Source organism: Phyllostomus hastatus, unplaced genomic scaffold, assembly GCF_019186645.2.
Source record: "Phyllostomus hastatus isolate PE091 unplaced genomic scaffold, TTU_PhHast_1.1 phas_scaffold_46, whole genome shotgun sequence".
Taxonomy (NCBI): Eukaryota; Metazoa; Chordata; class Mammalia; order Chiroptera; family Phyllostomidae; genus Phyllostomus; species Phyllostomus hastatus.
The window spans coordinates 11,052,301-11,124,389 of NW_025334032.1; the positions used below are offsets into that span (position 1 = coordinate 11,052,301).

Here is a 72,089-nt window from a genome sequence, read left to right on the forward strand (position 1 = left end):
TCAAAGAGCTGTAAGACTGAGGAACAAACTAACTTCCTCCTAAGACCCTTCTCATTCAACTGAGAGCATTCTAAACAAAGGAGGTTTCACAGTAATTTACATATTCTTTCTTAGGCCTGATCACCCTGGGGAATCCTCACTTCTCAGTACCGAGCTGCACCACCCTGTCATTGTTTCAGGCTTAGGTGGAGCAAGGGAACTAAGGCAACTGAGAGATAAGGAAGTTTTCTCCCAGACGCTGAGACCTCAGGCTATGTCAAAGCCGAGGAGCGAGGGTCCATCACCCCCTTTTGCTGCAGCCCCCCAAGTCCTTCTTTGGGGGGGGGGCCTCCCAAAAGTGATCGTGCCTGGCTTAGGTCGTTCCCCCGTGGGGAATCTTACCCGTCTTTGGCTAACCGACCAAGCTTTTTGGGGTTCAGCAGCAGAAGCAGCATTCCTGACAGGGAGATAAGCTTTTGTCTCCTTGCTGGCTTACAGTTCCAAGGGTGTTCCCTTAGCCTTAGCCTAGGCGGGGGTTTCAGCCTCTGATACCAGTCAGGGCGGTTCCCAACAGAAATTTAATCTCTTCATATTCTGAAATGTTCTCTGAAAGAATGTACATTGAGCTTCTCAATTCAGTCTACTGCAATTGACTTTTTAATAGTACTTAATAGTTGTATGATATTATTTACAACTTTTTTTATTCTTGCTTTGCTTTATTTGCAAAATTTGGTAAAGAGGTAATTTTTAAATGATTTATCCAGTGTTATCATGGACTATTTAAAAATGTATTAACAAATTCCTAGTGATCGTAAATGGTTTATTTACTTAAAAATTTGTTTGCAGATCAAAATTAAAGGATTAAAAAACACTAACACAGGAAGCCATGGTGCTACAAAAGTCCCTTGAGTTTTCTTAAAATAATTTGGTGAAAACTCTAAATTAGTAGATTGTTTAGCTTTTCTTTTTTTCTCTTTTTTAAATATATTTTATTGATTGTCCTATTACAGTGGTCCCATTTTCCCCCCTCCACTCCCCTCCACCCTGTATACCCTCTCCCACTCATATCCCCCCCTTTAGTCATGTCCATGTGTCATACTTATAAGTTCTTTAGCTTCTGCATTTCCCATACTATTCTTACCCTCCCCCTATCTATTTTCTACCTACCATCTATGGTACTTATTCTCTGTACCTTTTCCCCCTCTCTCCTCTTCCCACTCCCCTGTTGCTAACTCTCCATGTGATCTCCACTTCTGTGGTTCTGTTCCTGTTCTAGTTGTTTGCTTACTTTCTTTTGGTTTTGTTTTAGGTGTGATTGTTAATAATTGTGAGTTTGCTGTCCTTTTACTATACATGTTTTTTTTCTTTATCTTCTTTTCTTAGATAAGTCCCTTTAGCATTTCATAAAATAAGGGCTTGGTGATGATGAACTCCTTTAACTTGATCTTATCTGAGAAGCACTTTATCTGCCCTTCCATTCTAAATGAAAGCTTTGCTGGATAGAGTAATCTTGGATGTAGATCCTTGCCTTTCATGGCTTGGAATATTTCTTTCCAGCCCCTTCTTGCCTGTAAGGTCCCTTTTGAGAAATCAGCTGACAGTCTGATGGGAACTCCTTTGTAGGTGACTGTCCCCTTATCTCTTGCTGCTTCTAGGATTCTCTCCTTCATTTTTACCTTGGCTAATGTAATTATGATGTGCCTTGGTGTGTTTCTTCTTGGGTCCAACTTCTTTGGGGATGTCTGAGCTTCCTGGATTTCCTGGAAGTCTATTTCCTTTGCCAGAATGGGGAAGTTCTCCTTTATTATTTGATCAAATACATGCTCAATCTGTTGCTTTTCCTCTTCCCCTTCTGGTACCCCTATAATTTGGATGTTGGAATGTTTAAAGATGTCCTGGAGGTTCCTAACCATGTGGAGCTTTTTTTGAATTCTTATTTCTTCATTCTTTCCTGTTTGTTTGTTTGGTTTTTTTGAATTCTTATTTCTTCATTCTTTCCTGTTTGTTTGTTTGTTTGTTTTTTCTTCCTTCTGGTCCACTCTATTGTTTTGAGTCCCAGTTTGCTTCCCATCACTGTTGGTTCTCCGTGCATCTTCCTTCATGTCTTTTATGGTAACCTGCATTTTTTCATGTAATTTGCGCCCCAAATCAACCAATTTTGTGAGCTTCCTGATCACCAGTGTTTTGAACTGTGCATCTAACAGGTTAGCTATTTCTTGGTTGCTCAAAAGGATGAGTTCTGGGGCACTGATTTGTTCTTCTATTGGAGCCATCTCTCTCTCTCTCTCTCTCTTTTTTTTTTTTTGGTCTGGTCGCTCCTGTTACGGTGAGGGGTGGAGCCTTAGGTGTTCCCCTAGGCTGGGCACCCCAGTCACTAGACTGTGACGTGATGTGTAGGGGTGGGGCGGGAGGGAACAAAGGTGGCAGCCCCACTCTCCTGGGATCTCAGTCCCTTCCCTGGGATCCTGGTTTGTGCTGCTCCACCCTGGTCCACAATCGCAGCCTCACTGGGTTGCCAGTTGCTGCTTGTGTACTCAGGCTCCACCTGCTGTGGGCCCCAGATGGCTTGCACGCTCCCAGTTGCCTTAGGTGCCCAGCTCTCCCCGCACTCCGCATGCTGCGACCTGCACTCGTCTCCGCCCCTCCTACCAGTCTGGATGAACGGGTGTATTTTAAGTTCTTGGCTGTCAGACTTCCATTCAGATAAATTCTCTATCAGTTCTGGGTGTTATTCTACTCTAAATTGTTGTTATTCTAATCTTGGTTGTGCGTGGAGGTACGGTGCGTCCACCTATGCCTCCATCTTGCCAGAAGTCTTATTTACAACTGTTTTTAAGGTCTTGATATAGTTTGTTTACATGTGATACTTTTTAGTTTCTGGTTTACTTATTTTCTACAACAATCTGGGGCACATGAACATTGTTTAGTGTATATGCAATATACATAAATTTATATTGACATGGTAAATTGTGTATTAATAAAGAAATTATTGACTTGTAATTTATTATGTTTCTTGGAAAACTACCTACCACATGTCTGCAGTCTAACCAATGAGCTCTTCTCATTATTAATCATCAAGATGGGCATCTCACAGAATTTTTACCTTCATAGCTCAAAGCTGCCAAGCATTCCCAGGAGTATGGTAAAAAGTTCTCTTTTATGGTATTACTTTTCTTACTTCTATCTTTCTTTGAGAATCTTGTTTTTATTTTCTTTGCTATCTTAATTGTGAGTAGACAAAGGGTAGAAAATAATAATCTGATTGCCATAGAACTAAGGTGGATGGCTGGCTGAATAAAGGATCCTTGGTTTTAGGAGTGGAGTACTTATTTTCTGTTCAGTGTAAAGAGACATGCTTCCATTTACATTTTCCTGCATTTAAAAAATATGTTTCATAGAAAACAAAAAACACAAAATTCTACAACACACAGATTTTGGTTCTTGTAAAGTGGATTTATAGTGGTTTGGTAGTTGAAGTGTAAAAACTAGCACTGGGCCACCCACCCAAGATTGTTAAAACAAATTTAATTGTTGTTTAATCAGGTAAGTGTAATTTGTTATGTTTAATAATGGTCTGTTCTTTACATATTTAGCTAGCTACTATGAAAAATGACATTCTGTTTTGATATCTCCTATCTTACACATGTAAGATGATTATTAGTAAGGCAATAAATTAAAATATAATATGATATTGTTGAATCTAAATTATTTTGTAGCATTTATTTTTTCCTGAATTATGAAAAAAAGCTCCACAAATGCTTGGCAAATACAGAAAAGCATAAGGAGAATGCATTAACATGACTGCTATTCTATATCCAGAGATGGCTATTTTTATCAGTTCATTATACATTTTTCAGTTTATATAACTATACAGATAATTTATCAATTTATATTACAAATATTTTTGTATATAAAACTGGAAATGATGCATGTTATTTTATTACTTTAGTTTATCTATAAACTATATACCTTTCACATGATTAAACACTCAGCAACAGGACTTTTAATGCCTACATAATATTCCAGAGTATGGGTCTATAAAATATTACCCATTCCTATTTTAGTACATTCTGCAAGCTAAGCATGAGAGGTTAAGCAAGATAGATTTTTAAGTATAAATGGGACTTAATTTGATGTCTATGGATGGATTTGAAAATGGAAGAATTGATTGATTCTATGGTCTCTAGTGGCTGAGAAAGACCCCCAACTGCCTACTGTTGGCAAGAAAATGGGGACTTCTATTAAAAATCACAGGAAATTGAATTGTATCAACAACCTGAAGTACTTGGAAAGTTTCTCCAGTAGAAGTTTCATAAAGAAACATACCCTTGCCAATATCTCAGTGTCTTACTGCTGGCCTTTAAAACTCAGAGCAAAGAAGTAGCTGGATCATATGGTGAGAAAATAAAGAGGTATTTTAGGATAAGTTGTGATAATGTGTTATGATATCAATAGAAAACTAATGAAAAAATGACTGTATTTTGAATTTTGTCAATTAAATATTTAAAAAAATTTTTTTATTATTTTTTTAGAGAGGGAGGGGAGGGAGTGAGGGAGGGAGAGAGGGAGAGAGAGAGAGAGAGAGAAACATCAATGTGCGGTTGCTGGGGGCTGTGGCCTGCTACCCAGGCATGTGCCCTGATTGGGAATCGAACCTGCAATGCTTTGGTTTGCAGCCCACACTCAATCCACTGAGCTACGCCAGCCAGGGCTCAATTAAATATTTGTAAAAATTTTTTTTCTCTTTTGTTATAAAAGCACCTGTTATAAATTTTCCTCTTGAGAAAACGTAAAATATCCCCCATGTAGTTCTATATAAAAAAAGCATTTTGATTACTGCTTTACATTATATGTTTCAACAATATATGTAATGGTGCTCTTAATGCTAAAAAGTTTAATTCTTCATGTCCCATTCTAGTTTACTACAGTTGAATTTTTTACTACAGCATACACTTTGGAAGCTCCATGAAACCAAACTCTGATAATATTTCAAGGACACATTGGCAGAAAAATAAACTACTATTTTGGGGACTTGTTGTTTTTTGTGTGACATTTATAAGCTTAGCATGGTTACTAAGGCATAGCACATTATTAAACTGACTAGTTTTAACTTCATGATGACATGGATCTACAGAAAACTGATTGGATTAACACCAATGACAAGATTTCTAATTACATAACATTTTCAGATTGGCTCATCGATTATTTATTATAGACTTGTTTACATGGCAAAGAAAGAGAAAAATCATATAACTTGGAATGTATAAACATATATCTTAGTAGAACACATATTATGCCTGAGAAAATATGACAGGCGAACTCAGATCATATAACTTAATGTTTTTAATTAATTGTTTGTAAAAAGTAGAAAAATAAAATTTAAATCAAAATTAAAGGTAACTGAAAGCATAAAAGAAACAAGAGAAAAAAACTTCCAAAAAATTAAAATTTTAATGTTTAGCCAATCAGAAAAGAATAGTATCAACTATTTTAAGTATCTTTTTCTTAAAATTATATATTAGTAAGTTTTTCAAGAATTGTATCATATAATAATAAAATATATGTTTTTGTTAACAAACATAAAACATTGAGAATATTTTAATGAATTTACTAAATTAGCTAATAGTTAAGCACATAAATAGATAAGTGGGAATACTGAATGTTGGCAATGTGGAAATGTAGCTACTGGAACATCATGCACTTAATGTAGCATGTAATATGCACCATTTGGAAAATAATATTGCACTGTATATCAGGAGCCATAAAAACTGTCCATCATAAAAATGACTCTGTTATTTTATATTTAAGATAATTTATGTAGTATTTTGCAGAGAAATCAAAAAGAAAAGTTAAAACTATTTCTTAAGTGTGGATATTAACATTATTATGATTTTGGATATTTAGCCAGGTATTTAAGCTTAAGGTGGAAATGTTGTTAGTACATATTTTTGACTAAGAACCAATTGCTATGTGTTGAAATTAATATTTGTCCAAATATGAAAATTATCCTTTGAAATCACCTTTGAATCAAACAAAAAATCTGAAATTTTGTGGAGAAAATTTAATTATTATAATGTTTCATTATTATAATTCTATTCCTCAAATTTTTAGAAACTTAGTTCAAAATAATCAACGATTTTAACAATTAAGTGCTTCCTGAATTTAATACATTGAAATTTTGTGATTCAACCTTGATGTTTGTATTACCATAGGTATTTAACTAATTATTAATAAGAAAAGAGAAGCAAAGGGAATTAGACATTGAACTTAATGAACTGTGGAACACAACCTTGCTTGCTTGGCCAGGAAGCTATAGTTTTACAGACTCATTCACACAATCCATGGGATTGCTGATGATGAGATTTAATCTGCAAAGTGCAGGAAATCTCCCCAGGAGCACTGTCTGCCTTTCAGTAGCAGATTGTTGGAGGAGGTTCATGGGGAGTTGCTTGACCATAGAGACTTGTTAGTCTAACTAGGGGGTTTGAACTCATCATAAGCCCATGAAAGTTTGAGTAGTTGATTGGTCATTTTGAAGAAGCACCTGGTTCATCCCAAACCTAAACTAATATAATCCCGGGGGAACAAAGAAGCACTCTCCCGAGCTTTCATTAATATACCCATCCCATGAATTTTCTCTCACCTGGGAACACATGACCTCACCTGAGAACACAGCTACTGGGCCCACAGCAGATGTCATGGGCTCCAAAGGCCTAAACTTTAGTATGAAATAGAAATTCTGGAAACTTGCTTTTGTTTTGGCCTTGCTGAAGACGTGGTTGAACTTTTTCCATGGTGGAACAAAGAAAGATGGTATATTAGAAACCCAGGGACAGATTTCTGATTGAATAAACATTGCCACATCACAACCTTCCAGTTCGGGTCCTTGGAATGCTTTCATTGTGATCCCATGGAAAAGCCTGAATTCCAATGACAACATTTGTACTTAGTTGAAGTCAATAATTCAAAAGAAAAAAAAAAGAACAATTGGAAGAAGGAAAAATAACTTATCTTTTTTACTACTTACATTTTATATCTTATATTTTTATTTTTTCAAAATTTATTATATTTTACTGATTATGCTATTACAATTGTCCTGATTTTCCACCTTTGCCCCCCTCCACCCAGCACTCCTCATTCCTTGAAGCAATCCCCCACACAATTGTTCATGTCCATGGGTCATGTGTATAAGTCCTTCTGCTACCCCATTTCCTATACTGTATTTTACATCCCAATAGCGATTCTGTAACTACATATTAGTACTTCTTAATTCCCCTACCACTTCATCCATTCCCTCACACATCTTATACTTTTAAATATCTCTATTAAAATGATTTATTGTGAACATTCATTTTTAATTTTCTTTTGCCTTAAATATCCTGAATTTATCTAATTCAGTTTCACAACTTTCATATTATCCATCAATTTTTACCTATTTATATTATATCTCAAAATCCTTAAAAGTTGTTTTTGTGTTTAAAATTAATAGCTTTCACAATAAACACTAATTGACACAACTTTTAAACTTGCAAAAATAATTTTACATTTAAATTATTGCTAATGGAAAGACTTTTTCAATATATAAAGTTTGTTAGTAAGCATTCACTCCAAGTTACTGGGACCCTTAGTTACATTAGTGATTATTCAGCTATTAACATTAAATCTCAAAGGCATACCTTAGTTTTCCATCGCTGCCCTTATTAGATATGATGGTGCCTAAAAAGATGAAGCTTTCTAAGACCGAAACTAATGGAGAAACTGACAAGCAGATTAAGGCTGATCATCTAGACTAAGGGTGATACTCTTGTGCTTTTACAGTACCAGGAACCACACTTACATATTTTAAGAAAAGTTGAGATTAAGTGAAATGTCTTAGAACTTAACAGAAGAGATGTGACAAATCTTTGAAAGTGGTCAGGAACCAGGTTATCTCCAAAAGGCCAGTAGAAAGTAATCTCAATGGCTCTCTGGTAACAGAGACTGTCTTTTCACATGCTGTACCAAAGGCTGAATGAATCACAAACATGCCAATGCTATTTCAACTTTGCCTAACTAGATCAAGATCCAGATTCCAAGGACACAGTGTTTTATAAAGTAGCAGGCATAGTAAGAGTGAAGATCTCAAATCTTATCCTTTCAACTTCTATAGTCTTGTACAAGCCTTCCTAGAAGGCCAGATATAGTAGGGGGAAGGGAATTTCCCACATGAATATTGGGGTAAGGATTGAATTTTTTCATCCATTCATGATCTATCTTCACTTATTTGTAAAGTTTGTGTTAAACCTGCTGAGGTTAGATCAATCAATGAAAAGACAAAATACCTGCCAGAATGGAATGACTATTATGCTGAGGGAGAAAGTAAATTATAAAATATACATTATGATATCTCAGGTAGATAAATGATAAGATCAGTGAAGAATAAGAAGATAAAAATAATGAGACACAAAGGTAGTTTAGAAGGGGTGACAATGAAGCCACCACTGAAGTGAGAAAAATGTCATAGAGACTTCAATGAGTGAAGAAATTGAGGCATGAGACCTGGAGGGAGAGCATTGTGGGCAGAGAACACAGCAAGTGCAGAGGTCCTGAAGCTGGAGGGCATTTGATGTGATTGAAAAACAAAGAAGCAACCAGTGGGACTGAAACAGAATGAATAAAGAAACTGGCTGAAGAAGTAATCAGAGGTCACATCACTAAGGGGCTGAAAGCTATGGAATGAACTTTAGCTTTCATTTTTAAAACTAGGAAACAATGTAAGATTTTCAGCAAGAGAAAAATATAATCTCCCTTTTTAAGAGGTAAATGTCATAAGTTGCTATACATTCAGGTATGACACTTCTCAGTACAACTTCAAAAAAAGAAACCCCACAAATGCCAAAAATAAAACAATACTCATACAAATCATGGCACAGGAACATAAAGAAATTATGCAGGAAATATAAGAAAATAAAATAAACAAAGTTAAAAAGAAAAATATGTAACATTAATGAACTATTAAATGGTAAGTAAAATATATATGTGTGTATTCGGATAACAAGCAAAATTATATGTATATATTATAATTGCATAATTATGTGCGATTTAAGAAATTTTAACGATGTCTTTATTCTTGTTTCAATATTATAAAAGCTAATTAATTTTCTTTTCTAACAAAAAAATCATCTGACCATTTTATTTAGTGCGCATAAATGCTTTAAAGTGACCTAAATGAAGGCCACCATATTTCCATTACTTCAATTTCCTTTATCACTAAAGGCCCCTATTCCCTACTAAACTATTCCCTACTAAAATTTCCCTTGCACTTCTTATTTTCATTGTATGATCAAGTTTAAGTCATCTTTCTGCACTGTTTTTTTTTATAAATCTTACAATAACTTTTGACCTAACAAATATTGACCTTTCCTACCTTGTGCTAAACTAGTTCAAGAGTGTGGAGAAGAAATGAAGCATGATTTGTCAATAAAGATGTATAATTTTTAAATCTCATCTGGTTATACATGAATGTAGTGACTACTCCATTTAAAATACAAAATTTAAATCAACAGGCAACCTATTTTAATCTGTATGGCTATTTCAATGTAAATCAGAAATAGATAATAGAATTTAGTTAGCACAACATATTAATGACATGGTAATCCTCAATAAGAGCATGAACTATGTTAGTGTGCATGAACCACTGCTATATTGCTGTAATCATATACTTCCTGAAAGTAAAGCTCAGTAAAGAACTGAGTAGAAAAGTAAAGAATTGGCATTAGATGGGGACTTCCTGAGGGGAGGTCCTAGCTCTGTAATGCATTACCTTAGTGACTGCGGACAATTTACATAATCTCTCTTGGCATTAATTTTCTCACATAAAAATTAAGGGCACTAATATTTTCTAAATTAAAAGGTACTTAAAGTAGTTATTTGATATTTTACATACAATGTAATTAGCTTATCTCCTGATGCACAATGGAGGCTATTTTTTCTTATTATCAATATTATCACAACTATAACCACAATCAAAACTTCAAGCACCATGACACAACCAGCTTTTCAATCTGATTCCCTTCTCAGAACATTTTGTTATATAGTGTTATAGTGCATGTTTAAGTCTCATCTGTCTTCAAATCCCAGCACCTACCATCTATCACCTTGTTCAACTTTTCCTCTGTTTGTCTATACAATTAAAAAAATACCTACATTGTAGAGTCATTGGTAGGATTCAAGAGGTTAATATAAAAAACAGTGCCAGACACAAATAAGTAACTGTTAGCTTGCAGTCATTCAAATACCTTCTTTGCATAAGTCAATTTTCAGATTTGCAAATTCCACATATCTCTGTCTATATAAACCTTACAAATATCACTATCATTAAATATATACCCCTATTTAATGTGATTATTAATAATCTAAAACTTTCTAAAGAACGCATTAAGAAAGGTGAACAATATTGTTACCATTTCTCCCAAATTCAAAGAGAAATGGCAGCTCCTAAAGGCAGTGTTCAGATCTTTGACTTGAAAGCAAACCAGATGAACAAACTAAAACCAGAGACTTGGAAATAAAGAACAAATGGACAGTGACCAGAGGGGTAGGGGTAGGGGAATAACAGGAAAAGAATGGCAAGCAAAAAAACATGAATAGATGACTCATGGGTATGGACAATGGGAGGAACTGGCTATGGGAGTGGGGGAACAGGATAAGGGAAACAATAGGGGAAAAAGTGGGACAACTGTACCTGAACAACAATAAAAAAAGAAACTAATAACAGGAAAATATTGGGAAACATTTCTTAAAAGTTGACCTAGAATGTATTCAGCTAAGTGAAATAAGTCAGGCATAGAAAGACAAATCTTGCACAGTTTCACTTATATGTGGAATCTAAAAATAAAGAAAAAGGAAAGAAGGAAGGAATAAAAATTAGGAAGAAAGGAAGGAAGGAAGGAAGGAAGGAAGGAAGGAAGGAAGGAAGAAAACCAGACTCATAGAAATAGAAACCAAAGGGTGGATTGATGGGATAGTAATATGAAGGGATATATTTTCATGGTTATATATGATTACTAGGATTAATGGGGTGATTACATCATAGGGTAAAAATGTCAGTTTACTACACTGTACTTCTGTAACTGATATAACTAATACAATAAACTGACTATACTTAAATTAAAAATGAACAAATAAGTGAAATCTCATTTTGCTCCAAAAATAAAAAGATGTCAAAATGCAATTAACATTTTTCTGCCTGTATAAAACTATGTCAGTTATGTGGGAGCAAATTAAGTTCCAACTATTATGGATTTTTGACAGCTATGCTATAAATAATATTTAGCATACCTAACTGTTGGTCTGGACACTGTCTAGATAACTGTCTGTTCTGCTATTATTTATCCATGGGGCTTTCCCATCCATCTTGATTTTTCCAAGTCTCAGCACTACCTTAGAAATGGCTGTGCACAACAGCTTTTGGGAAAAGTTTAGACCTGTTAATTTACTGGTGGCAGTGAAGGAACAGTTGTCTGTGTGCCTGGAACCTGACCAGCAGACTGTTGACTTAATTATGACATGCAACGGAGCCAACATTTTAAAGCTGTGACAGATGGGGATTTTTCATGTTGTTATTTCTTTTTTTACCATCTTACCTTAATCTGCCTATATAAATCATTTGAACTACTAATGGCATACCTAGTATTACCATTATTATTATGGTCTTCTCTATGGTCATTTCATTAATCAGTATAAGCCTGGAATAAGCACAATAGTTAAGTATCCCTAACTTTCTTTAGAAATGTTTATAACCTCACCTTTTGTATTTGTACCCAATTTCTAAACACAGAGCTATGAAGGATAGATGTATTTGGGAGAAGAAAATTTCAAGGTAAACCTTTATTGCCAAATATATTTAAACTCCAATTTGTATAAGTTGTTGCCTATGACTTTCAGGAATATTTGGTAAACTAATTTTTGACACCTTCAGTAAATTCATTTGGAATAAAAAGCAAAATTTGGACTGAAAGTTTGACCATTTGTAAATTTGAGAGAGATAATAAAATACTGCTTTTTAACATTTACTTATTTATTTATTATTTTTATTATTATTATTTTTATTATTATTTTATTATTTATTTATTTACTTTTTAAAATTTTTATTGTTGACACTATTACAGATGTCCTCCATTCCCCACAGTTTGCCCACCTCGATCCAGCCCCTGCCCCGTCCTTTGGCTTTCACCACACTGTGGTCTTTGTCCATGGGCTGTGTGTATTTGCCTATAAATTCTTTGGCTAATTTCTTCCAGCTTTCTCCAACCCTGCCCTCTGAGATATGTCAGTTCTATGTATCCATGCCTCTGGTCCTCTTTTGTTCATCAGTTTATTTTGCTCATTGGATTCCACATAGAAGTGAGATCATACAGCATTTGTCTTTCCTGGGCTGGCTTATTTAAACAGTTTGATTCAAATGGACTAGATGAGGCATAAGAAACAAAAATTATATTTTTCTCACATAAACTTTTGGAGGTCCTTTACCACCTCTGAAAATTTTTAAATATATCCCCTAACATTTCTGGTCACCGTCTGCTATTTATAACATCCTAAATTCTAGGCATTAAATATCCTGTTGAAGCCCTGGCTGGTGTAGCTCAGTGGATTGAGCTCGGGCTGCGAACCAAAGTGCCTCAGGTTCGTTTCCCAGCCAGGCAGGGTACATGCCTGGGTTGCAGGCCATAACCCTCAGCAACAGCACATTGATGTTTCTTTCTCTCTCTCTTTCTCCCTCCCTTCCCTCTCTAAAAATAAATAAATAAAATCTTTTTTTAAAAATCCTGTTGAATCTAATGTAGAATTATCTATCATTCATCTGCTTCAAAATATTATTGCTTCCAGACCTCTTTCTGATTCATGGCAATTCCTAGAGAAGAGAAACAGGATTAGGAGGTTTCTCCACTTCCTGGTTCTAGTCCTCCTTTACTGCTTCTGCTGCAATTGGTTCCCCTTAGATCTGGGGCAAGAATGAAAGTGGAGATAAAATGGTGATGAGTAGCTACTAAAATTAATGTGGGCAGAGGTCCTAATTATGGTCTTCTTAATTGTGAACTGTTTAAAACTACTCCCTAATCTGCTGCTTCAAGGCCACCACACATGTAATCTGTCATAGTCATCATACCTAGGCAGGCATTACTCTTGCATAGGGTCCTCACAAGAGACTTGAGCTTAGCTACTTTCTACATCAACACTAAAACCATGAAAAACTCAGTTCTTTATTGTTACCAAGAATTGAGAGGTCAGGCCATTCAAAAGGCATCTCTATTTTTTAAGAGCAGATTTAGCTGGTTTATTCCAATTTGCTTGCTTTGAATGAGAGTCAGAGACAGCTCCATGTCCCTGAATCTCCAGGGCAACTATATCAAGCATCCAAACAATTCTATGAAAGCCTTTTCCACTTGTCTTGAAATAAAAGTAGAAGTCTGTGGCAAATGTAGAAAAGGCTTCAGAGAATCATAGAGCCCTGACACTTTGTCACACAAATATTTGTCCCCAGAAATTCTGCAAGATCACTGTTGGTTTCCTTCAAATACAGGCTGGAGCTGGAAGAGAGGCTCTCAGCAACAGAATCACCAGGTGAATAGGCAGTTTTGTCACTTTTAGTGATGTCTGAGCACTCTTTAGGATACACAAGCACTAAAATGAATGTTCTTGTACAAATTTGGAGGTAAGAAAAGTCTTATTTAATATTTTGTTGTTTATTATCTTCTAAAGTGTTTGTTTTTCCTATGATTTCTAAAGATTTCACATAAGATTTTTATACATGACTTGATACATAAGAATGATAACATATCATAAATATAGCATAAATCTTTCTTTAAAATCTACATAAAAAATGAGGAATACCATAAAGGCAATTGAAAGAAGTCTACTCAGAGTTACTGAGGACATTACTACATACTTATCCAAACCTTAACAAAGAATACTGATAATTTCAGAACCTGGTTTCTTGTATATTATCTGTCTCCCCTACTACATTATAAAATCCCTGAGGGCAGATTCTTTTTCACTATGTCATCACCATGTTCTAAAGCAGTGTTTAGAAATGAATGTTCAATGAGTGACCATTTAAAGAAATCAATACACAAAATCTTTCCCTGTAAGGTGAAAGCCATCTTTTAGACTAAATCCTATTTTTTATTTAGTACATTTTATCAAGTCTTTATATTTTAAAGGTAATTTTTGTAAAGAGTTCAAAATATAAAGAAAATGATAAAAATACATTTCAATTATTTGGTCCTATCATTGTTTTGTTCAATGAAAAGGTTTTGATTTAATTTTGATGTTATAACATTCAATATGTAGAGTAAAAGTTTCCATTATGATCACTTAAAGAATAAAAAGTATATATCTATCAAACTAGTAGAGAAAAGACAAAAGACAGAAAATTAATTGAAAAAATAAAAGAAAAAGAAAGGCTAGAATAAGAAGAACAGATAATGTAAGAAATAAAGTGACAAATTCAAATAGGTCAATAATCCTAGTCAACATAAAGACATTCATTTCTACATTAAAAAAAACAATGATAATATACTTGAATTTAATCAATTAAATCAATGAAATATGTCTAACACAGAATGACATAGAGCCCTGACTGGTGTGGTTCAGTGGACTGAGTGCCGGCCTGTGAACCAAAGGGTCACTGGTTCAATTAGAGTCAGGACACATGCCTGGGTTGCAGGCCAGGTCCCCAGTAGGGGGCATGAGAGAGGCAACCACACATTGATGTCTCTCTCCCTCTCTTTCTCCCTCTTTCCCCCTCTTTCTAAAGGTAAATAAACAAATCTTTTAAAAAATTTAATTTAAAAAATGTAGAAAAAAGAAAATGACACAAAGATTAAAAATAAAATGTTATACAAAGAAAATATTATCAAAAGAAAACTAGTAAAAATATGTATAAAGACTGTCTTTATGATTAGAATGTAGTGCTAGTACTGAGTAGGGAGTAATTTCACAAAGATTTGACAGATCTAAAAATGGAGTTACATAATAAACTTCAAAATGTAAAATGTAAAATTGATAGGACCATGTATATATATGAGGTCTGTTTGCAAAAAAGTAGAGCCATTGTTAACATAATGAGAATGGTTTGGGCAACATCAATATAACCTGGTCCTATAGGAGAGTCAGATTGGAATGGAGAGTAGATTGGAATGGGCATACATGAACAATGACTACCTCCCTCTACTAATCAGTGGGGATGTTAGAGTATGGCCATTGCATTCCAAACAACTGAGCAAGTAGAGCAATGAATCTGCATCAAATTTTGCAATAAACTTGAACATTCCTCTGTTTCAGATGATTCTGAAGGCTGAAACCATGGATTGGCAGCTTCATCATGATAGTGAACTCACTGATGGCATCTAGAGCATGAGTTTTTTGTCAAAACACGAAATCACCAAGGTGACTCAGCCCCAGTACAGCCCAGATTTGTCACCCTGTGACGTCTGGCTTTTCCCAAAACTAAAATCATCTTTGAAAAGGAAGAGATTTCAGACCATCATTGAGATTCAGGAAAATATGACAGGGCAGTTTGCGGTGACTGGGAAAACTGTGTGAGGTCCCAAGATGCCTACTTAGAAAGGCACTGAGGCATCATTGTCCTATGTACAATGTTTCTTGTATCTTGTATCTTCTCCAATAAATATCTTTATTTTTCATATTACGTATCTGAATCCCTCCTGGACAGACCTTATATAGTGGCAAATGTAATATATGTAAGGAAATTGACACTCCATTTTTAAGTAAAAGAAAATGAATGTTTAGAGAACTAGAATAATACAATTAATTACCTATAATTTTGGTGGTGTTTTATTTCTTAAAAAGTCCAGTGATAAGGATTCATTACATCCTCCTTTAAACTACACACACATTATGTTAAATCATACAAAATGTCATTTATGTAGGTTAGGTATGGTGAACTATTGGCCATTTTATATGGCTTAACCTGGGTCTCTTTTGATTAAGTGATAATAATCACATATTATAATACAAAAAAATAATTTCTATATAAAAACCAGATTTTAATATTTGATGCATTATTTTGATGATCTCAAGTATTATGGCCTGGATCAAATTGTGATTAACTTTTATAGAAAAACATGATATTTTATCTATTCTACTGAATTTTACTTACTTTTTGTTTCCTTAAATGTTTAAAATGTAAATTTAGAGAACACATTTTATCCAACTTGAAAAAAATACTTGGAAAAAGTATGGAAAGTTATCAAGGTCACTTTCGGCCATGTAATAGTAAATAACTTCAAATCATTATCCTATGATGGTGATAGCAGGCAACTCTGATTTAAGCACTGACAGATCCAGATGCTTTTAAATATTATGTTTATCTGGAAGGGGCCTCAGTCCAAATGTTCATTTTAAATCCAATGACATCAAATTTGTCTGCGAAATTGTTAACAAAAAACCATTTGGTTTTAAAGTTTTTAATTGTACCAGGGATAATTTAAAGTATTGCTGGGTATAAAAATATTTTAGTAAAGAATATCATGGGTGTTTAACTAAATCTACATCATTTACTTGCACTAATGAAATATGTTCATAACTTCCTGATGTCATTTGTAATCTAATATTATCTCTGTATGTGGCTTGTGAAATATTCATAGAGAACTCAGGTTGTATTTTAGTATTGTTGGAAGAATTGTTTTGCTTTTCTTTCCTCTGGGTACAAGTAATGCACATTAATTTCACATAAATAGCTTATGTCATTTCTTTTTCTTGGGTTAAGACACCGGCTCTTACTTGAACACTACTTTTGTTTATATTCCTACAAAAACACATGACTAATAGCCAGTGTTTTGTTCCCCTTGTCCTTCTTCCAAATTCTTGACATAATTTGGCCAAACCTACTTTTCCCTGACACCTGTTCTGGTCTCTTTCCCATTCCTTCTACTTATGTCTCCTTTTTTGTCACCCTCCCTCTTTCCTATTCACGCACTCCTCAATTTATTCAGCATCCTAGGACAAGGACAGAATGTATTATACTTGCCTAAACATCTTCTAAAATTCATTTATGTATTTTAACATTTTTTCCAGAGGGCTGAATGCCCAGATTAGATCCATATAATTAAGATGAATAATTAGCTCTACAAAAATATCAAAAAATTAGTTTCTGATCCATATTTTAGCCTTGAGACAATACTTGGTAAGAAATAGCCTGGTTTGTTAAAAGTCAACATTTTGGAAAGAACTGAGCATAAGCAAATCATTAGTGAGAGTGTATCCAATGTGAAGAGACACAGAAACCAGAAAGCTGAATTAGGGTTCTGACTACCAATCAGAAAATCCACTCAGAATGCACAGCTGGAGGGAAGCACATCCACTGGTTTGTTAATACACTGGACTATAGTGGCTTCTACAATTCCATCTGGACATTTCATCAACCACATACCATGTGGTCATTAAAGCGTGATTGTAGAAACTGCTCAAGTGTACCTTTTCCACATTATAGACAATTTATTTAATATTATCATAATTCATGAGGCTCACAAATATACACATCTTTACTTCAATACAACCTCCAAACACAGAAACACATGTTAACACAACTTCTGGTTGGAATTAAGACATAAATATGCAGGGTAAATCAAGCAAACAAATATTAGAAAAAACACATAACATCAACAAGAAATATTAAACTTTGGATACAATTGCAGTGAAGTCTATGCATGTTACCCTTCTACAACATAACATTCTTTAGCAAAAATCTGGATCCTGCATTACAGTTGGTCTTGGCACAGAAATATAAAATTTATAATCCTACCTAAAGCCTTAGGTGCTTTGTATCCCTAATTGAGGGAAGTGTTATAGGCATATATTTTTTTAACTTTGCCCAGTTGAATGGGTTCGCTGCTTCTGAACCATTAGTTTGCTAAGTATTCAAATAGATACAAGAGTTTTATTAATGTGTGTTTATTAACACCTCTGACAATTTCATAAATAACAATTATAAATTGAAAGAATCAACCTTGGATTATAAGAAATGACTAGCTGTTGGAAATGAAAAATAAGTATCACAAGTTCTAACAGAAGCTTTTCTGTATACAGTAACAACTTCAAATCTAAGGCAATATTTGAAATGAGCAGTTTTATACTTAAACACTATTTTCTGTAAGTGTCATTCTTAAGTGTCATTAGCTACAACAGAAATAGCTCATTCCTTCAATTATTTATTTACATATAGAATTATACCTCTTTGATACTAGAGAATCAATTTAATTCTCATTCAGAACCACAATGGTAATATATTTCACATCTTCAAAAGGTATTTTTCCTGATGGTCTGGTATGTTTAATTATATTTTGAAAAAGAGTTAAAATATTATTGAGACATTTTAGATTGGTTTTATTTTATAGCTTTACCTGTTTCTTACTTTAATACTTGTCTCTATTTTTTCTTTTTATATTTTATTATATTCTTTCCAATACTATTTATCCCCTTTATACCCTTCTCCCCTCCACAATCACCATGTTGTTGTCCATGTCCATGAGTTCTTTTTCCTTTTTGCTCCATTTAAAAAATATGGCCTATCTCTGAAAACAGAAAAATCATAATTCTGATAAGAAATAGAGTATATGTAGACAACATATTCTCTTTCTTCTAACAGTGGGATTCTGGATACAAAGTCTCTTACAATAACTTGGTTGGGGACCAGAGAAAGGTCCCCAACCAAGTAGTAAGGTTATAAGCCAGAGGAAGAATGAGAGTACCAGGCCTCTTTAGGAAGCCTGTTATCCTTACTATTTCTCTCCACATAACATCTCTGCCAAGATGTAGCACATGAACATTGATAATCAGGTATTCTCATACCTACATAGAAAAAAAATGAGTTTAAGGATGAGAAATGAAAAACATTTTACTTCTGATTTCTCAGGAGAATATAATAAAAATTATCTTTCTATTCTGAAATATATTCATTTTACCTCCTCAAAATTATAAGAGGACACTCTATCTGCTGCAAACCTTTACAGTTAAGATCATACTTTGTTTCTTATTTTCCATCAATCAAGAGAACAGGAGTGGTACTGGTATACTCATTAATACATGCATGTATGCATTCTTGTTATTTATTTAATCATTAATTTGCAAGCATGTTTATGACTATGTTTGCAGCAGAGTGATTGACCTTAGAAATAGTGATAAGAAAAAAACCCTGTGATGTTCAATTGATGAAGCTACAAATATAGTTATATGGTTCACTAGATGGTAATGGAAGTAAAGTACGCATCTTAGAATCTTAGAAATAGAAATATTATAACAATTAGTTTTGCTTGAGAGTGTACCTCTTGTAATTTATTGTTGCTTCCAGACTGTTAGAATATTGTCTTCTCTTATAATTTATCCTGTTTGGGAATCATTGGCTTTCTTTGGTCTATACCAATATTATGCTCTCTTCTTCAAAATCTGACCTGAACACTCTTGACACTTACCCATTTTCATTAATGATATTGGTGACTCATTAGTGTCTCAGTTTGCCAGTTCTTCCTGATATTTTCTAAAAGGCTATAGTTTCAAAAATGATATTGGGACATTCCTTCCTAAGTAAGCTATGCCTACTCTTAATAATGTAAAATCCAATGAACTAGATATTAATTCATTTTTTTATATTTACTTAGGGTTTATTTTTAGTGTATTTTTAAAGAGGTGCCATAGATGACATAAAAATGAAAAATAAAGGAACAAAATACAATAGGACACAATGTTATAGAGAATATGATACAAGTAAACAGTATTGGACTAACCATAAAAGGTAATAAAAAAAACACAAATGTTTGCTGTAAGAAAGATGGTGACAGAAAGTCTTAGAAGATAAAGTATGGCAGGGATTGAGAAGTTCAATTAACTTATAGAGTATAGTCCCCTTCTTTTCAGAAAAAGTAGAGGCTATAAGTATGAAAAAGAGAACCGGTGACACAATCTTTCTTTCATCTTCTCACTTCTTCATGTCTATGTGATTTCACAGGACTTCCTCTCTGGTCTGGAAACCATGTTCAGTAATTTAATGTGTCCTCCCTGGATAACTGTCATTTTCAGTTTCTGCTCCAGTGACTAAACTCTTAGAAAGCAGGGAACATTACTTATTTTGTTTACCCCAAATATTGCTTAACTCAGAGGGGTTAAGGACTTATCCAGGTGTGCAAACATGGGCCATCCACTGCCACATGCCATTTTATTTGTTCCTTTACTTTCCTGTAGTGTTCACTAAGCAAGAAATTCAATGGCTTCAAAATGGTCTCCAAAAATTAAGCCTTAATAATTGGTTTATAATTTAGAATAAATTCCTTAGCTTGGCAAACTGTACTATTTCTGTTTTTTTTTTAATCTGTCCATCACAACTACTTCTAAAGGAAATTATTGTTCATGAAGCTCTTGTATAGATTAATTCCATGCCATCATAATTTGTACCATGCCACTCCACTCAACTTAGCTAACACTAATCATCTCAAAATAAGTAGCGTGGTAAAGTAATAAAATGCATAAGCTTATGGTTGAAAAGCCTGAAGTTTTATCTCTCTCTCTCTTTTTTTTTTTTTGAGCTTGGACTGGAATGAATAACTTATCTGAGTTTAAATGTCTTCTTCTAACAAATTATATAATAAGAATAAAAATGTCCCCACTAAATAATGTACCCTGGATCATAGTACATACTCTGTTAATATAAGCTAAGACTATTCTTTGCTAATCTAATCAGGTTGTGTTTTAGAAATATGAAAAAAATATTAATCAAGGAAAAGAATTTGCAACAAGCTGAAGCTTGAAAGATGCATACTTTGATTCCAAAGAGGAATGTGAGAAGAAGCAGACACTATAAGTAAGAAAAATATAGGAGGTATTTAAAGTAAAAATATTTAAGGAGGTATACATAAAAAAGAGGAAAAAAAGAATAAATGGACAAGTGACATAGTAAGGAGCAGAACCAAGAAAAAAAACTGAATATTCCAAGATCCCCAGGATTACTTTTCATTCTGTTCTAGTTTTCCTGAGGTTGAGCTAAATAATTTGTTTATAGAGACCTGTAATCCTGTAAAATTCATCTCCCCGTTCTTAAAGGAAGTATTCTATGACGTAGGGTTACTTGAGTGTGTTTCTTATTACAAAAGAACTCAGATAAATGTTGGTTATCTGCAGATATTTCTTTCCTTATACTTCACACTGTGCTGTTTATTGTGCCCCCAAATACATCTCAAGAACTGTAAATGTAATTGAAAATACTGAGCATATGAAACCGTGGTGCCTAATAAGCATCATTATTTCCTCTGGGGGTACTCATAGAGATGATGATACCTAGTGAATAAGGATAGATGCAGAAGAGAGAAAGATGTTCAGTAATAACTGGCCAGAAATATCAGTTCAGGTCAACTGTTCTGGAGAAGCAAGAACAAATTTGGGAAATTTTCAAGAGACTAAACTACACAGATAAATTATAGCATGCCATGGCACATGGACCATTCATTCTATCATTTGATGAATAAAATATTTCTGTTGAGAAACGAATGAAAAATTCCAAATGAGAATTTAATTGGTACAGTTCGTCTTTTGAGTCAAGCCCTATGCTATAGGGCTTGATACAGATGTCTAACTTTGATCCATTAAGCTATTTCAAGGTAGACATTAGGGGCACTCATCCAAAACATGTATATTTAGGGCATTTGCTACCACAATTGAGAAGGAATTATTCCCCCTCTTAAAATATGGCATGGACAGTGAGATAAGAATAAATAAATATAACTTAGTGTATATATGGTAAGTATAATCTTAGAAGTAGATAAAAAATGAAATAGAACAAAAGAAGGTTGGTTGGGGAAAAATAACTCTGAAGAGACCTAGAGTATACAAGGAACAGATCTAGGAATCATTGAGTTTATAGGGAACAAATAAAAGCATGGGTTTAAATCATCAAAGAAGACTAAATTGAAAGAAAAATAAATGTTATCATTATTTAATATATGGGGAAAAGAAGGACATATGGGATCTGTCCAGAAGGTATCCAGCCATGTAATATAACAAATAGAGATATCTACTGGAGAACATAAAAGACGCAAGAAACATTGTACATAGGACAATAACATCCCATTCCCCTTCATGGTAGACATCATGGGACCTCAAAAATTCTCCCAATCATCATCAACTGCCCCGTCATACTTTCCTGAATCTCATCGATGGTCTGAAATTTCTTCCCTTGCAAAGGTGATTTTAGTTTTGGGAAAAGCCAGAAGTCACAAGGCTGTAGTGTGGCTGAGTCACTTGGGTGATTTCATGTTTTGCCAAAACATTGCACAAAATGTGATGCATGAGCAGGTGTGTTGTCCTGATGAAGCTGCCAATCACTAGTTGCCCATAGCTATGGCCTTCTGTATCATTCGAATAGTTTCTATGGAGGAACGTTCAAGCTTAATGCAAAATTAGATGCAGATGTGTTGACCTACTAATTCCATCATTTTAAATATGATGGCCACACAGTATACATGCTCACTCAATGGCATCTACCATCCCTACTGCCTAGTCAGTGAAGTTGTCATTATTTACACATGTAAATTCCAGCCCACTCTCCTTGGCTGCCAGGCTACATTGAGGTCATGCAAACAGTTCTTGTTTTATTAACAATGGCTGTACTTTTTCCAGATAGACCTCACAAGGGAAATAGAATAATCAGGAGAGTACTACAAAGAAGATATTCAAGAAGGAAGATGAAGTCAAAAGTATAAAAAAACAACGAGAAGTCAGGTGTGATTGATTATTAGCCAAAACTTTTGAAAGTATCTTTAAAGAAGTTTTGTAAACCTTATAATGAGTGGGTTTAATGGGAATGGTAAAACTAAAATATTAAATATGTAGTAGATTGAGTGATACTTCAAATGTATGTAAAGCTATGTTTTTAGTATAGATGGTACTTTAAAGATATTTGGCTCTAAAGAGGAGGAAAGATGCTGCACTGGAGGAGGGATGTTTAGGGTCAGAAAATGGAATTTGTGTTTATATTTAAGGAGGTAAACATAATTTAAATATATGGTTGGTATAATAATCTTAGAAAGAACAATTTCAAAGATATGGGATAGACACATAAAGAATTAAATTACAGAGAAAAACCACCAAGAAGGTAAGAAGGAATAAAATCTGGAACTAAGAACAGAGCTGGCTTTAGAAAGGAAGAAATGCTCATTTTCTATTATTTTTATTGCAAGAAAGGAGAAAAATTACCATATGAATGTAGATATAGTTATTTATTTATTTATTTAAATATATTTGATTGATTATGCTATTATGGTTGTCCCATTTCCCCTCTTTATTCCCCTCCACCCTGCACACCCCTTCCCCCACACATTCCCCCCATTATTCATGTCCATGGGTGGTACATATATCCTTGGCTTCTACATTTCCTTAACTATTATTAACCTCCCCCTATTTTCTACCTACTATTTATGCTACTTACTCCCTGTTCCTTCCCCCCCCTCCCCCTACTTCCCTTCTTTGCTGAAAACCCTCCACGTGATCTCCATTTCTGTGATTCTGTTCCTGTTTTAGTTGTTTGCTTAGTTCATTATTGTTTTTGTTCCTTTTTAGGTTCGATTGTTGATAGTTGTGAATTTGTTGTTATTTTACTGTTCATATTTTTTACCTTCTTTTTTTCAATAAATCCCTTTAACATTTCATATAATAAGAGCTGGGTAATGATGAACTCCTTTAATTTGATATTATCTGTGAAGCACTTTATCTGCCCTTTCATTCTAAATGATAGCTTTTCTGGATAGAGTAATCTTGGATGTAGGTCCTTGCTTTCCATAACATTGAATACTTCACTGTAGCCCTGTCTTATCTGCAAGGTTTACTTTTGAGAAATCAGCTGACAGCCTTATAGGAACTCCTTTTTAGGTAACTGTGTCCTTTTCTCTTGCTGCTTTTAAGATTCTGTCCTTCTCTTCAATCTTGGGTAATGTAATTATGATGGGCTTTGGTGTGTGCTTCCTTGGGCTCAACTTCTTTGGGACTCTGAACTTTCTGGACTTCCTGGAAGTCTATTTCCCTTGACAGATTGGGGAAGTTCTGCTCCTTTATTTGTTCAAATAAGTATTCAATTTCTTGCTCTTCCTCTTCTCCTTCTGGTATCCCTATGATTCAGATGTTGGAATGTTTGGATGTTTGGATGTTGGAGGTTCCTGCACCTCTCTTCATTTTTTTTTTAAATTCTTGTCCTTTTCATTCTGTTCTGGTTGAATGTTTATTTCTTCCTTCTGCTCCAAACTGCTGAGTCCCAGTTTCTTGCCCATCATTGCTGGTTACCTATACATTTTCCTTCATTTCACTTTTCATAGCCTTCATTTTGTCCTCCAATTTGCAATGATATTCAACCAATTCTGTGAGCACCATGATTACCAGTGTTTTGAACTGTGCATCTGATAGGTTGGCTATCTCTTCATCACTTAGTTATATTTTTTCTGGAGCTTTGATCTGTTCTATCCTTTTGACCATTTTTTTTTATTTTGTTTCAGCATACCTGTAATACAGTGAGGGGTGGAGCCTTAGGTGTTCACCAGGGTTGGGCAACCCATGTTGTGACACTGTACGTGGGGGAGGGGCCCAAGAGGAAACATTGCCACTTGCTCTGCTGTCTCCATGTTTTCAGTCACTTTCCCAGCTACCCATAATCAAATTGGGTCTTTCTAGTGTTGATTTTCAGGTGGGTGGGTTTGTGTACTTTCTAGGACCCTCTGGGTCTCTCCAGTGAACTCTTGCATGAGGCTGGGAGTTTCTTCCACTGACGCCTCAACCCCCACAGATCTTTTCAGTCCAAGGCTTTGAGGGTTTATTCCCCTGCACTGGAACCCTGTGTTGTGTGGTCTACCTCTCTCCCCAGTTGTTCCTCCCAGTTTATCTGCACAGGAATGTGGAATCACCCAGTCTTCAAGCTGTTGCCTTGCCCAGTCCTCCAGCCACTTCCTTGTCTTGAGTCCTCTCCACCCAGCTTCCCATCTCCACTCCACTACTGGTCTGGATGAATGTTTTTTTCTTTAACCCCTTGGTTTTGGACTTCCATATTTTGATTTTCTGTGAATTCTGGTTGGTTTTTGTTTTTAAATTTGTTGTTGTCCTTCTTTTGGTTGTGTGAGGAGGCACAGTGTGTCTACCTATGCCTCTATCTGGCTGGAAGTAGCTATTTATTTTTATAAAACAAATACGAGAACCTCTTTTTTCTTTGGTGTAGCAGATAATATTTTTAGAAAATGGCTATACAAATATACCCCACAGCAAATGCTCTTCTTTGGGGGAAAAATGGTGACATTTTTTCATTGTATCATGAGGTCTCTGTTCCTTTCTCTAAAAATGGAGTGGGCTTGTTATAATAAGGTGTGTTTCAGATATTACAAAATGTGATAGACCAAGAGGGAGCTCTGATGCAGAAAGCAGAGCATGTGATAATAGCTAGACTCATATACTATCATTTTTCTTGCCCAATTATTAGCTGAAGACTTCCCTGAGATGACCGCAACTTTGGCTAGAAAGCTAACATAACCTTAAAAGAGCAAACAACTAAAGAATCTCAGTTTACTATACTCCTTACAGTTGGGCAAAAAAGTATTTTCTGGAAAGGGGATATGATAGTGTATGTACATATATGAACACTTTTTTCTTTGGGACACTGTGATCCACTTTTCCACACTTTGGGGAGCAACTCCTTTGGGAGCAACGTAATGGACTTCTCTTCCTGGTATGGAGATGAGATTTAGAAGAAGGTTAATGGAGAAACTAAAATCTTCATTGCTCCATATAATCTTAAGGATACAAATACAGCTCATTGTTTTACACCTCCACTCTCTATTCCTAATGCAATGTGCCCTGAGTCAATTACCCCTATTAATCTAGGTGGCTACTTGGTGGTATGACTCATGAAAAGTCTGAGCTTGACCACTCAAGAGGATCTTCTGAGCTCTTCACATATTCCTACGTATCTCTTGTACATTGTATAATAATAGTAGCCAAGACTTCTGCTGACCATGGTCACTTGCTACTGACATGACTGTGATTCCTCTACTTGCCAACTGGATCCTTGAATGCTAGGTACCCAAGGTTCCCAGGTAATATCTGTAGGTATACCTGAATGAGAACTTTGCTTTGTTAGAGAGAATATCAACTCCTGTAATTTAGGGAAGAGGATCTCTAACTCTGCATAATTCATAGTTACAATAAGTGAAAGTTCACCAGTAGGTCAATGAGAGTGATTGTAAGTAGGGCCACCCCTTAACCCATTGGTTCTCAGACTTGTATACTTTTCTTACTAAATATATATACACTAAAAAAATTTTAACTTAATACGTCTTGAGGAATGTTGCCCTCATCTCACAGGATATTGCTTTTGTGTGGGTACTTCAATAGGTCATTCCAATGTTCCAATGTTCTGGATGGTATATAAACAGTGAGATCAGTGAACTTCATGTACTGTCTCCCAAAACGCCTTCACTGTAAAGCGGTTTCCTTAGTGAGAAAAATCCCTGAAGAATTGTTCTTCTTCTTCTTCTAGCTGATGTTCTGTGGAGAGAAAAGGCAAATTCATAGCCAGAACAGACCTATTTCTATGAGAACAAAGTCATAGCCTTTTTTAAAGGAAGGAAGGGGTCCAAAGTGACTTGTCAACCTGTGACTATTTGAGCTCCTTGAGAATAGTGCATTGGTCTCTGTTGTTGTCATGTTTAACATTCAGAAGAAGCAGTAACTAGATTAGCCTTAGTAAGTGGAAGGCCATGAGCTCATGAATAATCTTTATCTCTGCCACCATGGCTACTTTGTCCATGTGTCGCTTATGTCAGCAATGGAGTAGCTGCAAACAAGGTGTGGTTAATATCAATTAGATAAATCATTTTGTCTATTTAATTACCTGTTTTCACTTTTGTATCAGAATTTTTCAGACTTTTTTCAAAATAAATAATCTTTATTATATTTTCCATTACCATTTAATCACCTTATACCCTCCTCCCCACAACAAGCATCTCACTGTTGTTCACATCCATGAGTCCTTTATCCTTTTTGCTCAATCCCTCCACCCCTAACTTCCCTCCCTCCATTGGCTGTCATGGGTTCTTCCATCTGTACTTCCATCTATGAGTCTGTCTCTGTTTTGTTACTTCAGTTTGTTTGTTATATTGTGCATATGAGTGAAATATTTGCAGTATTTGTCTTTCTCTGACTGACTTATTTCACTTAGCATAATGTTCTCCAGATCCATTCATACTATTGCAATGGGTAAAAATTTTGTTTTTATGGCTGAACAGAATTCCATTATGTAAATGTATCATAGTTTTTTTTATCCACTCATCTCTTGGACACTTGGGCTGCTTCCATATCTTGGTGATTGTAAATAATGCTGCACTGAATATAGAGGTGCTTATGTTCTTTTGAATTGGTGTTTTGTGTTTCTTCAGATATATTCCTCCAAGTGGAATGCTGGGTCAAAAGGCAGATCTATTTTTAAATTTTTGAGATATCTCCAGACTCCTTTCCACAGCGCATGCACCAGTCTGGATTCCCACCAAAAGTGCAAAATTGTTCCCCTTTTCCACAATCTCACCTGCACATGTTCATTGATTTATTGATGATAGCCATTCTGACAGGTTTGAGATGGTATTTCATTGTGGTTTTTATTTTCACTTCTCTGATGACTTGTGATGTTGAGCATCTTTTCATATGTCTATTGGCTATCTGTATGTTCTTTGGATAATTGTTCAAGTCATTTAGCCCATTTTTAACTTAATTGTTTGTTTTTTGGTGTTGCATTTTTTAAGTGCTTTATAAATTTTGGATATTAACCCCCTATCAGATGTATTGGTGAATATGCTCTCCCATTCTGTGGCTTGTCTTTTTTGTTGTTGTTGTTGATGATTTCCTTTGCTGTGCAAAAACCTTTAGTTTGATAAAGTCCCATTTGTTTATTTTTTCTTTTTTTCCCCTTCTCTGGGGAGATATATCTGAAAAAAAATTTCTACAAGCAATGCCTGAGATGTTGCTGCCCATGATTTCTTCTAAGATTTTTATAGTTTGGGTCTAACATTTAAGTCTTTGATCCATTTTGAATTCATTGTGTGTGGTATAAGAAGGTGGTCTAGTTTCATTTTTCTGACATATCTGTCCAATTTTCCCAATACCATTTATTGAATAAACTATCTTTATTCCATTGTATGTTCTTGTTTCCCCTGTTGAATATTAGTAGTCTATAAATGTGTGGGTGTGTTTTGGGGCTCTGTATTCTGTCCCATTGATCTCTGTGTCTGTTTTTTTGCCAGCACTAAGCTCTTTTGATTACCATGGTCTTGTAGTATAGTTTGATATTAGGTAGTATGATACCTCCAACTTGGTTCTTTAATTTCAGGATCATTGTTGCCATGCAGGGCCTTTTGTGGTCCCATATAAATTTTTTAAATATTTGTTCTATTTCTGCAAAATATGTCATTGGAATCTTGACAGGAATTACACTGAATCTATAGATTGTTTTGGGTAGTATAGACATTTTAATGATGTTAATTCATCCTATCCATGAACATAGTATGTACTTCCACTTATTTGTATCTTCTTCAATTTCTATTTTCAGTGTCTTATAATTTTCCAAGTAGAGATCTTTTACATTTTTTTTTAGGTTTGTTCCTAGGTATTTTATTCTTTTGAAGTAATAGTGAATGAGATTGTTTTCTTAATTTCCTTTTCTATTAGATAATAACTGGCATATAAAAATGCAACTGATATCTGAATATTAATTTTGCATCCTGCTACTTTGATGAATTCATTTATCAGTTGTAGTAGTTTCTTAGTGGAATCTTTAAGATTCTCATGTCACCTGCAAATAAAGACAGTTTTATTTCTTTCTTTATAATTTGAATGCCTTTTATCTCTTCTTCTTGTCTAATTGCTGTGTCCAGGGCTTCCAGTACTATGTTGAATAAAGGAGGCAAAAGTGGACATCCTGGTCCTATTTCTGATCTTAAGGGGAATTCTTACAGTTTTTGCCTATTGTGTATGGTGCTGGCAGTGGATTTGTCACACATGGCCTTTATTATGGTTATGTATGTTCATTCTATTCCCAATTTTCTCAGTTTTTATAATAAATGGATGATGAATTGTATCAAAAACTTTTTCTGCATCTATTGATGTAATCATGTGGTTTTAATCCTACATATTTTGTTTGGTAAATCATATTTTAACCCCACATATGTGGTGAATCACATTATTGATTTGCAAATATTCTACCAACCTTGCATTCCCAGAATCAATCCCACTTAATCATGGTGTGTGACCTTTATGATGCATTTTTGTATCAGTCTGCTAATATTTTGTTGAGTATTTTAGCATCTATACTACGTTGACTTATAATTTTCTTTCTCTGTAGTATCTATCTGATTTTAGAATTAGGATAATTCCGACCTTGTAAAATGAGTTTGAGAGACTTTCTTCATCTTGAATTTTATGAAATAGTTTGAGGAGAGGTGTTAGTTCTTCTAGGAATGTTTGGTATGATTCAGCTGTGCATCTATATAGTCCAGGACTTTTGTTTGTTGGGAGTTTTTTTTTATTACTGTTTCAATTTCATTTGTTGTAATCTCTATCTATTCAGATTCTCTGATTTTCCCTGATTTATTTTTGGAAAATGTTATGTTTCTGGAATTTATCTATTTCATCCAGATTGTCTAGTTTGTTGGCATGTTATTGTTCATAATATTTTCTTATAATTCTTTATATATTTTTGCTGTCATTTGTTATTTCTCCTCTTTCATTTTATGATTTTTAATTTTAATTTATTTTTATTGTCATTCAAATACAATTGTCTTCATTTTATGATTTTATTTATTTGGATTCTTTGTTTTGTTTTGTTTTGATGAGTTTGGCTATAGATTTGTAAATCTTGTTTATCTTTTCAAAGAACCAGCATTTAGATTCATTGATTTTTTGTATAATTTTTTAGAATTTTTTAGACTAACTTTCATTTCTTTCTTCTCAGATCTAATTAATCTCCTTCATTCTACTCACGTTGGACTTTGTTTATTATTCCTTTTCAAGTTCTTTTAAGTGTGAAGTTAGGTTGTTTATTTGAGCTTTTTCTTGTTTTTTTGGTTTTTTTTTTGTTTGTTTTTGAGATAAGCCTGTAATGCTATGAATTTCCCTCTTAGGATTGCTTTCCCTGTGTCCCACAGATTTTGGATTGTTTTGTCTTCATTTTTATTTGTTTCAAGGTATCTTTTTATTTCTTCTTTGATCTTGTTGTTGACTCATTCATTGTTCAATAAAATATCATTTAGCTTCTATATCTTTGTATGTTTTTAGTGTTCATCTTATCATTTATTTCTAGTTGTTCGATTTTATATCTTCATTCACATAGTACTAACTTGTATGTTTTTAATATATGAATTATCTCTCATTCATTTACCTTCGTGGCTCTTGATCAGCTAGAGAGACTGTTTCTCAGTTCTCATGAATCAATATATACACTAAATGTAGATCTCTTTTCATTCTATACAAAGTAGATACCTAGGTACACTGCCTAAAATTCTGCTCATTGAGATTGTATTTTTTTTCTTGCTATTTTCCTTCAAGCTTATTCATACATGAAGCTGAAATAAATTTGTGATCCAATTTTTATATTTCTACCCCATACCAAACCTACCTATTCATAATGTGAGGCTGAGATTTTTGTTCCTCCTTTAACTGATAATAGGGGATATCCTATATTACCACAATATATGTATGAGTTGAAGGTGAGGTGCTGGTGTAAACGAGGTGAGTAAAGTGAAGGTCTAGCCTATCATCTCATTCCTGCAGTTTATCTGTGCCTCAGTTCCTAATTAATTTTGGATTTTCAGTTTCTGTATTATAATGGATTGCTGTTGTGCCCACCCATTAATGTTTCCTGTAGAGTGAAATAGTGCCCAGTTTAGGGTAAGTTTGGATGCACGATCATCTTCAAAAAGCATGAAGATGTTTGGTGCAGGTTATATGGACTTGCTCCATAAAACTAGTGTCTACACTGTATTTCTAACCTCTCAAATTTGCCACAAACGCCACACTGCTATTCTGTTTATCACGGAAACATTCATCACCATGGAGTATGTAGCTTGTATGGCCTAAACAGGAGGACTTAGAGCACTTTTCTTCCCTCTTATCCCTATTCAAAGAAACAACTTTCCATTTTACCTGGCATATCATCTGGTACGGTATTCATAGGTGTTGACTGAATTACTTCTAGGATCCTAGGAGGAATAATATACATTTTTCTTTCTTCTTTGTTAAAAGAAATGAAAAATGCAGAATTTTTTCTTTACCTTTGGAAGCAATATTCTAGTGGGCCCCTTACCATGAGATCTACAAAAACTTTACTTTCCACCCTCTATAGGACATGTCTCTTAGTGAGTCCTCCATCATACAGACTAGCTCATGCTTACCCTGGTCGATCTGAAAGATATCATTGCTACCTGATGACTTCAACAATGCTAAGGTGGTCCAGATATTCCCATACTACACACTGACAAAAAACAGAAGAGGTAACATAGTGTTGAAGCAGTACAGTAAATGTGTGCTGTTTTCCATTTCATGTGAGTGAGTACTATTGCAGATCCTCTTTGTTGATTGCAGCAGAAAAGAACTCATTTGCCAAATCAGCAGCCACTTGGATGAGCTGGAGTTATTCTGTAGTCATTCTCCAGGATCCATCCAATTTTGAAAGAACCAGAATGAAAAATTAAATGAAGATATAATAATCATCACCACCCATATCTCCTTTATATCTTTAATAAGGACACTAATGTTCACCATTTTCAGAGAAAGTAATATTGTTTTTTATTTACTATCCAGTCAGAAAGAAGGGAGGGTGCTCTTCTGGTCGTTTATTTGGACCTTAATTAGAATTAGAAATTAATGATATATTAATATATACTTTTTCAAAGGTAAAAGATAAATAGTAGCCAAAGTGTAAGAAAGAAAAAAACGAACAATTAAATTGATTGAGGGAGTTGTACAATGTAGAAGAAAGATTAATCTTTCTAATGAGTTATGAATATAAACCAAAGGTCGGTTCAAGAGAAGAATTATGAGATATTTTATATATATGAGAAGTAATGAAGACAATAAGGGGTTGGATATTTGAGATAAATATAGAGACTTGTGAAACTTAAGTTTAGACAATGTCGAAAGGGTGGTATGTCTTAACTGAGAGAAACTTGGAAGAAAAGCAGATTTGGCCAGACAATAGAAAAATTTATTTGAATATGGAGCAGTTTTAGTCTGTAAAAAAATATGTGAACCAGCCAGGAATGGAAAATCAACCTGCTACTGAAGAACTGAGTCACAAAAAATGTGTATAGATAATTGGCCTGTTGTGTGTGTGTTTGTACATGAGAGAGAACAGAGGAGGGGAGGGGGAGGGAGGGGGGGGGAGGGGAGGGGGGAGGGGAGGGAGGAGGGGAGGGAGGGAGGGGAGGGAGGGGGAGGGGGGAGGGAGGGAGGGGAGGGAGGGAGGGAGGGAGGGAGAGAGGGAGAGAAAGGAGAGAGCTTCAGCTGGGTATGCATTGTGAAGTATGCATGTGCACGTTGGTGTTTTGGGAGCATTTCTCTTGGATATTTATGGTATTATATTATGAATTAAGCCCTTAATCCATTTGGAAGTTATTCTGGTGTATGGTGTAAATTGGTGGTTTAGTTTCACTCTTTGCAAGTATCGGTCCAATTTTTCCAAAAATTTATTGAAGCAACTGAGTTTGCTGTATTGTATGTATGCTCTTGCCACCTTTATCAAATATTATTTGACCATAATGGTGTGGGTTTATTTCCAGGCTCCCTATTATGTTCCATTGATCTATGCATCTATTTTTATGCCAGTAAAAGACTTTTGATTACAGTGGCCTCATAATATAGTTTGATATCAGATATTGTGATTCCTCCAAGTTTGTTCTTCTTTCTCAAGATGGCTTAGGCTATTTGAGGTCTTTTTTGGTTCCATATAACTTTTTTGAATATTTGTTTTAATTTTGTGAAGTATGCCATTGACATTTTAATAAGAATTTCATTAAATTTATGGATTGATTTGGGTAGCATTGACATTTTAATGATGTCAGTTCTGATATATGAACACAGTATATGCTTCCACTTGTTTGTATCTTCCTCAGTTTATTTCCTCAGTGTTCTATAGTTTCCTAAATATAGGTCTTTTACCTTGGTTTAATTTAATGCTAGGTACTTTATTTTTTATTGCAATAGTAAATTGGATTGTTTTCTTAGTTTCTCTCTCTGATAGCTCATTATTGGTGTATAAAAATGCTATTGATTTCTGAATATTGACTCTGTATATTGCTAATTTGCTGAATTCATTAATTAGGTCTAGTGGTTTTTTGGCAGAACCTATAAGGTTTTTTATATACAATATTATGTCATCTGTTCATAATGACAGCTTTACTTCCTCCTTTCCAATTTGGATGCCTTTTATTTCTTCTCATCTGAATCTCTGGCTAGGAGTTCCAATACTATGTTGAATAAGACTGATGAAAATAGACATCTCTGTCTTTTTTTTTTTTTGATCATTAACAAAATACTTTTAGCTTTTGCCATTGAGTATGATGTTGGCAGTTCTTCTTTCATATATGGCCTTTATTATGTTAAGGTTAGTACCCTTTATTCCCACTTTCTTGAATTTTTTTTTATAATGAATGGGTGTTGGATTTTATCAAATGCTTTTTCTAGATCTATTGATATGATCATGTGATTTTTATCTTTCATTTTGTTCCTGTGAGGTATCACCTTTATTGATTTCCAAATATTATACCAACCTTGCATCCCTGGGATAAACCACACTTCACCATAGTGTATGATCATTTTAATGCAGTTCCAGATCTGTTTTGCTAACATTTTTGTTGAGGGTGTTAGTATTTATATTCAACAGGAACATTGCTTATAAATTTCTTTCTTTGTTGTGTGTTTACCTTGTTTTGGAATAAAGATAATACTAGCCTCATAAATGTAGTATGGGAGTCTTCCCCTTTCTTGAAATTTTTGGAAGCGTTTGAGAGGGATACATGTTAGTTCTCTTTGAATGATTGATAAATATATATGTGTAGCCATCTGGTCCAGGACTTTTGTTTGCTAGGAGTTTTTTGACTACTGTTTCAATTTCATTAGTTGTTATCAGTATATTCAGGTTTTTCACTCATCCTGCTTTAGTTTTGAAAGAGTCTCTCTTTCTAGAAATATATCCATTTCATTTAGTTGTCCACTTTCTTGGCATATAGTTCTGCATAGTATTTTATTACAACCCTTTGTATTTCTGTGGTAACAGTTGTTATTTCCTTCTTTCATTTCTGATTTTAATTTATTTGGTACTCTCTCTTTTTGTCTTGGGGAGTCTGGTTAAATATCCATCCTTTTTTTCCCCGAAGGACCAACTCCTGAATTCATTGATCTTTTGAACAGCTTTTTTTTTTTTTTTTAGTCTTTATATAATTTATTTCTTCTCTGATATTGATTGATTCCTTCCTTTTACTCATTCTGGGCTTTGTGGTTGTTTTCCTAGTTCTTTTAGGTTAGAGTTAGATTATTTATTTGAGATTTTTCTCTTCTTTAGGTAGGCCTGCAGTACTACAAACTTCTCTCTCAGGACTGCTTTCACTGTGTTTCATAAGTTTCGAGTTGTTATGTGGTCATTTCCATTTGTTTCCAAGTACGTTTTTTATTTCTATTCTGATCTCATTGCTGACCCATTCATTATTTAAAATGTTATTTTATTGCTTCTTGGCCTTTTGGCTAAGATCAAGTATAGTATCTGTTCTTATCAGTTTAAAATATGTTATTTAGCCTCTATATACATTAATGTTTTTGTGTGTTTTTATTGAAGTTGATTTCTAGTTTCAAGCCATTATGATCCAAGAAAATATTTGATATTATTTTAATTTTCTTGAATTTGTTAAGACTTATTTTGTATGCTACCATATGGTCTATCTTTAAGAATGACTCATTCTTAAAGCGCACTTTAAGTGAACTTGACAAGAACATGTATTCTGTTGCCTTGTGATGGAAATGGATCTATTGAATCCGTTTCATTTAGCACGTTGTTTAATTATTCCTTTTTTTTGTTAATTTTTTGCTTGGACGATGTATCCATTGGTGATAGTTGGGAGTTAAACTCCCTTACGGTGACTGTATTGTTGTTGATGTCTTCCTTAAAGTCTTCCTAAAATTTCTTTATATATTTAGGTATCCCTATATTGCGTGCATATATGTTTACAAGGTTTATATCCTTTTGTTGGACTGATCCATTTAGTATTATGTAGTGACCTTCTTTGTCTCTTATTATAACCTTAGTTTGAAATTCTGTTTTGTTAGATAGAAGTATTGCTACCTTAGCTTTTTTTAAAATCCCCATTTGTTGCCCTGGCTGGTGTAGCTCAGTGGATTGAGCGCGGGCTGTGAACCAAAGCATCGCAGGTTCGATTCCCAGTCAGGGCACATGCCTGGGTTGCAGGCCATGGCCCCCAGCAACTGCACATTGCTGTCTCTCTCTCTCTCTCTCTCTCCCCTCCCTTCCTCTCTAAAAATAAATAAATAAAATCTTAAAAAAATAAAAAATAAAATCCCCATTTGTATGAAATATTTTTTCTATCCCTTCAATTTCGATCAGTGTAAATCTTTTTTTCTGAGGTGGATCTTTTGAGACAGCATATGTATGGGTCATGTGTTCTTATCCATTCAGCTATCCTATATCTTTTGATTACAGCATTTAATGTCTTTACTTTTAAGGTTATTATCAATGAATAGGTATTTAATCATTGATGTTTTTTCCTTTGCACCTGTGTTCCTCTCCTTCTATGTTTTTTTTCCCCCTTAAAGCAGTCCCTTTAGCACCTCTTGTAATGCTAGTTTGGTGGAAATGTTCTCGTTAGCCTTTTCATTCCCCTGGGAAGTTCTTCATTTCATTTGCATTTATTCCTTTTTAATTATATTTTATTGGTTATGTTATTATAGTTATCCCATTTTTTCTCCCTTTTATACCCCTCATCCCTACACCCCCTCTCCCACCAGCTTCCCCCACCTTAGTTTATGTCCATGTGGCATAATATACATTCTTTGACTTCTCCATTTTCCATACTATTCTTAACCTCCCCCATCTATTTTGTACCTACCATTTAAGCTTCTTATTCCCTGTACCTTTTCCCCCATTCTTCCCTCTCTCCATCCCCACTGATAACCCTCCATATGACCACCATTTCTGTGATTCTGTTTCTGTTCTAGTTATTTGCTTAGTTCGTTTTTATTTCTGTTTTGTTCAGTTTTTGACAGTTATGAGTTTGTTGTCATTTTACTGTTCATATTTTTATCATCTGCTTTTTCTTAGATAAGTCCATATAACATTTTGTATAATAAGGACTTGGTGATGATGATCTCCTTTAACTTGTTCTTATCTAGGAAACACTTTATCTGCCCTTCCATTCTAAATGACAGCTTTGCTGGATAGAGCAACCTTAGATGTATGCCCTTGCCTTTCATGACTTTGGATACTTCTTTCCAGTACCTGCTTGCCTGCAAGGTTTCTTTTGAGAAATCAGGCAATAGTCTTAAGGGGACTCCTTTTAGCTAATTGTATTCTTTTCTCTTGCTGCTTTTAAGATTCTTTCCTTATGTTTAACTTTGGGTAATGTAATTATGATGTGCTTTGGTATATGCTTCCATGGGTCCAAATTCTTTGGGGCTCTCTGAGCTCCCTGGACTTCCTGAAAGTTTATTTCCTTTTCCAGATTGGGGGACTTCTCCTTCATTATGTTTTCAAATAAGTTTTCTGTTTTTTGCTCTTCCTCTTCTTCTTCTAGCACCCCTATGACTGTTGGAACAGTCAGGTGTTTATATGTTGGAACATATAAAGTTGTCCTGGAAGTTCCTGGGCCTCTCTTCATTATTTTGAATTCTTGTTTCTTCATTCTGTTCTGGTCGAATGTTGATTTCTTTCTTCTGATCCAAATTGTTGATTTGAGTCCCAGTTTCCTGCCTTTCACTGTTGGTTCCCTGTCCATTTTCCTTTATTTCACTTTGCATAGCCTTCACTTCTTCTATTTTGTGGAAATACTCAACCATTTCTGTGAGCATCATGATTACCAGTGTTTTGCACTGAGCATCTGATAGATTGGCTATCTCTTCATTGCTTAGTTCCATTTTTGGTGCTTTGATCTGTTCTTCCATTTGGGCCATATATTTTTGTCTCAGTGTACCTGTTACACAGTAAGGGGCAGAGCCCTAGGTGTTCACCAGCATGGGACAACCCACATTGCTATGTTGTGGTGCTATATGTGGGGGAGGAGTCCTAGAGGGAACAATGCTGCTTGTCCAACTCTCAGCCAGCTTTCAGTCACTTTCTCCACTACCCACAAGCAAATTGGGCCCTTCTGGTTCTGATATATAGGTGGGTGGGTTTGTGTACATTCTAGCACCCTATGAGTCTCTCAGATGAACTCTCCTGTGGGGCTGGGAGTTTCTCCCACTGGCACACCCCCCACAGGTTTTTACAGTCAGAGGTTTTGAGGCTTTATTTCCCTGAACTGTAACCCTGGGTTGCTAGGTCTGTCTTGCTCCCCAGTTGCTCCTCCCTGTTTGTCCACATACAAATGTGAGACCACCCAGTCTGCCAGCTGCTACCTTGCCTCTGCCCCAGTTGCCAGTCTCTCTTCCCCTCCTACCAGTCGGGATGAATATTTCTTCTTTAACTCCTTGGTTGTTGGACTTCCATTCAGTTTGATTTTCTGGCAGTTCTTGTTAATTTTTGTTTTTAAAATTTTTATTGTCCTTCTTTTGGTTGTGCAATGAGGCAAAGTGTATCTACCTTTGCCTCCATCATGGCTGGAAATCCCATACTTATTCACCTCGAATTTTAAATGCACGCCTTACTAGATAGTATAGTTTGGTGGCAGGTCCTTGCTTTTCATTACTTTGAATACTTAATTCAGTTTCTTCTGGCCTGTAGTGTTTCTGTTAAGAAATCAGCTGACCGCCTTCTTGGAGCTACTTTGTAGGTAACTAACTTCTTCTCTCTTTGCTGCCTTTAATTTTCTCTCTTTCTCTTTAAACTTTGTCATTTTGATTGTGATGTGTCTTGGTGTGGGTGTCTTTGAATTCATCTTCATCCAGTTAGGGAAGTTTTCTGTCATTATATCTTCAAACTGGTATTCTCTCCCTTGCTCCCTTTCTTCCACTTCCAGTAACCCTATGACATGAGTATTGTTACCTTTCATGTTGTACCAAATTTCCCATAAACTATCCTCATTCTCCTTAACTGTTTTTCTTTTTATTACTCTTTCTGAGTTTCTGTTTCCTACTTTGTCTTCCAATTTGGTGATTTGATCCTCTGCTTCTTCTAGCCTGGTTTTTATACTTTTTAGTGTATTCTTTATATCAAATATTACATTCTTTATTTCCAACTGGTCCTTATTCAGAGATTCTATGTCCTTTTTCATACTGATGCATTTGCCACTAAGTTCCCTGTATTTCTCACTCAGTTTCTTGAGAATGCTTATAACTGTACTCTGAGGATTTACTGGCCTCAACTTTATTTAGCTATTTTATAGGTGCTGACAGTAGAAAACAAAACACCACAAAAAAAACTAAACCAGAACAAGCAAAAAAGAACAATAGCAAAATCAACAACAAAAGAGCAAAGAATAATAAAGATGGACAGAGAAATAGAATAATAAAAATTGGACACAAAAGAAAGAAAAAAGATTGAGAAGATTAAAAGGAACAAAAAGTGATCATGAGAGGAGAAAAGGAAGAAAACTAATCTGAGTAATGATTAGAAAGAGGAAAATGGGATAAAAGGACAAAGAAAAAGATTGAATAACAAAAATAATAAAAGGAATAAAGAAGGGAAATGGAGTAAGAAAGTATAAGAGTAAAATAAGATATATGAAAAAATAGAGCAACAAAAATAGAAGAAAAAGAAAAATAATAAAAAGCCTATGAAAAATACCAAAGATAATGAAAAAAATTAAAGTGGAATTTTTTCTCAGGAGAGTGTAATGCTTGCCTGTTGTGCTCTTCCTTTGGATGCAGTTCTGATGTTGTCTGAAGCTGTTGTAAGTCAATGTACAGTCCTGTATCCATCTAACCTTCAATTTCCTGTTCAAAGTTCTAAGTCATCTACAGTTTGTGTTTTTTCCCTCTGGGCTTGGCTGTGTACCAGATGGGCCAAGCTACATGGCAATGCTGTTTTTTAGCTGCAGTGGGTCAGTAATTGTCCCAAGACACTAAAGTATCTGTCTCCATCTGTTTCTGCCTGCTGGCCTGCTGTCTTAGATAAGTTGCTGATCTGATTGTTTCTGAAAGGGTTTCTGGTGGAATCACAGGGATAAAACCCCTGTATCTCTCATGGTAGATGCCTTTTAGACTGTAGGAAAGATGATGAGTATGTTTCCCCACCCCTGAGCCACTTTTCTGAGTCTTTCCCAGATTATGTCCCTGAACTCAGTAGGGCAAAGTCCCAATTAGGCAAGTGAGTGGGACCTCCATAGCCCAGATTTTGGGTCTTCTAAAAATCAAGAGGGTGTTTCTATGGTTCTCGGTGAGGAGGTAGTATCAGTATTGTTCCTAGGGAAGTGTATGGGATTTCTGTGCTATAAGGCCAGTATCTGATACTCCCTGAATCTGTTTACATTGCTGTCTTCTCAAAGGGGTTAAGATGCAGGAAAGGGGGAAAGAAAAGGAAAAAAAAAAAAAAACAGAAGCAGGGTGGGGCAAACAACTCCAGATAGGACAAGCAGAATTCCAAAAGGTGGGCTTAGTGATATTCCATAGTTTGGGGTAATTGCTTTTCACCTTGGAGAGACTTGTTCTTCTGAAGAAGGATGGCTGCTGCATTATACAGTTATATCCTGGCACAGAAATCCCCAAAATCCCTCCACAGTGAGTGTCTCCAGTGTCTCCTACTCCTGACTCTCACATGACTTCAGCTCATGGCACCCTCTTTACTCACCTCTAAGGTGAGGGGCCGAAACAGAAACCTGTGCTTTTGTCCTTTAAGAAAAAAAAATATAGTGGTTTTATCTCCAGCAGGCTCCATCTCTCCCAGGCAGAAAAAAACTCTGTGGCTTTTTACCATCAAATTCTGCATAGGCGGCTGACCAAGTCACTGGAAGTGTTCCATTCTTTGAATAACAGCCTAGGGTTTAGTCTTTTCTCCTCTCCAGGGGAAGGTCCCACAGCCATGTCATAATTTCTCTTGTGAACTGTGGGAACAGTGTTGTCCCCTTCACATCCTTTCCTTTCCTACCTGTCTCTAGTTGGTTTCTGGCTGTCCTTGGTTAAAAGTCTCTTTTAAGGTAGTCTTCAGTTTTGTATATTGGGTGGCTGTTCCCCTCTTTTGTTTTATTTCCATTCATGCAGTTTTGGTCTGGGAGGGGGTGTGAGAAAGTTCCTCTGATTCTGCTACCATCTTGTGACCCCCCTCCTCAAGTTTCTATTTTTAATGTACTCAAACATACCCAAATTAAAACTAAATAAACAAAACAAAACCCAAAAAAATATCCTTGCCTCTAGGGAGATATTGGAGCAAAAAATCATCTATGACGCTAGGTGTGGAGCCTTGTATGATTTACTCAACAGGAAACACCAACATGCAGCAAATAGCAGAGAGAGGAAATAAATGCAATGGATAAAACAGATATGGTATATTTACACAATGGAATACTAATCTACCCTAAAAAAATTTCCCTTTGCAACAGCATAGACATACCTGGAGAATATTATGGTAAGTGAAATAAGTCAGTCAGAGAAAGACAACTACCATATGATTTCACTCATGTGGAGTCTAATAAACAAACTAAACTGACACCCAAAATAGGGACAGACTCATAGAAAGCAGGCTGAGCACTCTGGGTGTTGGAGCTGGGGGAGTGGAGGGATTTAGCAAAAAAAAAATTAAAAATGAGAACTCGTATACACCAACAGTGGTGTGGTGATTGTTGTGTGGGAAGAGCTGGAGGTAAAAGAGACAGTCATGGGGGATAAATGGTGATGGAAAAAAGTCTCAAAAATTAAAACCATTTGTTGTTCAAACCAAACAAAAAGCTGAGAATATTCACTATTATTTTAATAATTTATCATTTCATAAGATGTAACAAATGCGAAATAAAAAATTAAAAATGATTAATATTCAAAATGGAAAAGAAAATAATCTTTATTTTAAATTGATATAATTGAGTATCTAGAAAGGGTAAAGATATCTTAAACCAAATTCATACTCTTGACCAAATAATCACATTTGGGAGTTAGGCCTACAGAAATTAAGAGCAGTTTATGGCGTTACCTAATGTATTATTCAGTAAGAAGAGCAAGTTTCAAACTAAGCCATATAAGATAATCTTGCTTTATTAGTAATAAAAAGTTATAGCAAATCCTATATATTTATGTGTTTTTTTATAAAAGAATACATTTGTTCATTAAAAATGAAGTATAAATGAAGGCACAATATATGTAACTTTCACATTATGATGGTGGGGTAGATATCAAGAGGCAAGGATAATGGGAGCTCTTAATATTTATTAATATAATATACATACATATTCATGTTGGCATGCATTAATGAAACAACATATCTTCATAACATCAATTAATAATTATATTTATTATGCTAAGATTATTTATAAATTTCTTAAGAGGTAAGAAAACTTAGAATGAAAATTACTTTCTTAACACATTTTTAAGTGTAAAGTATCGTTAACTAGAGGTTTATGTTGTATAGAAAATCTCCAGAGCTTAGTCATCTTGTACAACTAAAACTTTATTTTCATAATTATTAATTGTGATTTGTATGTTGAAGAGATTACTTTTTCTGAAAAGGAAACAAATTTTTGGAAGAGTTATAAGTTTGTGTGAAAAAGTGATTATAGTTTTTATGTATTATGTAAATGTTGTATACTATTAAGTGATTTATAACACTTTCAATTTGTGTGATATGATTCAGTGTATTTTCCCAGATTTAAATGAATTATGCCACCTTTTAATACAATCAAAATCAGAAATGCTCTATAATTTTACAGCCAGGTGAAGTATTGGCATTGATGGAAATGGTGAATAAAAGCTACAAGAGAATGACAACAAATCTCAGACTTCAACCACTGATTTGAACTAGCTGCATGCAAACATATTCCATCATTTCTTGTTTCACCCTCATATAAATAAATAATTGACCTTAGAAGCAAAAGTTTACTTTGAGGAAAAATGGCTATCTCTGAAACACATAGCTATTGTCTATTACTAAGGTATAATATCCAGAGCATTATGACACTTTTATTTCTCTTTAAATGTTAATATATGCTGTAATTGAAAAAAATGAGGTAAATATCATTCAAGATTATACTTTTCACAGTGATAGTGAAGACCCTAACCCAAATTTTAAAAATTCTAATAAAGCTTAGCAGAAAAAAGGACTTAATATTTGAATATATTCATACTTATATTTTTTTCCTGTGTTCCCAAGACAGTAAATTTAGTGTTAGAAGATAAATAAACCATTGGATAACAATTTGGGCCATTAACTCATTTTCTGAGATATACAAAGTAATTGAAAACTAATTTTCATGCTAACATTAGTAGCACTAGGATGGTAAGTAGGTTTAAAAATTCAATATATTTAAAGAATTCTTTCTCAATTGACTGTTAAGTCAAACATAAATTGTACTAAAATTATACTCTTTTATCAACATACGTATTATTTATTAAAACATTCAGAGATTTTCCCAAAAGATGAGACAGTAAGTCATTCACAAACTTGTAGAATTATGAGAAGAATCTGCCATTTAGCTTGATGTCCAAACTACAAAGCATTAATGAAATATGAGAACCAGGAGTGGAATGGATTTTTTAAATATATGAATTCATTTTCTTTGGCTATAAAATTATAAATTGCTTTGAACTTCCTTTTATATTCAGTAGGGGTAATCAAAATAATATTGTCTGAACTGTGTTATCATCCATGAAACATGCTCTTTGATAATAATACTTTTGTGATTTGATATAATTTTAATCTCAACTATTCATGATCATAAAACATTTATCCATCTTGAAAGAACGGGCAAAATATCCTGTGAAAGATACTGTTTTTAGTTTTTAAAAAATGAAAAAGGAAACAAGCTTCAAGAAGCAACAAAACCCAAACAAGTGGATTTTTATGTTGATTTGATTGCTTAAGAAAACTTTTTCTCATTCAAGCCTGTAGCTCTGGTTTCTGACAGCACCACCATTGAGCCTTTTGCAGGTATTACAGTAATCTAGGGGAGGATATAATCTAGGGGAGGATGTAATAATTCAAAATTCAGGTAAAGGAAAGCAAATGGAGAGGTGAAGAATAGGAGCACAGTTTATGAGTTAAAATACATAAATCTTTATGATCTATTGAAAGTGTCAGAGACAAGTATACATTAAAAATTAATTTGTGTATATTCTTTTAATTTTATGTACTCTTAAACTTCCTATCTTACTGGCAATCTAACAATGACTAACTAAGAACAGAGGTAAAATTATGAATTCTTGTGTCCTCCTTCCTGTAATCCCCATAGCATGGATTGCTCAAACTCTGTATGTGGTTTTAGCCAAACTATTAAGAGACAATTTAATGAAACTCATGCTAGTGATTTAGGCAGTTCACGATCAATTTAGTTAGGACTGGGCCATCTATGAAATGTGGCCCAGTTCAAAGTCCCTGAGACATATATTCCCTACAGGAATTGGGTTTCTTTATTGCTCCTTGTGGCAGAAATACAAATATGATAGCTGTCTCCCTGAGGCACTTTAGCTCTCTCTTAGGAGTCCTGATCCTAATTGTAGACAAAGTTCCAAATATATTTTCAAACATCCCTGATTATACATCTTATTATAAAATGGGATTTTTATATATTTTGCTTTAAAATTATCCTAAGTAAGTGAAGTTGTATACCATATTCATTAATACAATCTGGAAAAAGAATGAGGTAAGAGTGTTTGCTCTACTTGATACCACAACTTATTGTAAAGCTATAATGGTTAGGAAAATGTGGTACCAACCCAATAATAAATAAATAAAATTATAGACTATAAATGAAAGCCCTAAAACAAACACTTTATATAGAAATTCGGGACAAGGTTGACACAGAACAGTAGAGAACAGGAGGTGCTTTCAATAAATGAGATTGGAATGATATAGTATGCATATGATTAGAAAAATATAATTTGGCCTTATTTCTCACCACATCCAAACATAAATTATCAAGGCATAAAATATGAAAGACAAATTAATAAAAAATAGTAAATAACTTAGAAAACTATTTACTGACTCTAAAGTTTGGGAAAGTTCTCTTCTACAAGATACAGAAAGCTCCATAGAAAATTAATGATATATTTAATACATTCAAATTAAGACCCATCTGTTTATGTAAAGATAAATAAACAAACAAAAACTTAACAACAAACAAAAAAAAACATAAAAAACTATTAGATTCTGATGGTCAATAGAAAAATGAGAAGGGGACAACAAAATACATTTCATAAAATATTAAATTTAATCACTATTAAACACATGAAACCATATTTTATTTATAGCATCAGTGATGAGAAAAACAGAGAGATACCACCAACATCCAAAAGAATTGTTAAACAATGGAAATATAAAAGAAAAATAACATCAGTGTAGACAATGATTTATAAGAAATAAATCTGGCTTACACTGTGAGTAAAAGAGTGAATTTTACAACCAGTTTGAAAAACACAATCTACTAAACCTTGTCTATGGAAGTTGGCAATATGTACATCTTTGACCCAGTAAAACCACTCAATAGTATTTACCAGAGTAACGCATGCTCATGGGTATCAGGTGTATGTATATCTAAGGATCATCAGGGCTGTGTCATTCACTGTATCCACGGAAAATAAACATTACAAGTATCTCCCAACAGATGATTGATAAAGAAATTATAGTATAAGATAGAACAATTAAGATAACCAAATATATTGTGAATGAATACCACCAGCTTAATGTTGAGATGTGAGATATAAAAAAAACATATGATTATTTTTCAAATGTTCAAAAAGAACAAAACTAGACTGCTATTTTTAGTGCTACAAACTAGGCAGTGATTACCACTCAGAATAAAAATTCTCCTTAGCAAGGTCTTTGACCAGTGATTAGGAAGATGCTTCTAAGAGCTTCAGATGTACTTTCAAAGTTCTATTTTGTGAATTGTATAATGGAAACAATTTATTTACATGAATATTCAATGCTTTAAAATTAACATTACAAATAACAATTATAGTAAATTAAAAGAAAAAATATATATATTTAAATTATATTTATTTATTTTTAGAGAGAGAAGGGAGGAAGAAAGAGGGAGAGAGAGAAACATCAATGTGCAGTTGTTGGGGGCCATGGCCTGCAACCCAGGCATGTGCCCTGACTGGGAATCAAACCTGTAATGCTTTGGTTCGCAGCCCGCTTTCAATCCACTGAGCTATGCCAGCCAGGTGTATATTTTAAATTTTGAGATAATGCCATCTGCTAAAAGAAAGAGTAACACTTCAGAGGTAATGCACCAGTAATAATGATTATTTATTACTAATTAGTTACTAATAACTAATATTCATGGTTTAATATTTGTTACTGCTAGAGTCAGATCAATTTCAATGGAAATTAATAGCAAATAAAATAGAAGGCCATTACTAGGAAAAGCCCTTCAGGAAATGTAGAGTTTACAAAAAAGAACTATTAATGGCTGGTATCAAGTGTATTACTTACATTATTATAGTAACATCCTCAACAAAATGAGAATATTCTATATCCAATAAATATATTAAAAGAATAAAAAAATAAGTAGAGAATTGATTCACAGTGAGGAGAAGAAATATATCCAAGTTAGCAAAGTAGATCAATTAACAAGTTTGACAATAGTTAATAAAATGTTCATCTTCTTTTTCTGAGTACATGTTATAGAAAACATAAAGCACGGAGACTAGACAAGACGGCGGCTTTACTCTAGGCAGCGTTTTTCTCAGCTTCTGTGAAGAGGGGGGAAACTCGTGGATCAGTGGAGAGGCAGAGCAAGTGGGTTGGGTTGCCGAATCACTTTTGAAAGCAGGACATCAGAAATTATTGCACTCACTAGAAAACCAGACGGTAAGGAGTCTGATACAGGACAAAAGGGGCCCAGGGATCAGCGCGGGGTCTCGAGGTGCTCAGACCCCAGGCCTGCCCGGTGCTCCAGGCTCTGCCCCAGGGCTCCCGGGAGAGGGAAGCCGCTGCTCCCTCCCTCCCCCGAATACGGGGGTGAGCAACTCCAGGGGAGAACGGGTTGCTAGAAGGAACAGATTGGCCAGTTGGACTGAGAAAAAATTGCCCAGAGAATATGAACATCCGCCCAGAGACCAAGGAGAAGTGAGAGCCTCAAGCCGACAGGACCAGGGGCATTTCTAGCCCGGTGGAAGTGCAGATTGGTGGAGAGCATGAGCCGGCGGAGCTCGGCTGGCGCCCCACAGGGAGGCTGGAATCGCCCGCTGCTATCCCGGAATCTCCGCGCTGTGATCCCGGGAGGGACGTGGTGCTGGGTGCATTCCTGCAGTAGTGGCTCAGAGATTTCCAGCCAGCCCGACAGGGGGATCCGGGAAAGGCACCAACACATGGTCGGTCGGAGTGCAGTTTGTCACAGAGCTTGAAATGGCTGGGCTCGGGCACCTCCGTCGGGAAGACTAACTCTCCCACGTCAGCATGTTCAGTAGCACCCAAGGTACCTGACAGACTTGCTGAGATCTGGTTGTGAGAGAGAGAAGCATTTCAAAGGCCCCTCAGCCAGCTGCAGCTAGCAAGATCAGAAAAACTGGTCTGGCCAGTTAGAAACAAACAAAAGGTTTTTGTTTGTTTGTTTGTTTGTTTGTTTGTATTTGGTTATATTCAGTTTTGTTTGGTTTCTCTGGCTATTGTTGGTTGATTGATTTTATCTTGTGTTTTATGTGACCTTTTTTCAATTCTTATTATTTTTATCTCGCAATCCCTTATGTTTCTCTTCCATTCAACCTAATATTATTCTTTCCATTCCAAATTTACCTCTCCTGCACTACATCTTCTGTTTTTCTTTCCTTTTTTTTATCTTGCAAGTTACTGTAATTTGTATTATCTTTTTCTCACTCTTCCGACATTTTTTATTTTAATAATATTTTCGTATTCTTTTTCTTTCTGTATAATCTTCCTTGCTTGGCTTGTTATACTGTCATTTGATAGGTACCCCCTGCTATCTCAGTCACAAGGTGTTGATAAGTTATTATCCTTCATCTGAGTTCCATTAATGCACCTCTCAAGGTTCTATACTCTTTATTCTCGTTATCTAGACCTCATCGATTCTGCCACAAGACTGTCACTTTACTATTACTGCTAGTAAGACCTAGTCTATACAATTGTAAATGCTTCTCAATACCCCCTACCTGATCTCAGCCCACTTTGCAATTTTCTGAACTATACTATTGTGGGGGGTTGTCTCTATTCTTTTACTCACTACTCCTATATACTAATCTTTAGTCCAATCCCACCTTAGAATCTGACCTCCCACAGCCTCACAGCTTTCTACATCCAACTAACAATACTCTCGTCCCCAATAAGAGTCTTACCTTCTTTCCATCCTTTCTAAAACATGGACAGTGGGGTAGAGGATCACGGTTAACACTATAAGGAGCCAAAGTATAACCCATATCTTCTCTACTGGCTGCTAAAGTAAACATCATAGTCTACAGTCTTGCTGTTTTAAACCATTTTGCCTTACTCCTCCAACTGATCCCAAAAAAGAGTAGGGGGAAGCTGTGAACACCAGGATACATGAAGGAGATTGCACGACTGAAATACACAAATATTCTACCACAGAAGTTCACACCATAATTACAGGGAATCAGAAGAGTTTAAATTAACAAACAAGAAGAAAAAAGAAGAAACCCACGAACAATGAGAAAACAAAGAAACAACCCCCAACTAAAGGGAAAGGAGGAAGCCTCAGGAAAAATGCTAAATGAAATAGAGGCAACTCAACTATCAGATAGTGATTTCAAACGATGATTACCAGGAAGTTCAATGAACTCACAATGAGGTTTCAGAAATTAGAGGAAAACTACATCAATCTCACTGCAAACTATATAAACATGAAAAAGGGAAATAGAAACTCTCAACAAAGGTCAAGAGGAAATGAAGAATACAATTTCTGAACTGAAGAACACAGTAGAAGGAATGAAAAGCAGGATCAATGAAGCAGAAGATCGGATTAGCGAGCTGGAGGACAAAGTAGAAAACAGCATCCAGAAAGAGCAAGAAAAGGAAAAGAGGCTCAGAAAGAATGAAGAGGGATTAAGAGAAATGCAAGACAACATGAAACGTAATAATATCCGTATAATAGGGATACCAGAAGGAGAAGAAGAAGAGCAAGGGATCGAAAACGTAGTTGAACAAGTAATGAAGGAGAACTTCCCTAATTTAGTGAGAGAAAAAGTCACACAAATCCAGGAAACACAGAGTCCCAAACAAGAGGAACCCAAAGAGACCCACCCAAAGCACATCAAAATTAAACTGACAAAATTTCAAGACAAAGAGAGAATCTTAAAGGCAGCAAGGGAAAACAGGAAGTAACATATAAGGGAGCCCCAATAAGCCTAACAGCTGACTTCTCAATGGAAACACTTCAAGCCAGAAGAGAATGGCAAGAAATACTCCAGGTAATGAGAACCAGAGGGCTGCAACCAAGGCTACTATATCCAGCAAGGCTCTCAATCAAGATAGAAGGCCAAATAAGAAGCTTCCAGGACAAAAGAATTCTAAAAGATTACACCTCGACCAAACCAGCTCTGGAAGAGATTCTAAAAGGACTGCTTTAAGGAGGAGAGAAGAAAGAGAGAGAGAGAGAGAGGAACACACATACATAAAAGACAATGAATAAGTACCTATCAATAATATCCTTAAACCTAAATGGATTAAATGCTCCAATCAAAAGACATAGAATAGCTAATTGGATAAGAAAAAATGACCCACATATCTCTGCCTACAAGAGACCCACCTCAGGATAAAAGACCTACACAGGCTGAAAGTGAAGGGCTGGAAACAAATCTTCCAAGCAAATGGACAGGAAAAAAAAAAAGCCGGGGTAGCAATACCCATATCAGACAAAATACACTTCGAAAAAAGGTCCATAAAGAGAGACCCAGAAGGTCACTTCATACTACTCAAGGGAAGAATCCATCAAGAAAACATAACTATTGTAAATATATATGCACCCAACATAGGAGCACCCAAATACATAAAGAAAATCTTAGAGGACTTCAAGAAAGATATGGACAGCAACACAATTATAGTGGGAGATTTTAACACCCCACTATCAAAATGGACAGATCTTCTAAACAAAATATCAACAAAGATATTGTGACATTGAACAATACCCTTGATGAAATGGACTTTACTGATATATACAGAGCCCTCCATCCCAAAGAAGCTAAATATACATTCTTTTCAAATGTACATGGAACATTCTCAAAGATAGACCACATGATAGGACACAAAACAAGCCTCAAGGATTTCAAGAAAATTGAAATCATACCAAGCATTTTCTCAGACCACAAGGGACTGAAGCTAGAAACCAACCCCAAGAAAAAAACCCAAAATACTCAAAGTCATGGAGATTAAATAGCATGCTATTAAACAATGAATGGGTCAAGAATGATATTAGGGAAGAAATCAAAAGGTTTCTGGAAACAAATGAAAAGGAACTCACAACAACCCAAAACTTATGGGACACAGCCAAGGCAGTCCTCAGAGGGAAGTTCATAGCGATACACGCCCACCTAAAAAGGTTAGAAACATTCCAAACAAACAACCTAACCCTACGTCTACAAGAACTCGAGGAACAACAACAAAGGCAGCCCAGAGCAAGCAGAAGGAAGGAAATAACCAAAATCAGAGCAGAATTAAATGGCATAGAGACTAAAAGCACAATTCTAAAGATCAATGAATCCAAGAGCTGGTTCTTTGAAAAGATAAACAAAATCAACAAGCCTTTAAGCAGACTCATCAAGAAAAAAAGAGAGAAGACCCAAATAAACACAATCAGAAATGAAAGAGGAGAGATTACAACAGTTACCACAGAAATACAAAGGATTGTAAGAAATTACTACAAAGAGCTGTATGCCAAGAAATTTGAAAACCTAGATGAAATGGACAACTTTCTGGAAAAATATGATCTTCCAAAACTCAATGAAAAAGAAGCAGAAAGTCTGAACAGACCAATAACAACAAAAGAAATTGAAGCAGTAATCAAAAAACTCCCAACACACAAAAGCCCGGGACCAGATGGTTTCACAGGAGAATTCTACAAAGCATTTAAGGAAGAGCTAACCCCTATTCTTCACAGACTATTCCAAAAAAATCCAAAAAGATGGGAGTCTCCCAAACTCTTTTTATGAGGCCAAGATCATCCTAATTCCAAAACCAGATAAAGACACAACAAAGAAAGAAAACTTCAGGCCAATATCACTGGTGAACATTGACGCTAAAATCCTCAACAAAATACTGGCAAACCGCATCCAACAACACATTAAAAAGATCATACACCATGAGCAAGTGGGATTCATTCCAGGGATGCAAGGATGGTTCAATATTCGCAAGTCAGTAAATGTAATATCACATAAACAAAAGCAAAGACAAAAACCACATGATCATATCAATTGATGAAGAAAAAGCATTTGATAAGGTACAGCACCCATTCATGATAAAAACACTCGGCAAAGTGGGAATAGAGGGAGCATTCCTCAACATATTAAAGGCCGTATATGAGAGACCTACAGCCAACATCATTCTCAATGGGAAAAAATGAAAATCTTTTCCATTAAGATCAGAAACAAGACCAGGCTGTCCACTTTCACCACTTCTATTCAATATTGTACTGGAAGATTTAGCCACAGTAATCAGACAAGAAAAAGAAATAAAAGGCATTCAAATCGGAAAGGAGGAAACAAAACTGTCACTGTTTGCAGATGACATGATAGTATATATAGAAAATCCTATAGACTCTACCAAAAAACTGCTTGCCCTAATAAATGAATTTGGCAAAACAGCAGGATTCAAACTCAATATCGAGAAATCAAAGTCATTTCTGTACACCAACAATGAAACAGAAGAAGCAGAGATCAAGGAAAAAAATCCCATTTGAAGTAGCAAAAAGAAAAATAAAATATCTAGGAATAAACCTAACCAAAGAGGTAAAAGACCTGTATTCAGAAAACTACACAACACTGAAGAAAGTAATCAGGGAAGACACAAACAAATGGAAACATATACTGTGTTCATGGATTGGAAGAATTAATATCATCAAAATGTCCATACTACCCAAAGCAATTTACACATTCTATACGATTGCTATTAAAGTACCAATGGCTTATTTCACAGACATAGAAAAAACACTTCAGAAATTTATATGGAATTATAAATGACCACAAATAGCTGCTGCAATTTTGAAAAAGAACAGTAAAGTAGGAGGGATCACAATACCCAACACTAAACTATACTACAAGGCTACTGTAATCGAAACAGCCTGGTACTGGCATAAAAACAGGCACATAGACCAATGGAACAGAACAGAGAGCCCAGAAATAAGCCCAAGTCTCTATGGTCACTTAATATTTGACAAAGGAGGCAGCAACATAAAATAGAGTAAAAATAGCCTCTTCAACAAATGGTGTTGGGAGAACTGGACAGCCATGTGCAAAAAAAATGGAACTTGAGCACCAAATTACACCATATACAAAAATAAATTCAAGGTGGATAAAAGACTTAAATATAAAACATGACTCCATTAAAGTCCTAGAGGAGAACTTAGGTAGGAAAATCTCAGATATTTCACAAAGAAACTTTTTTACTGACATGTCCCCTAGAGCAAGGGACATAAAGGAAAGAATAAACAAATGGGACCTCATCAAAATTAAAAGCTTCTGCACAGCTAAAGAAAACAGTATCAAAATTAAAAGAGAACCAACTCTATGGGAAAACATATTTGCCAATGACACCTCAGACAAGGGTTTAATCTCCAAAATATAGAGAGAACTTACACGATTGTACTCTAAGAGGACAAGGAATCCAATTAAAAAGTGGGCAAAGGACTTGAACAGACACTTCTCCAAGGAGGACATACAGAAAATCCAAAGACACATGAAACGATGTTCAATATTGCTAGCTATCAGAGAGATGCAAATTAAAACCACAATGAGATACCACTTCACACCAGACAGAATGGCCATCATAAACAATCAACAAACAACAAGTGTTGGAGAGGTTGTGGAGAAAACGGGACCCTAGTGCACTGTTGGTGGGGCTGCAGACTGGTACAACCACTATGGAAAGCAGTATGGAACTTCCTCAGAAAACTAAAAATGGATCTGCCTTTTGACCCTGCAATTCCACTGCTGGGACTCTATCCTAAGAATACTAAAACACCAATTCAAAAGAACCTATGCATCCCAATGTTCATAACAGCACAATTTACAATAGCTAGATGCTGGAAGCAACCAAGGTGCCCATCAGTAGATGAATGGATCAAAAAAGTATGGTACATTTACACAATGGAATTCTATGCAGCAGAAAGAAAGGAGCTCCTACCCTTTGCAACAGCATGGATGGAGCTGGAAAACATTATGTTAAGGGAAACAAGCCATGCAGTGAAAGACAAATACCATATGATCTCACCTTTAACAGGAACCTAAATAACAAAACAAAGAAACAAGCAAAATATAACCAAAGACACTGAAATAGAGGACAGGCTGATGGTGACTGGAGGGGGAGAGAAGAGGGAATTTAAGGGGACAGTGGGAAGGGTTCACAGGAACAAACTTAAAGGACACATGGTCATAGACTAAGGGGGAGGGTGGTAATGGGAGGGAAGTTGGGAGGGTGGGAGGGGGGTGTGGATTGGGAGTAAAAAGGAGAAAACTGTATTTGAACAATGATTAAAAAAATAATAATAATAATAATAAATATTTACCAAAAAAAAACCCCATAAAGCACTAACATACGACTTCTGAAATATATCTGAATTCAGAACATGCCAACATACACTAAAATACTCTGTTTCTAATGCACCACTTCAACTTTACAGAAAAAAAAAGATAGTGTAAGATGAAGAAAAAACATAATATTCTGTCAAGGGTATATAATGCCTGCTTATTTTTTTTTAACCCAATATTTATAGCAGCCTTTCATTTGGTGCCCTAGTTGTTTTGTACCTTGTTCTAATTCATCATTCAACACTTCAGTAAGAGTATTCAGTATTCTTTTCTTCCTTCCTTCCTTCCTTCCTTCCTTCCTTCCTTCCTTCCTTCCTTTCTTTCTTCCTTCCTTTCTCCCTTCCTCCCTCCCTCCTTCTTTTCTTTTCCTCCCCTCCCCTCCCCTCCCCTCCCCTCTCCTCCCCTTCTCTCCTTTCTTTTTTTTTCCTTTCCTTTTCTTTCTTTTCTCTCTCTTTCTCTCTTTCTTTCTCTTTTCAATTGGGAAAAGGGTGAATTTGAAAGAAAAAGTGAGGTTAGGGTTAAAGATGGTGTGTGAAAAATCTATTGCTTCAACTGTAGGAAAACCTCAGGCCAATTAGTTTAAGGAAAGAGTATATTTGGAAGCTGAAAACATAAATTGTTGCTTAAAACTACCTCATCTGTGAATCTCTTTGGAAATATTTGGGTACTTTTGGAATATGCATAACTTAATTCACAAACTAATGTTTTAGGGCATCATATTTAATCCCGTGACATCAAAAAACACTGTATTAGGTCATTTGAAATCTGTTTATTAAATAAATAATCATTAAACATCTACCATGTGCCAGGCACTGTGGTAGGAATTGGTGAGTAAAAAACACAGCATGTCTTAATCAAAAGAGTTATTTTTATTTTTTTTATTGTTGTTCAAGTACAGTTGTCTCCATTTTCTCACCAACACTTTCTCCTGTCCCACAAACCCCAACCCTCACCCTCAGTCTTACCCCACTTTGGCTTTGTCCATAGGTCCTTTATACATGTTCCTTGATGATGCTTGACTTTCTCTCCCCCATTATCCCCCTCCTCACTCTCCTCTGATAAAAGTTCTTAATATAGATATAGATTTTTTAATCCAAATATTACTGATTCTGGGCATATATTTTTATTGCATTTTTATATAACTGAAAATGTCTTTATTTCTAACTTATTCTTAAATGATATTAGAATCTTGAGTAAGTCATTTTGACCATATTTTCCCTCAGCATTTTGAAGATTTTGTAACATTGTTTTTGTAACTTATTTTTTTTCATTATTGTTCAAGTTCAGTTGTCTCCATTTTCCCACTACCATTTCCCCCCATCCACCCAGCCCCACCTCCCACCCTCAATACATTCTCCCTTTGGCTTAGTCCATGGGTCCTTTATACATGTTCCTTGATGACCCTTCCCCTTTTTTTTCCCATTATCTACCTTCCCCTTCCCATCTGGTTACTGTAAGTTTATTCTTTATTTCATGTCTCTGGTTATATTTTGCTTGCTTGTTTGATTTGTTGATTAGGATCCACTTATAAGTGAAATCATATGATATTTGTTTTTCACTACCTGGCTTATTTCACTTAGCATAATGCTCTCCAGTTCCATCCACGCTGCCACGAAGGGTATGAGCTTCTTTTTTCTTTCTGCTGTGTAAGATTCCATTATTTGAATGTACCAGTTTTTTTTATTCATTCATTTACTGATGGGCACTTAGTTTGCTTCCAGCATTTGGCTATATTAAATAATGCTGCTATGAACATTGAGGTGCATAGGTTCTTTTGAATTAGTGTCTCAGGATTCTTAGGGTATAATCCCATGAATGGAATCACTGGATCAGAAGGCAGTTCCATATTTAGTTTTCTGAGGAAACTCCATACTATTTTCCACAGTGGCTACACCAGGCTGCATTACCACCAACAGACTATGGTTCTCTATTCTCCACAATTCTACAGCATTTTTTGTTTATTGATTTGTTTATGATGGCCATTTTGACCAGTGTGAAACAACACCTCAGTATGGTTTTGATTTGCATCTCTCTGATTAGTTATGCTGAGCATCCTTTCATATGTCTCTGGGCCCTCTATATGTCCTCCTTGGAGAAGTGTCTGTTCAAGTTCTTTGCCCATTTTTTAAATTGGATTGTTTCTCTTCCTGTAATGGATTCCTGTGAGTTCTTAATATATATTTGGAAATCAAAGCATTGTCTGAGGTATCATTGGAAAATATAAAAAAACATTCGGTTGGTTCACTTATCATTTTGCTGATGTTTTGCGTAGCCATGCAGAAGTTTTTATTTTGATAAGATCACATTTGTTTATTTTTTACTTTATGTCCTTTGCTCTAGGATATATATTGGAGAAAATATTGCTGCATGGACTATCTGTAATTTCCCTGCCTATGCTCTCCTCTAGGACTTGGATGGTATCATGATTTATATATAAGTCTTTTATCCATCTTCAGTTTATTTTTGTGTATGGTGTAAATTGGTGCTCGAGTTTCATTTTTTTGCATGTGGCTTTCCAGTTTTCCCAGCACCATTTGTTGAAGAGGCTATTTTTACTCCATTTTATGCTCCTGCCCCCTTTGTCAAATATTAATTGACCATAGAGACATGGGTATATTTCTGGGTTCTCTATTGTTTTCCAATGATCTATGTGTCTATTCTTACCAGTACCAAACTGTTTTGATTACAGTGGCCTTGTAACATAGTTCGATGTCAGGCATTGTGATCCCTCCTACTTTATTCTTCTTTCTCAAAATTGCTGTGACTATTCAGGGTTGTTAATGTTCTATATAAATTTTTCAAACATTAGTTCTATATCTGTATCAGTGAAATATGTCATTGATATTTTAATAGAGATTGTATTGAACCTATAAAATGCTTTGGGTAGTATGGACATTTTGATGTTAGTTCTTCCAATTGTTGAATACGGTACATGCTTCCATTCATTTGTGTTTTCTTTAATTTCTTTCCTCAGAGTAGTACAGTTTTCTGAGTACAGATATTTTGCCTCTTTCATTAGGCTTATTTCAAGGTACTTTATTTTTTTTGTTACTATAGCAAATGGGATTTTTTCCTGATTTTGTTTCTGACATTTTATTACTGGTGCACAAAATGCCTTCAATAAATTCACTTGTTAGGTTGAGAAGTTTTTTGCTGGAGTTTATAGGGTTTTCTATGTATGCTATCATGACCTCTGCAAACACAGTTTTACTTCCTCCTTTCCAATTTGGATGCCTTTTATTTCTCTTACTTGTTTGATCACTGTGGCTAGAACTTTAAATACTATGTGGAATAGATGTGGTGAAAGCAGACACCCTTTTTTTTGTTCTGATCTTAGTGGGAAAGCTTATAATTTTCTCCCTTTAAATATGATTTTGGTTGCAGGTTTCTTGTATATGACCTTTATTATTTTGAGGTATGCTCCCTCTACTCCCACTTTGCTGAGGATTTTTATTATAAATGGTTACTGTACCTTATTAAATGCTTTTTCGCACCTATTTATATGATCATGTGATTTTTGTCTTTCCTTTTGTTTATGTGATATATTACATTTATCAATTTCTGATTATTGTACTATCCTTGCATCACTGGGATGAATCCCACTTGATCATGATGTATATTTTTACTGTACTACTGGATGAATTTGCTGATATTTTGTTGAGGATTTTTGCCTGTAGTTTTCTTTCTTTGTTGTATCTTTATCTGCTTTGGAGTTTAGGATGATGCTGGCCTCATAAAACGAGTTTGGGAGTTTTCCCTCTTCTTGGATTTGTTGTAATAGCCTGAGAAGGATAGGGTTTAACTCTTCCTTAAGTGTTTTGTAAAATCATCATGTGAAATTATCAGGTCCAGCGCTTTTGTGTAATGGGAGTTTTTTGATTATTGCTTCAATTTCAGCAGATGTTATTAGTCTGTTAAAGCTTTCTGCTTCTTCTTGATTATGTTGTGGAAGATAACCATTTTCTAAAAATCTCTCCACTTCTTGCAGGTTTTCAAATTAATTGGCATATAATTATTTGTAGTAATCTCCAACAATCCTTTGCATTTCTGTGGTATCAAATGTAATTTCTCTTCTTTCATTTCTGATTGTTTTTATTTGGGCCCTTTCCCTTTTTTTCCTTGATTAGTCTAGTTAAAGGTATGTTGATTTTGTTTATCTTTTCAAAGAGCCAGATCCTGGATTTACTGAATTGTTCTTTTAGTCGCTATGTCATTTAATTCTGCTTTGATCATGATTATTTCCTTCCTTGTACTCACTCTGTGCTTTATTTTTTGGTGTTCCTCCAGTTCTTATAGATGTAGTGTTAGGTTGTTTATTTGAAATATTTTTATCTTTTTTAGGTAAGCCAGTATCACTATGAACTTCCTTCTCAGGACTGCCTTGGCTGTGTCCCATAAATTTTGGACTGTTGTGAGTTCATTTTCTTTTGTTTAGGGAAACTTCATGATTTCTTTCTTGATCTAATTCTTAACCCATTTATTTATTGTTTAACAGCATGCTATTCCATCTCCATGAATTTGAGAGTTTTTGTTTTTTTTCCTTGAGGTTGGTTTCTAGTTTCAGTCCCTTGTGGTCAGAGTAAATGCTTCATATGATTTCAATTGTCTTGAATTTGTTGAGGCTTGTTTTGTGTTCTATCATGTGGTTTGTCTTTGAAAATGTTATATGGGCATTTGAAAAGAATGTGTACTTTTCTTCTTTGGGATGAAAGTATATATATATAAAATATATATATGCATACACACTATTTTGTTAAATCCATGTAATCTAATGTGTTGTTCGGTTCCAAAATATCCTTGTTGATATTTTGATGTTTTGTTTGGAAGATCTATCCATTGTTGGTAGTGGGGTGTTAAATTCCCCTAGTATAATTGTGTTGCTGTTTATATGTTTCTTTAAGTACTCCAATTTTTTCCTCATATATTAAATGCTCCTATGTTGGGTGCATATAAATTTACAACATGTATATCTTCTTGATAGATTCTTCCCTTGAGTATCATGAAGTGTCCCTCTGTTTCTCTTTTTATGGACATTGTTTTGAAGTTTATTTTATCTCATGTAAGTATTGGAATGCTGGCTTTCTTTTTCTTTCTGTTTGCTTGGAATATTTGCTAGGAATATTTTTTTTTAATCCTTCACTTTCAGTGTGTGTAGGTCTTTTGTTCTGAGGTGGGTCTCTTGCAGGTAGAATATGTGTGGGTCATGATTTCCTATCCATTCAGCTACTCTGTGTCTTTTGATTGAAACATTAATCCATTTACATTTAAGGTTATTATTGGTAGGTACTTATTCATTGTCATTTCACCTCTTTTGTACCTGTGTTCCTCTTTCTCACACTCTTTTTCTTCATCTTCTTAAAGCAGTCCCTTTAGCAAATCTTGCAATGCTCGTTTGGTGGAGTTGTATTCTTTTAGCCTTCTTTTTTTCTGGGAATCTCCTTATTTCATCTTTCATTTTAAATGAGATCCTTGTTGGTTAGAGTGGGCTTGGTTGCAGGCCTTTGCTTCTCATTACTTGAAATATTTCTTGCCATTCCCTTCTGGTTTGTAGTGTTTTTCTTGACAAGTCAGTGCTAGCCTAATTGGAGCTCCCTTGCATGACATTTCCTGTTTGTCCCTTGTGCTTTTAAGATTCTCTCTTTGTGTTTAAATTTTGTCATTTTCATTATGATGTATCTTGGAGTGGGCCTCTTTGGCTTCATCTTGAATGGAACCTTCTGTGCTTGTTTGACTTGTGTGACTTTTTCTCTCATCAAATTAAGAAAGTTTTCCATTACTTTTTCAAACAGGCTTTTAATCCTTCGCTCCTCTTTTTCTCCTTGTGGTATCCCTATTATATGGGTATTATTATATTTCATGTTGCCCTGCAGTTCCCTTAATTCCTCTTTGTTCTTTTTGAGTCTTTTTGCTTTTCTTGGTTTTTCTGGTAGTTTTTTTCTACCTTGTCTTCCAGCTTGCCAATCCTATCCTCTGCTTTATCTATCCTGTTTTTGATTCCTTTTTCTGTGTTTTTCAATTCAGAAATTGTATGTTTCCTTTCTTCTTTGTTCTTGTTAGTTTCTTGGATCTTTTTCATACTGACATAGTTTACAGTAAGTTTCTCATAGTTTCCCTACAGTTTTTGGTAATTCCCACTGAGCTCATTATTCTCTTAACCGAGTTTATAAATACTGACTGTCTATATTCATTGACAGTCCCATTTTTCTCTCTGATTCTATTTATAGTTTTCTTTTTTTAATTGGGTATCTTTTTTTATTTTAATCATTGTTTATGTACAGTTTTCTGCCTTTTACTCCCATTCCAGCCCACCCACCCATCCCTCCCCAACTGCCTCCAATTTCCACACCACCCCCTAGTTTTTCTCCATGTGTCCTTTATATTTGTTCCTACAAACCTTTACCATTCTCCCCTGAAATTCCCTCTGCTCTCCCCTCTGATCACGTCAGCCTGTCCTCTATTTCAGTGTCTTTTACAATATTTTGCTTGTTTCTTTGTTTTGTTGATTAGGTTCCTGTTAAAGGTGAGATCATATGGTATTTGCCTTTCACTGCCTGGCTTATTTTGCTTAGCATAATGCTTTCCAGCTCCATCCATGCTGTTGCAAAGGGTAGGAGCTCCTTCTTTCTTTCTGCCGCAAAGAATTTCATTGTGTAAATGTACCATAGTTTTTTGATCCATACATTTACTGATGGGAACCTATCAGTACTTGGCTATTGTAAATTGTGCTGCTATGAACATTGGGATGCATAGGTTCTTTTGAACTGGTGTTTCAGGGTTCTTAGGATATAGTCCCAGCAGGGACTATATTCCCAGTGGAATTGCTGGGTCAAAAGGCAGATCCATTTTTAGTTTTCTGAGGAAGTTCCATACTGCTTTCCATAGTGGTTGTACCAGTTTGCAACCCCACCAGCAGTGCACTAGGGTCCCCTTTTCTCCACAAACTCTCCAACACTTGTTGTTTGTTGCTTTGTTTATGATGACCATTCTGACTGGTGTAAAGTGGTATTTCATTGTAGTTTTAATTTGCATCTCTCTGATAGCTAACGATATTGAAAATATTTTCATGTGTCTCTGGATCCTCTGTATGTCCCCCTTGGAGAAGTGTCTGTTCAAGTCCTTTGCCCATTTTTTAATTGGGTTGCTTGTCTTCTTAGAGTGGAGTTGTGTAAGTTTTTTATATATTTCGGAGACTAAACCCTTATCTGAGGTATCATTGGCAAATATGTTTTCCCATACAGTTGGTTCTCTTTTTATTTTGATACTGTTTTCTTTAGCTGTGCAGAAGTTTTTTTTATTTTAATGAGATTCCATTTGTTTATTCTTTCTTTTATGTCCCTTGCTCTAGGGGACATGTCAGTAAAAATGTTTCTGCATGAAATATCTGAGATTTCCCTGCCTATTATCTCCTCTAGGACTTTAATGGTGTCACGGTTTATTTTTAAATCTTTTATCCACCTTGAATTTATTTTTGTGTAAGGTGTAAGTTGGTGCTCAAGTTCCATTTTTTTTTTTTTTCGCACATAGCTGTCCAGTTCTCCCAACATCATTTGTTGAAGAGGCTATTTTTACTCTTTTTTATGTTGCTGCCTCCTTTGTCAAATATTAATTGACCATAGAGACTTAGGTTTATTTCCTGGATCTCTGTTCTGTTCCATTGGTCCATGTGCCTGTTGTTATGCCAGTACCAGGCTGTTTTGATTACAGTGACCTTGTAATACAGTTTGGTATCAGGTACTGTGATCCTTCCTACTTTTCTTTTCTTTCTCAAAATTGCAGCTGCTCTTCAGGGTCATTTATCGTTCCATATAAATTTTTGAAATGTTTGCTCTATGTTTGTGAAATATGCCATTGGTACTCTATTAGGTATTGCACTGAATCTGTAAATTGCTTTGTATAGTATGGACATTTTGATTATGTTAATTCTTCCAATCCATGAACATGGTATATGTTTCCATTTGTTTGTGCCTTCCTTCATTTCTTTCCTCAATGTTATATAGTTTTCTGAATACAGATCTTTTACCACTTTGATTAAGTTTATTCCTAGGTATTTTATTTTTTTTTTTGCTATTTCAAATGGGATTTTTTCTTGATTTCTGCTTCTGCTGTTTCACTGATGGTGTACAGAAATTCCTCTGATTTCTGGATATTGACTTTGTATCCCGCTGTTTTGGCAAATTTATTTATTAGGTTGAGCAGTTTTTTGGCCGACTCTATAGGATTTTCTATGTACACTATCATGTCATCTGAAAACAAGGACAGTTTTGTTTCCTCCTTTCCAGTTTGGATGCCTTTTATTTCTTTTCCTTGTCTGATTGCTGTGGCTAAAACTTCAAGTACTATATTGAATAGAAGTGGTGAAAGTGGACAGCCTTGTCTTGTTCCTGATCTTAGTGAAAAAGATTTTAGCTTTTGCCCATCAAGTATGATGTTGGCTGTAGGTCTCTCATATATGGCGTGATGGGGTATGATCTATTTAATGTATTGTTGGATGTGGTTTGCCAGTATTTTGTTGAGGATTTTAGTGTCTGTGCTCATCGGTGATATTGGCCTGAAGTTTTCTTTCTTTGTTGTGTCTTTATCTGGTTTTGGAATTAGCATGATGTTGGCCTCATAAAGAGTTTGGGAGTCTCCCATCTTTTGGAATTTTTTGGAATAGTCTGTGAAGGATAGGGGTTAGCTCTTCCTTAAATGCTTTGTAGAATTCTCCTGTGAAACCATCTGGTCCCAGGCTTTTGTGTGTTGGGAGTTTTTTGATTACTGCTTCAATTTCTTTTGCTGTTATTGGTCTGTTCAGGCTTTCTCTTCTTCTTGAGTTTTGGAAGATTATGTTTTTCTAGAAATTTGCCCATTTCACCTAGGTTTTCGAATATCTTGGTATACAGCTCTTTGTAGTAATTTCTTACAATCCTTTGTATTTCTGTGGTATCAGTAGTAATATCTCCTCTTTCATTTCTGATTGTGTTTACTTGGGTCTTCTCTTTTTTTTTTCTTGATGAGTCTGCTTAAAGGCTTGTCAATTTTGTTTATCTTTTCAAAGAACCAGCTCCTAGATTCGTTGATCCTTAGAACAGTGCCTTTAGTCTTTATGTCATTTAATTCTGCTCTGAGCTTGGTTATTTGCTTCCTTCTACTTGCTCTGTGCTGTCTTTGTTGTTGTTCCTCGAGTTCTTGTAGACGTAGGGTTATGTTGTTTGTTTGAAATGTTTCCATCTCTTTTAGGTAGGCCTGTATCACTATGAACTTCCCTCTTAGGACTGCCTTAGCTATGTCCCATAAGTTTTGGGTTGTTGTGAGTTCCTTTTCATTTGTTTCCAGAAACCTTTTGATTTCTTCCCTAATTTCATTCTTGACCCATTCATTGTTTAATAGCATGCTATTTAATCTCCATGATTTTGAGTATTTTGGGTTTTTTTCTTGGGGTTGGTTTCTAGCTTCAGTCCCTTGTGGTCAGAGAAAATGGTGGTATTTCAATTTTCTTGAAATTGTTGAGGCTTGTTTAGTGCCCTGTCATGTGGTCTATCTTTGAAATTGTTCCATGTACATTTGCAAAGAATGTGTATTTGGCTTCTTTGGGATGGATGGCTCCATATATATCAGTTAAGTCCATTTCATCTAGGGCACTGTTCAATGCCTCAAATCTTTGTTGATATTTTGTTTGGAAGATCTGTCCACTTTTGTCAGTGGGGTGTTAAAATCCCCCACTATTATTGTGTTGCTGTCCATATCTTTCTTGAAGTCCTCTAAGATTTTCTTTATGATTTTGGGTAGTCCTGTGTTGGGTGCATATATATTTACAATGTATATGTCTTCTCGGTGGATTCTTCCCTTGAGTATTATGAAGTGACCTTCTGGGTTTCTCTTTATGGACCTTTTTTGGAAGTCCACTTTGTCTGATATGAGTATTGCTACCCTGGCTTTTTTTTCCTGTCCATTTGCTTGGAAAATTTGTTTCCAGCCTTTCATTTTCAGCCTGTGTAGGTCTTATAACCTGAGGTGGTTCTCTTGTGGGCAGCATATGTGTGGGTCATGTTTTCTTATCCATTCAGCTATTCTATGTCTTTTGATTGGAGCATTTAATCCATTTACATTTAAGGTTATTATTGATAGGTTACTTATTGATAGATTACTTATTCATTGCCATTCACATACCTCTCTCTCTCTCTCTTCATTTCTTTCCTTAAAGCAATCCCTTTAGCATCTCTTGCAGAGCTGGTTTGGTGGAGGTATATTCTTTTAGACTTCTTTTGTCTGGGAAGCTTCTTATTTGGCCTTCTATCTTGATTGAGAGCCTTGCTGGGTAAAGTAGCCTTGCTGGGTAAAGTAGACTTGCTTGCAGACTTCTGGTTCTCATTCCTTGGAATATTTCTTGCCATTCTCTTCTGGCTTGGAGTGTTTCCATTGAGAAGTCAGCTGCTAGGCTTATTGGGGCTCCCTTGTATGTTACTTCCTGTTTCTTCTAGCTGCCTTTAAGATTCTCTCTTAGTCTTGAAATTTTGCCATTTTAATTATGATGTCTCTTGCAGTGATCCTCTTTGTATTTCTCTTGATTGGGTCTCTGTGTGTTTCCTGAATTTGTGTGACTTTTTCTCTCATCAATTAAGGAAGTTTTCCATCATTACTTTTTCAAATAGGTTTCTATCCCTTGCTCTTCTTCTTCTCCTTCCAGTATCCCTATTATACAGATATTATTACATTTCATATTGTCTTGCATTTCTTTGAATCCCTCTTCATTCTTTCTGAGCCTCTTTTCCTTTTCTTGCTCTTTCTGGGTGTTTTCTTCTACTTCGTTCTCCAATTAGCTGATCCAATCTTCTGCTTCATAGATCCTGCTTTTCATTCCTTTTACTGTGTTCTTCAGTTCAGAAATTGTATTCTTCATTTCCTCTTGGCCCTCGTTGATAGTTTCCATTTCCTTTTTCATGTTGTTATAGTTTGCAGTGAGTTCATTGTAGCTTCCTGATAATCATTTCTTTGAACTCAATATCTGATAGTTGAGTTTCCTCTATTTAATTTAACATTCTTTCTGAGGCTTCTTCCTTTCCCTTCATTTGGGGATTATATTTTTTTGTCTTCTCATTGTTCATGCAACTCTTCTTGTTAGCCTCTGTTTATTAAATTGATCTGTTCTGGTTCCCTGGGTTTACGGTGTGGAATTCTGTTGCAGAATACCTGTGAGATTCAGTGGTGCAGTCTCCTTTGGGTATCCTGGTATTCACAACTTCCTCCTACTCTTTTTTGTGATCAGTTGGAGGGGGAAGGCAAAATGGTTTAAGAGAGTAAGAGACTATTCTATGATATTTACAGTAGCAGCCAGTAGAGAAGAGATAGCAGATCCTTTGTCTATGTATAGTGTTACCCATGATCTTCCACCCCACTAGCCACATTTTAGAAAGGATGGAAAGAAGATAAGACTCTTATTGGGGAGGAAAGGATTGTGAGTTGGATCTAGAAAGCAGTGAGGATGTGGGAGGTCAAATTCTGAAGTAGGGTGTGAGTAAAAATAGTAAATAGGAGTAGTGTGTAAGATAATAGAGTTATCCACTACGAAAATAGAGTTCGGGAAACTGCTGTGTGGGCTGAGATCCGGAAAGGGTGTTGTATAGTATTTAAAATTGTATGGAATAGTCTTTTTTATAGTAATATTAGAGCAACAATCATATGGTGAAATCTATGAGATCTAGATAACAAGAATAGGGAGTATAGAACCTTGAGTAGTGTACTAATGAAACACAAATGAAGGACAGTAAATTAGCAATACACTATAAATGAGATAACAGGGGAAACCTATCAAATGATACAGTATAACCAGCCAAGTAAAGAAGACTATACAGAAAGGAGTACCAAAATAGTATTAAAATAAAAAATGTATGAATATTAAAAAAAAAGATCATACAAATTTGCAGTAATTTGCCAGTTAAAAAAAAGGAAAAAAAGCAGAAGATGGAATGAAGGAGAGATAAATTTGGAAAGGAAGGAATAACATTAAGAGGAAAGAAAGAGAAACATAAGGAATTGAGAGATATAAAATAATAAGAATTAAAAAATAAAAAGTTACTTAAAAAAGGTAAAATCAAACTACAACAACAAACAAACAAACAAAAAATAACAACAAAAAAACCCTCTTCTTGGTTTCTAACTGGCCAAACCAGTTTTTCTGGTCTTGCTGGCTTCAGCAGGCTGAGGGGCGATAAGAATGCTTTTCACCCTTCCCAGTCAGAACTCAGTCAGTCTCTCGCATACTGTCCCCAGTGCTAGCTACACACTCTCCCCAGAGCTGTCTGGTGCCTCTCTGCAGGACCCCGAGTGTGTGTCTGGGCCCTCCCAAGCATGCTCTCTGGAGCTCACTGCCACGGGCTCCCGGGCTCTGGGATCCCGAAGACCACCGTTGTCATTTCCGGGTTCACACATAAGCTCCGGGAACCGGAGGCAGAGCGCACTTCCCCCTAGTTTACCGCAGTAGTCTCCATGTTCTCAATAGCACCTGCGCCCTTTCCTTGTTCAGGGCTGTGGGGTCTGGGTCTTCCACAAAACCACCTTATCTCTGGGTTGGGGGTGCAGGCTCACAGTCAGGCCTCCCTTGGTCATGCAGGCTGGGGCACTCACTCTTCCCAGGGCCATGCCTGGTTGCTTGTAGTCCCTGTGTGATTATCTCTCCATCCTCACTCCCCTCTCTGTGCCTTCAAGCAACAAGGCTTCCCCTGCTGCTGCTGCTGTTAATTTTCTATTTATGTATCCTTGTTTGACCAGGGAGGGAGCTGCTGACCCAGCTCTCTCCCAAGTGCCCTGAGGCAGACCCAGGAGCACCAGGTCTGGGAGCTGTAAACTCCCTGGTCCCTGTGCTGATTCCTGGGCCTTTATTATCTGGAAAGGAAGCAGTCTCCTTACCGCTTGGGTTTTCAATGTCTGCTATAATTTTTGATGTCCTATTTTCATAAATGTTGTGATATTGTTGGCCCCCTTCCTCCGTTCCTCTGAAGATTAGCCAGTTTCTCTCTCATGTGTAGGGAGAAGGGAAATCTGCTCCCTCCTACCACGCCACCATCTTCCTCTGTCTGCACTTATAATTTTCTTAATCTTCTTTTCTGAAGTGTAACTATAAGGTAAATACTGTTAAGTTTTAAATTGTGTTATTTTACTGAAACTCATTTTTTTTTGCTCCTGCTATCTATCTATTTATTTGTTTATTTGTAATTCTGGAAAATTTGTATTCAAAATCTTTGTATCTTTTGGGTTTCTTTTTTTTTTTTGCTTTTATTGTTGTTATTCTCTCCCTTGAACACATAGATTCTTTCCACTTATCTTTTATAACCTCTTAAGTACTCTCTTGGGATTTTTCACCAATTTGTTTTATCCTCTTTGCTGAATTTGAAATGATTTTCTCAGATCTATATTTCATTTTGTTAATTTTCTATTTATGTATCCATAAATATATTCTCAACATTAAAGTCAATTTGTGACTTAAAATATATATAGTAGAAGTAAAAATGTATAAAAATAGTGGACATAATTTTTTTCTTTTTGAATTACACTGACAGTCAATATTATTTTGTATTAGTTTCAGGTATACAGTAAAATAGTGAGATAATCATATATTTTATAAAGTAATCCTATAATATTTCAAGTAACCACCTGGCACCATACATAGTTATTACAATATTATTGAGTATATTCCCTATGCTGTACTTTACATACCCATGATTATTTTGTAACTGCCAGTTTGTTCTTTTTAATTTCATTACTTCTTTCACCCAGTCCATAACCCTCTTCCCCATGGAAAATTTATTTTATGTGCCCTGACCAAAACCCATACCTTGGCATATCCAGATGACATTCCCAACCAACTGAACTATGTGGCCAAGACTTAAATAAGCAAACCCCCAATTTTCAGTGCATGAGTCATGAAGTACAAATGATCACAAAAATAAGCTCAATCAAGAAATTCATGGAGGATAAGAAGTTTCACTAACAAAATTGTATATATTTGAATATACTTATTTAAATGTATTTCTCATTTTAAATAAAATATTAAATACAGGGTTTAAATTATATTACTAAAAATATGCACAATTTTACTCATATACTTTGGTATAGAATATAAATATGCATTATTATATTTTGTTGAAGTAACATAAAAACAGATTAATTGAATATGTCACATTTCTAAATAAAATACATATGACAATATAGAGACAGTAAAGATTTAGTTTTTTTATTTGTTAAATAGACATAAAAGACTTACATGCAGGTCCTGAAACACTGCATTTGCTAAAAATCAGATGTGGTCCTTGTCCATACATTTTTTAATTTGTTAGAGAAACACAGTAGGTAATTACCATATAGTTAAGCATAAGACTTTAACTATGACAAATGTTAAGAGTCATATTATGATTGAGGATCTAGAGGTTAGTTGGCAATACTATGGGAGGTTAGAAAAACATTGTAAATAACACTGATTTGAGATGGACAAGATAGATGTGAGGTACCCAGGTCAATAAGGGTGAGCTTCTCAGAGAACAAAATCATCTATTTATTTTCTATGGCAGAAGGAAGCAAGGACATCTAAAGTCCATGAGTAGAGTTTATGTCTAGCACAGTGATGATGGAAATATGAAATGAAGCTGGAGAAGAGGAATTGGGCAGGACTTCCCATAGGGGTTATTTCTATACTCACTTCAACCCTCAATTCAACAACTGCAAGGCAGAGTTTGGGATTGAATTTTGTAAGTAAATAAATAAACATGAAAATAAATAATTTATGTAATTTATACATATGAGATGTTTATTAAAATTTAATGTTTTTACTTACTCAAGATTTCTCTATATACTTGTGTGTTCTATCAACAATCAGATGTACTTATTGATGAAAATTATTATAATTTCATAAGGCACTTCAAAGTCAGTAGAGTAGCTTTTGACAATGGGCCTTCATTAACAACTGTCCCAGGTGGGTGTTTTCAATTTGCTGTCTAACCCACACTCTTTTTGATTCATATATGTGTTTTTTCCACCAACTCACTGGATAATTATTTCCATCATTTATAGTCTGGGATCATGACTGTCTTGGAATATTGTAGAAAGTTGTCCACACTGAGGACTGTGTTGAGCATGGAACACAATATTTAAGTCTGATGAGAAATTTCTCTGCTTAGCTAATCAAGCATTCAAACATCGATGGAAAAGGAACCAAATTCTTTTTCTTTGTCCAAAAAGAACAGTCTGTAGATGGAGACTCTAGGAGAAGTTAATGCAAGATTCTAATTCTGTGAATACTGGGTCTTTTTTCTAGTCATTCCTCAGTTTGAATAACATGAAGGCTCTTGACAATGACCATCACAGTGGTCCCTCACAGGCAGCTTCCTCACACATTCTCTTTCTTCTAAGACAAGATCCTTCTGTTTTCCTAGTTTCTAGATGTCCATACATGTTTCCTCATATTTTCCTCTATTACCTCTTAAAATAAACACAAATATGTATATACAAGTCCACACAAACACACACAAATTATTTTTCTTTGTCACCAGTTCAACTTAAACATTTTTGAAGTATCTGAATCATTTAGCAAGCTATAAATTAGTTGTTGTGTTTTTTTTTTTTTTACTTCGAGGGTATGAAGCTAAGTTTTCAAACAACAGAAATTATTATTTTCTATCAAGGTAAAGATACCTTTCTTCTTTTAACTGGTTGAGTTCTTCTAATTGATCAAAATAGTAGAGATGGTAGGTATGAGGAGGTAAAGTTTAGTCAAGTTTCCATATTGAAACTGGTTGAATATTCACATCTAACTCCCTCTTAATGATTTACTTAATGTTGGGAATTTATGACTGGATAATAATGATGCTTATCATTTTATGGAACAGTTATTTCTTGGCAGAGAAGCAAATAAGTTGCCCTAAAAGTAAACAGCCACGCAGAACATAAGTTTATTGCTTAGTTAATGAGGGAAAAAAAAAACTGTCCAAAATTGTTGACTTCTAATTTAGAACTATATGATCTAGTGTTTGATCAGGAAAGAAAACCACTCTAAGTATTTTTAAATAAAGGACTTATTTTTAGAATTGCATTTGACTCAGTGGTGGAAAGGTTTGGGGTGGTGATGTCTGAAATAAGCAACTTTTATGAAACATTGTGAAGCCAAGCATGTCCAGCAGATTAATGGAAATGAGAAAAGGAACTGGGACAGCTTATGTTTGTAAGACAGTCAACTCTTCATCTGGTGGTGGCCTTGCTCGCTGTTGGTCAGCAAAGGCATCAGTCAGAAAGAGTTGCATATAGAGAAAGTTAAGAACAAGAAAAAGTTGGACTGCCAACATCTCTGTGTCTTACTACAGTAACCTTCAGAGGATAATGACAACTGACTCAATTCTGCCTTCCATATATTTTGTAAACCTTAATTTCTGAAGTATGTGATAGTAATTATCCTACCTGTGTTAGGTTCTGTATTAATGTTCCTGAACAAAAGTGGGGTTTGATTGCCCACTGCTGAATACAGACATAAGACAAAGATTAGTAGGGAAGGAAAAATGTCTTTATTAAGATATTTTGCAATTCGGTGGAACAGGTTATTCCCCAATTTTAGGCCAATCTCACACAGACAAAATCCATCTAGCCCAGAACTAGAAAGAGTGCCCAGAAATCCCACTCTATCCTTATCTGTAGCCCAAGGCTGCTAAGCATGGCCCACTAGCTTCATCTACCTCCCTCCCAGGACAGTTCAATCATTGCCACACCACAGCTTCCCACTTGGTGGAAATGGGACCACTGACAACCACTGCAGCCAGGCATGCAGAGGCTCCATATGTGGGGTCCCTTGCTGGAAGTTGCCCCAGCCCCTAAGGTTAGCAAATGGTCTGGCCTACATGTCCATACCCAAATCCCAGAGGAAGAGGAGAGGCAAGTTTCTGCTCTCCCTCCATTTCAATATCCTGGCTCTAGCTTCTATATAGTCTGGAAGAGTTCATCTTCCCCAGTCATCCTGTCCTTTCCCCAGGCTAGACTAGAAGGTCTGCACCTCTTTCTGCCACCGTGTTAACCTTTAGTTATACATGTCTCTATAACCTTTGGTTTCCTCTTCAACCAGAAAGAGGTAGGAGGGCTTTTTTCTTCATCTATTTTACTCTAGCCTTGGGAAGACTCCATGCAAGATTCCCTCCTGCTACATCTCTGTCTGGGGCAGGGAATCTGTCATCACATGCAGCACTAGCTTGGTTTCCAGAGCAGTGCTTTGGGCATTTTATGCAACATCCCTCCCCACTCTGGGTCTGCAGCCTCATCTGTACTACCTTGGGACCCATCTTTCACTTCACCCCTCCTCTGACCAGCAACCTGACCATATATCCCTTTAACACTTCTGGACATTTATAATCTTACAAAAGCAAATCAGAGAAGGTGTCATTCTTCTGTAACTACTTCCTGTTAGCCAAGTATGTAGACCTACCTATCTCAGAGCCCAGAGAACAAAAAAGAGTGGTTCTGGAGTGGAGAGAAGACTTTACATGAGGGAGAAGGGTCTTGCAAAATCCAGGTCAGTTTTATATCCCTGGGAAGGAGTGTACATGATGTCCAAAGGATGACATTGCTGGACAGGTTAGCATCCTTGTTTGTTCTAGAGGTGGTAAGAAGGTTAAAAGGAATATTCAGAACCATAAAAACTAAGTGATAAAGGTAGATACTAATTCTACAGTGTCCCAGATTAAGAAAGGAGCGGCTTCCTTAGAGGAAGGTGTGTAAAGCATGTTACACTTATCCAAAGCACTTTACCCACTATAGTTTATTCAAATTAGGCTGAGGAGAATATTCTAAGGTTCCCATCCCCTCTGAATTATTGTGGGCCCTTTACTACCTATAGGGTAGTAAAAAAGCAGTTTTGAATAAAGCTGATAGACTGCTCCATATTTCACCAACTCATCATGTAGTCGAGCCAAAATGTTGAGTCTCACGAGGTGGTGATACAGATGGGCTTCTAAAGTGAGGCATATACTGTGTAAACAAACCCCAAGGTAAATGAGGTCATAGGCATACACCCTATGAAAATAAAAGGAAGAGCACAAATGTTAATTCACATAGCACTTCATTAACCTGTCTCTGAGTCTGCTAGACTGTCATTTGAAAGGATGTCCATCTGCAAGGCCTTTGTTAGAATGGTACTAAGCAGTAACCATTTGCTCTGGTGATGTCATCATACAGGTAAAATCTATATGGCACATAGAGACACAGCCTTAGAAAAATCTCAGTTCCCCACAATTCCCAGCCCAAAGATGGAAATATACCATTCAGCTTTCAAGTAAAAGAAAAAACAAAAACAAAAACAAACAAACAAACAAAACCTTTGAGGACAGTTAGCGTCACTACAGTCCAATATCCACACTGGGGATTGTGATTTTTCTTGAAATATGATCTCTCTCCTTAAGATCACTCTCATTGTCATTAAGGGGACTGAATTAAATCCAGTTTTAATTTTGGTTTATTATTTGCAAAAACATAGCAAGAACAGCAATTAATCACATGGACTCTTTAAATATGCTTTGCTTCAATTTCAACAAGAAACCTTTAGATTAAGCTTTAGTCAACCATTCAGAGCACAGAAGCCAAGCCCCTAAGCTGCCATATGGATTTCCCTACAGTGCCTACATTCCTCAAACCTTTTAGGTTACCAAAGTGTCTTAAGGTTCCTTCCTTGCCATCTTTTAGGAAAGCAACCTTTGTTCCTTACCTGGAAAGACTGCCATGAACCATATGATCAAACAAGGTACCAGGCCATTTATGTAGTGTGCAGTATAGCTGCAAAGGTCAATTTCAGTTCCCCAAGGCTTTGTGGTGACATTCAGAGTCCAGGCATGCCTCCTTCAGGAATGATATTCCAGTGAAAATCTTGGTTAATAAAACCACAATTTGAAACTAGTCTTATTGGATCAATACAAAGAAACTTTGTGACATAATGCCAAATTCTGGAGGGATCAGGTAGGGACAAAAATACAAAGCCCTCCAAATATCCACCAACATTGTATCTCCATGCATTCTATTACTAAAACCAT

At 35.5% G+C, this 72,089-nt stretch overlaps 1 pseudogene; it reads left to right on the forward strand.

The window, feature by feature from the left end:
• Positions 1–34,762: 34,762 nt before the first annotated feature.
• LOC123807816 lies at positions 34,763–34,854 on the forward strand (annotated as a pseudogene).
• The last annotated feature ends 37,235 nt before the right edge of the window (positions 34,855–72,089 follow it).